The sequence below is a fragment of the Plodia interpunctella genome, chromosome 1 (assembly GCF_027563975.2).
Source record: "Plodia interpunctella isolate USDA-ARS_2022_Savannah chromosome 1, ilPloInte3.2, whole genome shotgun sequence".
NCBI classification, from domain to species: Eukaryota; Metazoa; Arthropoda; class Insecta; order Lepidoptera; family Pyralidae; genus Plodia; species Plodia interpunctella.
Genome location: NC_071294.1, coordinates 11,212,449 through 11,284,537, shown reverse-complemented (window position 1 = coordinate 11,284,537; position 72,089 = coordinate 11,212,449). Strand labels below are relative to the sequence as shown.

The window sequence follows — 72,089 nt, the reverse complement described above, 5'->3', positions numbered from 1 at the left end:
TGTGTACATGATATATATTCTAGACATGCCTTAACAGAATTATCAATAAATACATTTAAATCAAGCTATAGTTAGGTATATTGCTAGACAAAGGCACGCGTGTCAAATTTAAGGATGTCAAATTATAATTATTACACAAATAGATAAAATTGAAGTGCAATAAATAATTGAATAAGAAAGCAATTACAATATAGGAAATGTCATATATTCATCAATGCAATAGTAGCACTTTTCCAATAAAAATACATTTAATTTATTTTTAATATCTGATTTATAAATATTATTCTTTAAGTCCATTGGTAATCTATTAAATAATATTATTGGCTGGTAATACGTACTGTGACCAACAATCTTCAAGGAGGCGACAGACTCTATAGGGAGATCTTTTCTTCAGGTAGCTTCTCTTTTGATCCGCTGCTCTAGATTTTCATACATGTCCATATGATTAGCTAGATGAGTTAGTAAGACGAGAATATACAGACAGGGAACAGTAATTATGTCAAGCTTCTTGAAGGACGGCGACGTTGTGACATTTGACGTTTGTTGCGGCATTCGGACCATCGTTCTAATCGCTCTTTTCTGGACGACGAAAGCTTTGTCCATGTTGTAATCATAACTTAGCGATTTTTGAAAAGTTTCAATGATCAAAATAGTTATATATTATATATATATAAGTATTGCAACCTTATTTTTCTATCCTAATCCTTATTATTAATATTATATCTCAAGATCAAGATTAATAATCTTGTAGAAACTTTGCATAAATATGTATAGGTGGACGAAAAATTATATAGTGTAAGTAGGTGAGAAACTCACGTGAGCGAAGCTGCTGGCAGTACCTAGAACCATTTAAAATATTATCAATATCATTAAATTTGCACGATTACCCTAACTTGCAGATGACATAAGAATAGTTCAATATATTTATTGAATTGGATCACAATAACTATTGATTCCGGGCAATTTGTTAAATCTGACATAAAGTTACGCCTACTTTCCCCTAATGTGACACGAAATGTGTCTCAAACCCTTTGTGTCTACATCTGTCTCTTTCACTTCCCTAGTGTCAGAAAGAGAGCGACGATAACCCTAAAAATAAAGATGTCAACGGATTGAATCATTGACTTTTTATTTGAAAATTATGCAACAATTTGTGTTGTGCGAATTGCAAATCTGCGAATACTTGTGTGTGATAAATGTGTTTATTACTGGTCTCTTCTTCATAGTCGTATTCCTCATGGCTGAGGGTCGTGGTCATTACGTGGAATGAAATACACACAACAACTTTCTTGGCATAATTAATGGAGTGGTTTGCCATTGCCTTCTCCATTTCACACACAAGTTAATAAGAATCACCAGGGTGCAGGTTTCCTCACGATGTTTTCCTTCACCGGAAGCAAGTGGTGGTCGATGAAAACTACTATACATGACTTAGATATGTATACAAATTCATCTGGCACGAGTGGGATTCGAACCTGGGACACAGACGGCAGTCTTCTTCACCATTACACCACCACCGCTTCACATGTCTTTCGCTTTATATGACTGATACAAACGTCTTAAAGCTAACGATTAGACAGATGATTATAAAGTACTAGCTGATGCCCGCGACTTCATTCCCGTGGCTGAACGATTTGTAGTAATGTGTCTACATTATTAGAGATTTTAAAAAAATCTTTACACACTATATTGGGGGTCTTATTCCTTGGGCCAATATAAAAAGAATATATATTCAAATATTTACGTTGCTGGCTGGCTCCGCGGCGTCACAGCTCCTAATGCAATGGGAACATGCGAGAATAAGTTAACTGTATCTGTATTTAACAGCTGTGAACTGGCTTCAAATAATAAGTTTATGTTTAATCATAATAACTCATGATTTAAATATACAATTTAAACTCTGTCGGCTACTGATAATAAACGTCTCAATAGTATAAATTATAACTGTATCCGTAATTTATTTATAAAAACAATATACAACTTTCGCTCATAAAGACAAGGTCGTTAATATATTCAGGCGCTATAAAACTTTAAAACGCATCTTTAATATTCATAGAACATTTAAAAAACTGGCTACAATCCAAAACAAACATATTTTAAATGCTTATTTGGTAATGGATAACGGTTTCAGAGTTTAAACTATATTCACGGGCATTCGATGTGGTACGAGACCAATGTTTGACGACTGAGGAAGCAACGAGGAAAATGGTCATATGAGAGAGAAAGAGAGAGAAATAATATGTCTGCCACGTCAACTCACATTGGATAACAAGATGGAAATATTTATATTACGGAAATGAAAACCCCAAATGCATGAATATTTTTGAAATTGCCGCTAACGATTCCATTGTTTCTTATAGATGAAGTTCTTGGTAAAGTTGAAAAAAATTTATTTTTAATTTAAAAAGTATTCGATAAAAAAAATGCTTTTGTTAAACGAAAATGAGATCTCATAACTTTCCTAAAATTGGCTGAATATCGACCGGACAAATCCCATAAACGAGTTTCGACAATTCCACAAAAGGGGTGATGTGATTGCTATTGAAATTAAAAAAAAATCAAGAAAAAGCAAACGCAAAATTAAGGACAGATCGCATTGTCGCAGATCTATTGAAGGAGATATACGATAAAAAAATCGATCCAGAAAATCGTTGAATCGTTTCAAATTTGCGCCTCTTGTCTTATTCAACAAAGCAATCTTCACGATCTATGGTATATTAAATTCAAAACCCTTTATAAATACAATCGAATGATATTTATTGCGATTTTTTTTGCTGCAGTGTGTAATACTCTAGATATGCCAACAATGGTAAGGATTGAGAGAAAAAATGTGATTTCTTTAGGGTGATGGGTAACTTGAGGTCATAGTCACACCCCTGTACTTCCTGTTTCGGAATGCCAGGGTTGGCAAATAGCTATCGAACAATTTATTGATCACAATAAATTATTTTATTAGCATTTTAGCAAACACCCAAAAAATATTGATATATTTTAAAAAATACATCAATATTTTAAAAAATAATTAGGTATGTTGGGAGCTTAGAATTCATCACGCGACTATGTGATTGCGTTTTATGTCTGTTTATAAAATCTTCTATGTCACAGAATTTGTAGATGAAGCTTTAATACTTTCATGAGAAGCTACTTTTCACAGGTGTTACCAGTGTTGTCTGTCTTTGGTAAGCTATTAGAAATGAAATTGCTAAAATTGTTTTTTAAAGCGTTTTTAAAGCGGAGCTTTTAGATGGTAAATTGATAAATGTTTTATTCCATTGGTGAATTTCTAAATTTTCTTATATATATTATACTTTTGTCAAAACTACACAATATCTTAGCTACCATTCATATTATTAAATGCAACTATGACATATAATTGCCTCTACTGATGTAACCAAATTATAATACTAACGCAGAATTGCAAGCGCATCGTCTCCGTGGCAACCCTGCGCGCGCGCAGTCTCACAACACTACGACAATCGTGACAGGTCGTCGCGGGGCAAAGTTTCGTGAGAATCGAACCCACTGCCCAGCAGCTGACGCGATGACAGCCAACTATTGCTAATAATAGCCATTGACGTTATTGAACTGTGTGAGAAAACATATCATTGTGTATCCTAGTTTGTTACTCTTTTAGTGAACTTTCAGAAACAAGTCTACGATTCTGTAGTCTGCAACGGTTCTGTGATGCTCCTGTTTCACAATTGTTCTCGGGCAATGATTATCACTTACCATCTCGTGAACCGCTAGCACGTTCAACGCCGCATTCCTTATAAATTGACTACGTGAAATAAGCTTAAAATCACATCACTGCAACTATTTTGAGCTCCAAAAAATACTTGGAGGTACTCCACAAAGACACCAATCATTTCTGTATCTATGAAAAAATATCCATAGGTGCTGATTTTGGACATCTCACAGTGCCTAACGCAACGTTTAACTTCGCTCCTTTAGTACGATAGATTTCCAATATTACGTGAATTTATTCAAATTTCTGAGACAAGGATAATTCGACCTTATGGTCGCATTATCCTTGTCTCCGAAAGTGCCGCACCCATTTAGATAACTTATAATCTGGCAAAAATGTGACGTCAGCAGCGCGCTCGCTCATATAAATTTAGTCTTGTACTTATAATATATATTTTTTTATATATATAAAAAATTTAAGGTTCTGAGGACCTCCAAAAGGCGTCGGTCACACGACCGGACTTAGCAATATTGTGTGAAATCCACTCGACTTATTTTTTTTTTTACATTACCGATTTCCGGTGGCGATGTCATGATAATCGCCGCACAATATGCCTTGTTAGCCGAAAAGCCTTTTTTGAACTTTTACTCTGTCTAAGAAAAATCAACTTTATTGTCGAGTTATAAGATTCAAATTGTTTTGAGAAATGTATCTATGATTTAAGTTTTCGATGCAAGGTGTTTTAGACCAAATTGTGAAGCATATTAGATTTGGTTTTGTCTATCAACAATTTTGTTTCGCTTCAAGCAGTTGCGTTTTCGTGGTTTATAATCTCTGTGTTTGTCGCTATCAGTGCCTACTACCTAATGAAGTGCCGTCGATTCTATGCAGAATATTTTTTCCCAAACCACAGGGTGTCATTATTTTTCTTTGGGTTTCATCAAGATCTTGTTCAAATCTCACATAACATTTAAATAAATTTTCTTTTAATTTCAATTGAATTTAAATGGTGTTCAAAAATCAGAAAATATCGTCAATTTTATTGTGAAAATATTATGAGTTATTTAGAAATAAATTAAAAGACAAGTTCTAGACTTATCCCACATTTTAAAATATAAATTCCCAAAGTCTATCATAATACTTACGACATAATGTATAACAAAAACCCGACCAATACATGTACAAAAAATATATGGGAATCGTCAAAGAATTGGACATCACTAATCCAAAATTAACAAAGCAACGACTGATAATAAAGAACCTTATTTAACCGCAATACGGTTCAATAAAATGCATGCAAAACTTTGTCAAACCGCATGCGAAATAAAATGTCATTACAATTTCAACTTAAAGCTCATTGTAATGAAGTTCAATATTCTTTTTTTGATAATTTTAAACAGTAGCTTTGTACGTCAACGTCCTGAATTAGATCTTTATCTCTTAATGCGGTCTTAATGTGGTCACTCTTTGAATATCCGGTTTAAACTGGATATGTAAATAACTTTCAAAATTAGACCTAATTCCGAAGATGTAGAGTTTATTTTTGATCATCAACGAAACAATGTTTACGAGTTAAATGCACTTGAACGGAAGAAAGCCCGATACTGATAACTTTATTTTAATGAAGTACTTTCATTTATATCTATTAATTTTGAACCTTAACTTCTAAGTGATAAAGCTTCGTAAATACAATAGTTTTTTTCACTCGACACGTGTACTTTTAGATCATTATGACAGTTTAAATAGATTGACAGATGTATTTTGTATTGATGTCCTGGGAAATTGTAACGGTGAAATACTTACAATTATTGCAACATACAAAAATATTGAGTAGAATCCTGTAAGCAAACTTAAGCAGTGGTCAGTCGACTCGTCGACCGAAGTTTTATATAGATAATTGAATGGAGCGGTGGTGGTGTAATGGTTAAAACAGGGTGCAATGACAGGATACGAACCTGAGACAGAACCCCCAATATAGTGTATAAAGATTTTTTTAAATCTCTCTAATAATGTAGACACATTACTACAAATCGTTCGGCCACGCGAATGAAGTCGCGGGCATCAGCTAGTACTTTGTAATCATTCATCTAATCGATAGCTTTAAGACGTTTGTATCAGTAATATAAAGCGAACGTCATGTGAAGCGGTGGTGGTGTTAAGAAGACGGCCGCCTGTGGATCGAAAGGTCCCAGGTTCGAATCCCACTCGTGCCACATGAGTTTGTATACCAATCTTACTCATATATAGTAGTTTTCATAGACCACCACTTGCTTCCGGTGAAGGAAAACTTTGTGAGGAATCTGCACACTGTTGCTGGACACTTTTAGTTCACTAGTGTGTATGCGACTACCTGCCAAGTACGGTAGTCGTAAAAGTAATGTCGGATGCCTTTAGGCGACTTGAATAAAATCTGACGCCAGTGTTAGCAAATAACATACTCGATAATTTGATGATAATTCAGTAGATAGTTTTTATTTTTCGTATGCGTAACCCTAAGGTTCTGTACCCAAAGGGTAAAGCGATACCCTGTTGCTAAGTCTCCACTCCGCTATTCTACTACTGTCACCAGGTTCGTATATCATGAACCGAGATAGTTCAATAAACAATTGCAAACTTCACATATTTAAATTGTACCTTCTCCATACTCTCAATTATAATATTATATGCAAAAATTTCAAGAAGATTCGTCGAATAGATAATGCGTGAAGAGGTAACAAACAAACTAACTTACTTTCGCATTTATAATATTAATTATAATAATAACTAGCTTTTGCCTGCGGCTTCGCTCGCATGAATTTTCCACGGGAGCAGGTATTTTTTCGAGATGAAACGAACCTTCTTTTATCTACTTTTACTACGTACAACCTTATTTTACTATCTTGAGTACTCTATGTCCTTCTCCGCACTTCACACTACATGTATCCAACGTGTTAAGGTCATAGTCACACCCCTGTACTTCCTGCTTCGGAATGCCAGGGTTGGCAAATAGCTATCGAACAATTTATTGATCACAATAAATTCTTTTATTAGCATTTTAGAAAACACCCCAAAAAATATATCAATATTTTTTGGGTGTTTTGCTAAAATGCTTATGTTGTAATTAGGTATGTTGAGAACTCAGAATTCATCACGCGACAATGTTATTGCGTTTTATGTCTGTTTATAAAATCTTCTATGTCACAGAATTTGTAGATGAAGCTTTAATACTTTCATGAGAAGCTATTTTTCACAGGTGTTACCAGTGTTGTCTGTCTTTGGTAAGCTATTAGAAACGAAATTACTAAAATTGTTTTTTAAAGCGTTTTTAAAGCGGAGCTTTTGGATGGTAAATTGATAAATGTTTTATTCTATTGGTAGATAAAGCGTGAAGAGGTAACAAACAAACAAACTTACTTTCATATTTATAATATTAGTTAGGATAGTTGGGGTTAACATAGTAGTTATACCTAAAGATTTGTAAATTTTACAACCAAAGATAACACAAAATAGGACAATTACAGCACCCATTCAGAATAAATGAGAGAAACCAAATAAAACGCTTGACAGATTACGCACACAATTGACTATTGAAGTTTACAGGTTTCGTCCGCTTTCGGTGGATTTAACACACAGAATGGCGGTTGCATCGAGATGATATCATTGCACCTAATCAAATAGGAATTTAACAATGACATTTTGTTGATGAATGACGCAATTTGAACCTTAAGTCTTGAGGCATAAGGTGTGTAATAAGTTTGATGTAAATTATGCATGCTTTGATATTTTTTTTAGCTGTAGGTTTTGGGTTGTGGTCCAAAATTGGGTCAAAAGCGATAAGTAAATTGGAAATATACATTTAAATGTGAGAAAAGCAAACTAAGATCTGAGTTCAAATTTAAAATTTTAAAGCGACAAATATTCGAAGGCCCAATAGTTTACGAATAATTTCGAAAAAATACCGACTTTACGATTTTTTCATTGTATTAATTTTAATCCTATTAATACTATAAATGCAAAGTTTATGGCCATGTATGTGTGTATGTTTGTTACTCTTCCACGAAAAATATATTAGACATATTGTTATGATTTTGAAATTTTGTACACAAATAAACATACGACACACGAGCACACACATTTTATCCCGAAATTCCTACGGGAGCGAAGCCCCGGGGCGCAGCTATTAAATTATAATCCAGTTTAACATTTAGATAACCTAATACAGTTATAGATATTTACACAAACACAATGAAAAGCAGAATATGATAGAACTAAAAATAGTTACAGGACCAGTTTTGACCAACGGGAAAATCGCTTGTGCTTTCTTAATTTGGACTACAAAAACTGCATTTTCGCCACTGAGTGCAATCCAAATGATCAACCGAGATTAAGGTCTCATGCACGATCGGAAATCAAAGGCCACTTAATTTAAGGGGACACAATGCCATGTATTTTAAGTGTGTTGTGTACCTACTGGTTAGGTGATTGAATTATCGTGACTGATGTTCTGGTTCGAGTGGTGGGAACATAAATATCGATTAAATTGTAATATAATCGATGACCACTATCACTATCATCGATTCGGCTTTTAACTCTCTGTGTAGCATGATTTTATACTTCATTTGTTTATTGACAACCTCGGTGGCGCAGTGGTAAGGTTCTTGCCACTGAACCGAGAGGTCCTGGGTTCGATCCCCGGTGGGGTCATGATGGAAAATGATCTTTTTCTGATTGGCCCATGTCTTGGATGTTTATCTATATATGTATTTGTTATAAAATATAATATCGTTGAGTTAGTATCGCATAACACAAGTCTCGAACTTACTTTGGGGCTAGCTCAATCTGTATGATAGTCCTGATATATTTATTTATATATTTATTATTATTATTGACGTTCCACAGGCAAATGTACTCTTATGGAGGGCAGTCGCTTAATTATTTATTATATTATAAGGTATGATAAAAAATGACCAAGAGAGGCATCTTAAGCGACTTCACTCCATAAGGTATCTATTTCGTATTGTATCCTTCTAATTACATGTTGTGATTAGAAAGATAGAATAATTATTAAATACGGGTAGGGACACATGGGTACGGGTACCGAACCAATGCACACGATAATACTATACGACAATCGTTCCAGTGTTGAAGGTTTACAGACAAAAAGACTTTCAACAGTCATAAAGTAAAATATAAAGAAATTAAAAAATTGGTGGTCCTATCGAAGCGTGTGATGCGTCAAAAGATGCGCCTCCGTAGCCTGATAAGATGGTGTAACAAGCCAGGAGGGTCCGATAAAAAAAATTTGGACAAAACGCGAAAAAAATAAGTGAAAAATGAGTAGGTATAACTACAAGCAAAGCCGATCACGGGATAGCGAGAGAAAAAATATTTATGTACTAGCGCCTAAGTATGGCGTTCACGGAAGCTAAATGAATTTTTAAACACAAACTATTAACAAATCTGCACTGGAAATAATTATTATTTGCAAGGATACACGAGATGCATTAAAGGATAAATTCACTGCGATATACGGGAACAGATAGACATACAATCACAGCGTGCTTGAGGGACTTAGATAAACTTTTCAGGAGCCGTTAAAATACTAATTCAAAAATGTCCTATCGAACCGTGTGAGGAGTTTAAATTAGTCCAGCAGTTTTTTATGATGCGAAAAGCGCGACAGACCTTATGTCGGATAACTAAATCAATGTTGATTTTCTATTGGTGCTGGATCAGATACGTCTCATAAAAAAAAACATTTCCCAGATTACATATTATATTTGTATCAAAACTATTTGTATTATACGAAAGCAGGAATCCATATACCATAGTGTTCGTTGTCTGTCAGAATAGCACTAATGCCACCCTCATATTCCTGGCATTGTCATCGAGTGGATTGATCTGATTCGCGAGTGACGCACTCGATACGAGCATTGTTGATAATATTGGATATCTTAAACAGATTGTGGGGAAATGATCAATGGAAAAATGTACTTGAGGATTCTCGATTTTCTTTTTTTTTGTGCGTAAAATCTAAAGAAAGATCTGTTTGTCGTAATAAAACCTTTACAAATTCAATGTAAAAATTAAATTTTAAATGTGATTTTGTATCCAAAATGAGATCAATTCTGATCTTGAAAGACGTTAAACCATATCATAATATAGATTTAAATATCAATAAATCATTTGCAATTGATACTGGCAGCAACATTTGTCAAAGTTACTGAATTCTATTTTGCATAAAATAAAAAAAAATAAAAAATATTACAATAGGTATAGGTAATGTTAAAAACGATCGATTCTTCACGCCAATTCGTGCAATAATGGAACTAGGTATCGATGTTAAATTTAAAAATCGAATTTGCATGAAAATGTTCAATAACGGATTTGCACGCAGTACAAAACTAGATGGTGCGGTGCGAATTTTTGAATGACGTTTTTATTGTTCGTCAATCGATATTACCATTTCCAGAGGGGGGTATTATGCTACTGTTCGAATCGTATGCAAATTTTTTGGTGTTATCTTTGTGTCCACGATTGTCAGTATACATGTACCCGCAAATAATGTTATTGAAGCTCCCAATTGTATTGGGATCACCAATGTCAGAAATCTCACGCCATGTGTAAATGTTAAACTGTAATATTGTTTTTCAATTTTGTTAAATATTCAATTCCACTAGTCTATGATGAATTCATAGACTTATTTTAAAAAAGTTTATTGTTAAAATTTTTATTTAGATATTTTTTTCAAAATTTTTACCGAACTATCAAATTAAAATTTTAGTTCTTTATAGCTAGAAGTAGGTACTAATAAATTTGAAATTGTTTTACCTCAATTTCCATTCTTAATCTAAACTTTGTAACAAAATACTTACATAATTATACTTAGTTATAAAATTAATCTGCTTGTAGTATAGATATGTTACAAACTTGGCTAAATCTATAGGTTTAAGTATTTGAATGAAATATATTTTATAAGCTCCATATCTTGAAACGATTACATTATCGGTGGAAAATTTATTATATAATTTATTCCAAACTGTAGTATTAAGCAAACATTAGTATTCATAGCTTTTATCGTGAAAGGTCCATTTGGTGCGAATAATCAGTATTTATATCTCTATATCAATGACTTAATTTGTAACGGTCTGTTAAATTTACTTGTACACGGAACAAATCCAATTTAAATGATAGTAGCGAACCAATAAAACTACAAAAGTACCTGCATAATACTGCCTTTACACATGTCGCGAAATCTACATGAGCATACCCTGTCATATGCAAAAATCATTTATCGAAATTTAAAAATGCTTAACACTGGCACAAGTACAAAGCGGAACAAATCGTTGAATAGTTTTTTTTTATTGACTATAAAAATTCAATGCGTACGCAGTTAATTTGCGTACGGTGAATTGCGGTCCGCACATTGACGTATACGTCACAACCCTAGGGCGCGACCCAGTGCCCTCGCGCCGCCATTACGTTACAATACAGTTTAAAAATCGAACGCCTCCATTGTGATTTATTCATAAACATATTTTATAAATGGCCTGCATTTTTCGGTGGCCAAATCGATTTTTACAAACTAATTTAAATTTGAACGCGCCCCAGTGACAGTTTTTTTTTTTTAGAATCTAACGTCTTTAGTATCGCTTACGAATTTGCATGTAACTTGTATTGTGTTGTTATTGGATCATAACTTAGATGATAGACGTATGCTAATTTTTTTAAATTCGATTTTTGAATTGAATTTTCTTAGAACCGTTAGTGACGTGAAAGAAGTTGCCGAATTCCGAACAATTCGATCGACTTGTAAGAATGTTATTTTTTAATCGTTATGTACTTCCGTTGCCATTGATGTGATAATATTTCGATTATTGAAAAAGTACTTGACCTTTCAAATGTTCCAACGTATTTTTTTGTATGGGATGCCGAAATCGATACGAGTTTTTTGAAGGGAGAAGGAAAATATTGAAATCTGCATCACAATCAACAAAAAGCAGTTTATTACAAAAAAATATCAGTGACTGTACTGGAAGATTCTTTATACTGCTGTACCTAACGGTTTCTTGAACCACTGTGACCCTAGCATTTGATCATCTAATGAATTTATGATCAGCACTGTACCCTACGTTATATATGATGGCAAGGAAGGCGTAATGGTAGATATTATTAATGCTACTACACAACCACATCTTAACCGATTTAGTATAACGGTATGATTATCATCAATTTTCCAGATATCGTGTCCTACATTAGACTCTTTCGAAGCAAAGAAAAAAATGTTCAGAGGATAGATCTGACACAACTTGGCAATGTGGTGCCTCTGCCCAAACCATGGCAAAGATATTGCCCTGCCCTACTAGTATATGCTCCTGCTCACTCCACACACACACGCTACATATAATTGCGGTGTCCGTAACGTTGGTAATGGTCCTCACAAATTTGATCGAGCTAAAGAGAAGACTCTTTCGCTCAATACAAACTGCTTCTATATACTTTCTTCTTATATTTCTTCTGTATCTAGCAGTGGACTCTCTGTGGCTGAGATCGTAATGATGATAGGTACAAGATAAAGTAAAGATCTATTTTGTAAAGCGAAAATTGTTCCATGACGACCTCGGTGGCGAAGTGGTAAAGTGCTTGCCTCTGAACCGAGAGGACCCCGGTTCGATCCCCGGTCGAATCATAATGGAAAATGATCTTTTTCTAATTGGCCCGGGTCTTGGATGTTTATCTATACATGTATTTGTTATAAAATATAGTATCGTTGAGTTTGTATCCTATAACACAAGTCTCGAACTTACTTTGGGGTTAGCTCAATCTGTGTGATTTGTCCTAATATATTTATTTATTTATTTATGGTGTTCAGGAAGCGATGGAAAAACATCTTTGACCATGTACTTTATTGTGTACTTAGTACATTTTATACAACTGAGAAAAAAAAATTATATTTAAAAATTGGTGCGCCCTTCTGGCATGATAGCGACCAATTCTGTTTAAATGAGTTTCTTTCTTTTGCCATTTCTTCTCAGCAGTGATCGTACCGTAATGCTAGTAGTTTGTAGCTTTGGTAAATGTTATTTAATTTAGAATAGTGAAAAAGTGCCTGTGAAAGTCTAATTACTAAAGAAATTATTTCGTTTTGATTCTGAACATAACAGCTGCTTGACCTCAGACAGATTGTAAACTATTAAAACAGCAAACTATTCGTGCCAGATAATTAAAAAGTTAACAAGACCTTTTTATCATAGATGATGAACTAGCACTTGTCATTATTTCAGAATCAATTCACCAGGTGAAGGATTGGAGGTCATTCTGAACACTGGGTACTGGATGTCTTAATCCATAGTATATTTTTTATCCAGTTAATAAGCGATTCCAGTAAATTGGATAATGAATTCATAAATTCTACACAATTTGACTGCATATAAACGTTATGACAAATTTAAATTGTTTGAATATATGATTTTTACGTATTTTTTTTTATTTTGACTCCAATAATGATTCGGTTATCAAGATAAGTGTGGCTTTCAAGTTTTACGATTCTTAGTTCTGTCTACATCTGTAAGGAATCTTGGAGGTTCTGTCTACATCTCTAAGGGAATGTCCTTTCGTCGAAATTTCAGAAATAAAGGCCTACTTATATTCAAGTTTTCTGGAATGTTTATGACGAAAACCGGAACAGCTATAATAACAACAAACAAAGTTTGGGATGATGTCTATTAATCTCTGTCTCTTATCTAATTAAATCTCTTAATCCGCCGATAAACGAACAAAAAAATATATAAAGAAACAACATCCGTTTTTATTATGACATAAATGTACAGCACGGAATTCAAAGAGCTATCAAAGACATCGAATAAATTAAATTAAAGCACGCTAAGTGGCCGATTGAGGGGTTCAGGTGAAACAATTCAGTATCGTATCGAATAAAGCGAGTCACTGCTTGCTATAGCATAAACAAAAACCGAACAAGAAAGCAAGAAAGAGACCACGCGACAGAGCGCGCGCAACCAATTTGCATTGTACCCCGGCTAGTAAACGTTTAAATTCTTATTTCGAACAGTTGGTCTCGTTCTGCATAATAACATCCGTAAGGCAATGGCAGTTGCTTGTCCAATCACAATGATCTGCGCGTCGTCGTGGGCGTAGTGCCGCTGCGCTATTGGTCGACTCGATTCGGCTTTTCACTCGATTTGTTAGTAGTACCGTCACCGCAGTCGCGCTGCACGATTGTCGATTGTCGCCATTGTGCTTTGCTAGCGGCGGACGCGCGACGGCCGCTTAGATTCGCACGCGTTATCGATAACAATAATCGAATAAATGATATAATACTTGTAATTAAGTGTTAACTGTTCCAAATTTAGTTACGTGCAGTGCCGACGGACTGGGTTTTGGTATTATCAAGTGTGAAAACGGCTGCACCGTGGAGCTTGACTTGCATCAACGGGCCAGCGGTCACTTCATGAGGTAAACAAACTTCACTTAGTAAAATACCTTTTATTTAGAGAGCCGTGAAGGAGCTGGGAAATGCCTGCTGGTCTACGAGGTCAAAACGCCGGGATGTCATTGAACTTGTGCCGAATTGATCAGCCGCGCTTCTGTTTTTGGGGAAGTCAGTGTAAGTTTCCATTGTTCTTTTTTTGCTCGTTATGTCATTTCATTAAGGACGATTTCAGATGTTTCGGAGATGCTTTGAATTGAATTTGAATTTGAATTTTGCTTTTAGATGCAGTTCGTGGATCAAAGTTGATCAGATGGCTTTTATAAGAGATACTTATTTCATACTTTCAATTGCATAATTACTTGTTCTTATACTTAATAGCTTTTAATTATAAACTTAATTGACTTTATAAATCTGGTATATACTTACTATATCTAAGTATTTCTAAAAGTCATCTTCGGGAGACGGACGTTTAGGTTGTTTTAACAATTTAAATGAAATATAACTTGATAAAGAAGAAAATTTTTCCAGTAGCTCAGACTATTTATAATTTAACAATGTTCTATCTCTTGATCACTTGTTTCACACCACAAAGAATAGGTATTCACCTAATTATTCAAATTAGGTGCAATGCAACTCGCCCAACATCTAACTTCGTCGATAAACACAAAAAGAACTAAAAAAATCTCAATGACAAAGTAACTTGACAAAGTAACTTAAATTACAGGTACACACAGGTATTCATATTTACATATCTTATGCCTTAAGGGCACGGGGTAGACAGAGCTGAATGGCAACAACACTCAAAGGCTACTTTAGAAATATTAGCAAGAATCAAAAGCATAATGGTTGTGAGCCCATTGCCTAATAACCCGTCACGTGTCTCTGACTCGATCCTACCTAGAAGGCATGAACAATTGACAATCAAATGTTTATGCGGGAAAATAATCAATCAGTAATTACGTTCCATGTTCAAAACAGTTACCTTTACCTGATTAATATTATGGAAAATTAAGCTGCCAGTATCAGGGAAATAACGATAGAAAAATCAATTGATGACGATCGTAGAAGAAAAGACGACGAAATTTAGGGTTTATTTCTTAAATAGCCTTTCGCTTTTTTAATAATTCGGCGACGCTTCAGTGACTTCTATTGAATTTCAATTGTTTATGGTCTGCGCTGCTTGCTTCCTATAGACATTATCACTACACATCTATTATAAATTTCCTACGGGAACCGTGTTTTTCTATGATGAAACTTATGTTATCCTTCTTAGTACTCCTATGTGTATACAACATTTCAAGAAGATTGGTTTAGTCGATTTAATTTTTATCGAAGTCTACTTGTCGCTGCGTCAACCTTTACTGCTTCAAGAGGTATAAACAATAAAGAAACTTTCGATATATGTGTATCACGTTTTACAATACCTATTAATCGGGTATAATAAAATATCTAAGTATATTTCTCGCAGTAACATGATTTTTTTCGGCTCTCTCTCATTCTCTTCTATTATTTTTGAGAGAAAAGTTGTATCATATTTTTAATTAACAAAAATATAATGTTAAACTTTGAACCCTGATATAATATCTCACAAGTACTGATGTATGAAGTTACAATCCAAGTGTGTCAATTAAAATTTACTCAATCGACGCACATGTCAAAATGCAATGCTTTTCTTCGTGGTTTAAGGACGTGGGCGATTTTGTGACCAATTAAAACATAATGATTATTCAACGTTATTATTAAATAACGGTAAATTATATAACGGTAACGTATGTTTAACACTTATATCTGCCACATTTGAAGGTCTTCAAGTTTGATCGTCGGTCAAGACATAAAATGTAAATTAATGAAATTTCTGATATGTTTTGTATTAACTTGTATAATACGTATTACTGCTACTTTTGCCCACTGTATTTATAAGTTTTTTTTTTTACTGCCAATTGACTGAAGAGCTCTCTCCATGTGATATGCCTGCCGCGCCACCATTTTTATTTTCTATGTGTTTTCATCCAATAAAACTATGTCAAATAATCATACCATACACCATATTTTAAAATCCTTCAAGAGTACAGAAACTGTAGATGTTACAAAACTGTTTATTATTCTCAACGCTGTAAGTGTTGCCATATCAGCTGTAAAATCTGACGACAGTATAATGATGGAATTTCGGTTTAAACATGGTTTGAACCCTTTATTGGCCGTTTTCACAAAATTGCCGACAGTCAAAACAGTAGCAATTTTGGCTCATAATGATATGGGGAATCTCGCCCTTTTGATTTTTATTATGTTTTATCTTGTGAATTCGTCGCGAGGTTCATATTAAGTACAGTCAGCAACGTTGTCTTCGTCATGATAATGGTGTCTACGGCTAAATTGGCAATGATTTTGTTGGTTAATGTACTGATTATGGACTAAGTTGCCAAACAAAATTAGCCTTGGCCAACTACACAATGCATTCTAATTTATTGAACAAATTCTTGAATACAAATCATGTACGACCGAATAATATATCTTATTACAATACGAATTATATAAGCGCGAAAGAATTAACAACATTAAATAACGTCTTCATATAAATGAAGAAGTTATTTTTTTAAAGAAAGGTCTTATAATAAGAAGTTTAAATTATCCATAAATAAATACTCACTTAAATATAAGTAATTGGGTTTTTATTGGTGTTTGGTCTAATTCTTTATAAAAAATATATCATATTTTGACTCTAATAAGATCCACATAGGTAAATGCAATGTTTGTAATACTATGGCTTAATCTAAATTTAGTTAAAAATTAAGTACCTCATTCTTTCCAGCTGTGGATTTACATTGTAGACGATTGTAACAATATCTAATCCTTCTGAAAAAAGCGTACATAATAATTACTGGTATTTTATCTCATAATATTCTTTTATGGCAACACCAGGACAATTCAAAATTCGAATGCGAAGAAATGCAGCGGTGGCTCGGCCCAATTAGGCATTTTACAGATTACCTAATGAAGCACAATTGCCTCGTCTTTACAGCCAGTGTTGTAAAATTGTTTTTATTATTTTTACACTTTTACAATAATCGTTAGCTCTTTGATGCTGCCGGCAGTTCAAATGATGGGGTCGTTAACCTCTTGTTTATGTAATCGAGTGATCCGATGTTATAATTTGTTCTTTTGAAGTTGTAACAATTATTTTGTTATGCAAGTGTTGGTTTGTTTTGTTTTACGGTTTCTTATTGTATTTTTTTGAATTGAATTGTTCATTATCGACCTTAACCTTACATCGGAAGATCAATTTATTCTATTCTATGGTATATCGTGGCTCCGCACTTTATGATTTTATCCCCTATTCTGGCCTATTCAGTTTGATTTATACAAAAATCGCATCTTATTTGGCTTCTTGTCTTCAATTCAATGGCAGAGTCTAAACCAATTAATAACCGTCGTTCAACCATGAAACACATAGTATAAGGTATTAATGTATTTAATTTTTTTATTTCTTTTGTAATGTAGAGGCCGCAAAAGCTTTCATTATGTAACGAGTAATTATTTTGTAATTCCTCATAATGTCAAAGTCATCTAATATTATATCCAATTGAAGAATAGTGTATACAAGAATATGCAGTAGAAAATTAATGATATCCGAGTGGGCATATGTGAAAGATGATTTTTCTTCTAATAAGATTCAAACATGAATATTTTAGCAAGTTACTTACATAATTAGTAACGAAAAGGTAGTGGCAGAATATTAAGTGAAATAATTATGGAATCTATTAGGTATAACACATGCCATCATTATAGAGTGCGTTTATTTACGGCAATGAAAAACCAGCAATGTATGGCAAACTGTTCGACGACACTGTGAAGCTGGTACAACCTCCTCGACATACCTAAAGATAAAAAGTTAGACGGATAAAAACAAACACAAATTATTACTAAAATTAAAATATGAAAATATAATAATTATTGACGTAATTAGAGTATATATTGTTTTCTTTCTTATTAGCACGAAATAAATCGACGTTAGTTGTGTGAACAGTTGCAAAATTAACAACAATGCAACGGATTCTGAATAGTATAATAATTGGTGATTTGCAAACATGGCAACACCAATCAAGGTCGTTCTTTTAAAGAGACCATGTACTCTTGGCTTATAAGCGTCTTAAGTTAAAGTTAAATCGTTAGTGAATTTGATTAGCAAACAATTACATATTCTGCACATTTTTTTCTTAAATCTCTCCTCTATTATCGTGATGACAAACAAACTTCTTTTGCGTCTTGTATAGTGTTCATCAAAAGGTTAAGAGAAACTTACTTTTGTACCTATGTAAATTTTCCGACTTAAATATTAACCTTAAGATTGTCAAATGTTGAGATTCATATTTAAGTCTGTGGTGATAATGGTCTATCTTAATGTCCGAATGGACATTAAAAACAAAATAAAATCACAACGTATTTAATTTTATCAATCAATCAATTTTTATTTGTATCAAAGAGGTTAGATAAGATGTCACAAAAACAAACTATACAGGACTCTGCCCTCAGGCGTACAAATATTAGTTCGTATAAAATAGCTAATAATAAAACAATCAATTTATCGACAAAAGTACAGGTTGACAGTAGCAGAATTAGATATCTCTTAAACCCTCTAACTTGAAATAGTTTCAAGTAGTTCCTTAATTCACAAAACAAATACGACAGCGAATATTCTAGGTCTTACCTATAATTTTAAATGAATGGTCATTTTCGCCGATACGTAACGAGGTTAGGGCTGTGTATTATCATATGAAGCTAACATTTGAGAATTAACTAGTATCATACCTATATATTCAATACCGCAATAGTGTGTTGATCTTACATTTAGTCAAAACTATATAATTCTTCTACTACAACATATAAACATTCTATATTATTGTCACTGTCAATGCTTACTTCAGGGCTTTCGTATGGAAAATTTAGCCGTTTTAGTATTTCCTATTGGCATTTGTGAATACTGGCGCAGTCATACTAGAGCCCATTGAAGGCTTTATACGGCTATAGCCTTGTGATAATGCTGGATGAATTACAAAGAGGTACAGTTAAGACTTAATGAGTACATTGAAAGGTACATTAAGCAGAGAAATGGGGAATATTTGAATAGCTGTAGAGACTGAAGCCGTTAGACTTAGTATATCTAATAAATCTAGCCTGTGTTAGTTATAATATTTTCGATACAGATTGGCCTTCTGTATAGGGCATGTCTTTATGTATATCTATGTCTGTCTGTTGATCTCAAACAGCGAAACCGTTTTAGATTTAGTATTTCTGTTTGAAAGATAACTTAATCTTTAGTATTCTAATGGCTCAAACTACAAGTTTTATTCTTCCTAGTTATATTTTGGTTTGGTTTAAATCGTGTGCTTCGTGTGATCATTTCAAACAAAGCTATATAAAAAAACTGTATCGATTTTGAATAGAATTCAAGTGATCGACTCATATAAATATCACTTTAATACAAATGGCTGTTTATTCACCTAGGTATAGATTTTCACCTAACTATAGGTGTAGTTGTACTTTTCTATGCCGAGGATTGATTTCAAACAATGTTATATAAAACTCCACAGCTTATTCACAAGATCACTATAAATGAAACGAGCGCGATATGCAGTTAAATGCTGTGTTTAACGCCACTAGTTGACGCCGACACAAACACAGATCAAAATTGGCGCTTCTGGTTAGACCCTGGCGTTTCACCCAGCCACAAAATGATTATATCCAAGAATGTTACTCGACAACAACAGATGATACTACAATTTATGTTAACATTGAAAGTTATCAATATAGTATTTTACATTGAATCTGTGGAGGTTTAAATCAGACAATAGATCACACGACAATGTATAAAAATACTTTCAGTATTAATAATGTCGACAGGCAGTAACTGACTAGCGAATGAAGTAAATTGATTTTTACTACGACATTAATAATACATATATAACATATAAAAAGAACACCATATCTGATCATGCTTCTCGTTTCCGTTTCTCTTAGCTGGTTCCCAGCCAAGCGAGAGCTATTTTTGTAGCTTTCTGTGCATAACAAATAATTAAATAAATATATTAAGACAAATCACACAGATTGAGTGAGCCCCAAAGTTTGAGTCTTGTATTATGGGATACTAACTCAACGACACTATATTTTATAACAAATACATATACATATATAGATAAACATCCAAGACCTGGGCCAATGAGAAAAATATCATTTTCCATCATGACCCCAACGGGGATCGAACCCGGGACCTCTGGGTACAGAGGCAAGTACTTTACTACTGCGCTACTGAGGTCGTCGGCTACACAGTGAGTGGAAAAGTTACCACAGTATAGTCATTTACGACGACGCAAATGAATGAACATTGGGTGGTTTGTATGAGAGCTTTTATTTACTGCAATGAAAAACCAGCAATATATGCCGAATTCGCCAAAGTTCGCCGAACTCTTTCGCGATATATATAGTCGGAAAAACATTGGTGTGTATGTCAGACATCTCACGTAAGTGGCCCATAACGCAGTACCTTGTTTACCAAGTCATAACATTTCTTAAGTTCCTGCCGACCTCAACAGATACTTGCTTGCACATTTAGTTACCATACAGTTTCTCTCCACTCCCAAAAGATGGCGTCCAGTTGGACGTTTCAGAAAATATCCAAATTTGTATTACTTAGTTTTAGACTGATCTTGTTCTGTTAACATTAGTTTCTTCTATATTACTTTATATATTTTTATTGTAACAATTAAAGTATATTTCACAAAATAACTTTTAAATTTCTAAAAATCTCACACAATTAATTCTCTTTATGATAATGATAAATAAATATATTAGGACAAATCACACAGATTGAGCTAGCCCCAAAGTAAGTTCGTTGTTGTGTTATGGGATACTAACTCAACGATACTATATTTTATAACAAATATATAGATAAACATCCAAGACCCGGGCCAATCAGAAAAAAATCATTTTCCATCATGACCCGACCGGGGATCGAACCCGGCATCTCTTGGTTCAGTGGCAAGAACCTTACCATTGCGCCACCGAGGTCGCCGAATGATGGCAACGATATTAATAATTAAACCTTCCATCCTTCGTATTGCAAAAACAGTTTTATTTGGGTAGGTACCTACACTGCTCTTTCACACCTCGTGTTTCGTCATCACTGTTATATCTTCGTTATAACTATACACTCAAAGATACTCTAACAGGCTCTGTTCTCGCCGCTTGGAGAACAAACAGACGATCATTTTATGTGGTTATGTTATTAGCAAGATGGTTTCACTGTACTGTTTGGGAACAAACTGTTCGAAAATTTACAGAATTCTTTCAAATGGAAACTATACATACCTACATACATTTTTGGCAAATAGTTTGGGCAAATATATAAATGTTACTTAACATCAGCGGCCTAGGGCTTTGTCAGAAGCGGCGGTGGTGTAATGGTTAAGACGCCCGCATGTGGATCGAAAGGTCCTAGGTTCGAATCCTACTCGTGCCACATGAATTTGTATACCAATCTGACTCATGTATAGTAGTTTTCATCGACCACCACTTGCACAGACAGAGCACAGACTTCATCACAGAGTTAGTTAATGACATGACAATAAAAATACTTGGCATAAACCTATGTTTGAATCTGAAAGTCATTTCCTAGTAATTCTGTAATATTCCAGATAATATCTAATTTTTTTGAAGTGAAAAGTGGTAGGAGGAAGAGAATCTCTTTCAGAAATTGACATGAAGCGAAGTCTGAAGTTGAATCGACCACATCGTTCACAACCAAAGAAGCATACAATTCACAAGTTATCCAAGATCTGACACGTACCTGCCTGCTCTGATCCTTGGTAATTGCTAAGACAAATCTGCGGCGTCTCAGACACCGAGGTCGTGTTTGAACTGCGGCGCTTTAAGTAAGCCAGTTTTGTGATTGTCTCATTTCGAGTTAGTCCACGAAATACCGCATACGGTGTTTTTTACATGGAGTTTTGTGACTTTGAAGTCACAAATGTTCACTCAAATTCCTTATTTTTAATATTGAGTGTGATTCTTAAAGTCTGCTGTTGACTCAGTAATTTTTTGAACAACAGTGAAACAGTGCTTCAAATGACGCTGTTTATTATTTAACAATCAGTTTTTCTATTGTTAAAATAAGGATTAGAAGGTGATAACTTCTGATAAAGAAAATAAACTTTATATAAAATACTAAAATAAATTAATAAATTTGTCAGGGGCTTATGAAATGCTCGCAAAATCTCGTCACAAAACTCGTGTTCCTCTATATTCTTGGTGTTTCATTCAAGGGCCAATTATTATCATTAGAATTTTCATCATGTAAATTATTAGGAAGATAATATAGACTTTTATCTGCAGCCATATCAAGGCGCTATGTGTCACACTAGATGAATATTAGAAGTATATTACAAAAGTATTGTAGTTTTCAATGGAAAACTACTTTCAACTGTGACTACATTGTGTAATGACACACACAGTCACAGTTAAATAAATTGAAAACGGTGGCTACCAAAATCCGTTTAGTCCTGTGACCACATTGTATTATATATTTGACGACCTCAGTGGCGCAATGGTAAAGTGCTTGCCTCTGAACCGAGAGGTCCCGGGTTCGATCCCCGGTCGGGTCATGATGCAAAATGATCTTTTTCTGATTGGCCCGGGTCTTGGATGTTTATCTATATATGTATATGTTATAAAATATAGTATCGTTGAGTTAGTATCCCATAAGTCTAGAACTTACTTTGGGGCTAGCTCAATCTGTGTGAGCTGTCCTAATATATTTATTTATTTAAGACTGAAATTCTAGTGAAAATCTAGTGTGGCATAATCAGTTAGTTTATATTTTTATTTTTCGCTAAGAAATTAATAAAAATGTGACGGTGGCGCTAACATGCGGGTACAAAAGCGCCTTAATAAGAAAATTGTTGTTAATTTAACTCACCGAGCTGGTCTTCCAATCATCTTTGGTCAATATTAGCTTAGGATTTCACATGCTACTGTATTTTTTTTTCGTCGACTGCGACATTCTAGTGTTGTTTGTTGTGAGCGCTTGACTTATTTTTGGCTCGTGATAATTTTGTTATTAGTATAATGAATGAGACTTTTTGGTGACAATATAATTTTTCAGATTTTGTTTCATTTCTTTTATATTTCGGTCTAAGAAGAGAGCATTTTTGAGAACAATAGTTTATTATTTTTTTCTCTTCAATTTTCTAAATGAAATAAATTACCTACAGTGAAATACTATTATGTAATTCGAACTTAATCAGCGGTTAACGGTTTCGGTAATTGGTTGGCAAGATTAATGAATTATACTCGTAGCATAAACACGAGATTAAATTAAGATTGCGGCACTGTCCAAACAATTTTGTTCAGATATTATATCTGAAAATGTTTAGATTTTATTTCTTTTCATTACGGTGGGTTGCATCGTTAACTTTAACGTGCGCAGAAAAACGCAAAGTACGCCATTTTGTCTAAACTTCACGCTGGCAGTCGCGGGCGGTCACTTGTACATACGTTTCTAACAATTAAATACGAATATATCTTTATCTCACTATAATGATTTACAAATAGCTTTACAAAAACATCTCCTACCTGTCAACCATTAGAGTGGACGATTAAGTCATCCAAAACATTCAACATTAACAACGAACAGATTGATAAGCATATGTCACAGAATCACTGTCCCCCGCGGGGCGGGCATCCCCTACATTAGGGGTGAACTCGTTAACTTGCTAATACCGAACGCTTACATTTGTATTTGTAACCATTTCTGGTTAGAGTTAACGATTACATTTGCGGTTTGCGTTTTGGTAATTGAATTATTTCTTAATTGAGTACATTGTAATAGATTTTCTGCTGATAAACTCCAAAGCGTGGGCAAGTCTTGCGTAAATCAGAAAAATTACGTAGAAAATAAATGTTTTAACTTACCTTACCAGGCCGCTCCCACCAGATCCGGGCAGGAATGGCAAACCCAAGATTTTGATGTCGTCAAGGATGATATATGCGCCAATGATCTGACAACTAAGGATGCCGAAGACCTTTACTAAGAAAATTAAAAATAGGAGAGTGGACGGGTGAAGAAGGAACCGGGGAAAACGCTCGAAGAGAAATAGAGAGAGGGAGAGAGAGAGAGAAATCTAAAAGTATCTACTACTTTAATATTTTGTATACTCAATATATATTAAAGTAGTAGATACTTTTAGATTTTTTTCACTTCTTCCTTACAATTTTGTTTCTCCAAAGTTGTACAACCGGTTGTAAAAGCACAAATTGAAACTTCTAACCTGTAAGGTTAATTTTACGATAAACCATAACTTAGCTGCGTCACATCTTCGAATGCAGCTGGAAATACGCAAATATAAAAGAGTATTCAACTTTTACTCAACTCTTAATTAAAAATTAATACCAATTTGCATCAGTATCAATACCAGTTTAAAAAGGGAAGCGATCTCGAAAAGGGAGGTAAATATCAATTTGTCAAACACCCTCTTGTACAAGTACTTAACATTAATATTTTCCAGTCTTATGAGCACCGTAACTGTCACCCAAATATTAAATATTAAAAGTTTTTTGCATGCACGTGGTGCTTGGAGCTTAACAATACTCGCCAGGGGTGGCTTATTAATTTTAAGGGATGTTTTGGCGTTTAATGGTCATGTTATAAGTTGTTTGAGTATTCACCTATCTGGATTCTGCACAGTAGCTTGTGAAATTTAAAATGGCATTGGTCAAATTATGACAGTGACAAAATGTGAAGATATTATATTTTAAGAGCAGTATTCCACGCGGAAGATTCTTCGATTCTTCTTTCTTTTCGAGAGTTTAACACTGATGTCAGACTTTATTCAAGTCGCCTATAGGCATCTGACATCACTTTACGACTACCTATCTATCGCCATCAAGTCACAAAATATACACACTAGTAAACTACTTAAATTAGTCAACCAGTAGTGTGCAGGTTTCCTCACAATGTTTTCCTTCAGCGGAAGCAAGTTTTGGCTTATGAAAACTACTGCATTTAATAGTCAGACAGTTGTGCAAATTCATGCGGCACGAGTAGGATTCGCACCTGGGCCCTTTCAGTAGGCGGTCTTAACCAACGAACGCAACCTCAACCACAAAAAAATAAATCCTCATATATAATTTTGTCTTCACCACTATTTCCTTAATTTCAGTGCCGCTGGCGCGATGTGCGACCGAACCGGCTTCGGGGGGTCCATGGGGCACTTCCCCATGGGACACATGTCTGCCATGGGCGCGATCGGGTCCATGGGATCCATCTCCATGAACGGCCAGCAACCGAAGAAGTCCCCAGAGGAACATATAAAGCGACCGATGAATGCGTTCATGGTCTGGTCCAGGTTGCAGAGGAGGAAGATTGCGCAGGATAATCCTAAGATGCACAATTCGGAGATATCTAAAAGATTAGGTAAGTAACCTTATATTAAATACTAGCTTTCACCCACAACTTCGTATGTGAGTAAAAATCCGTTTCCTGTGGGAATTTCCGGAAATTCCTATTTAGTTTTCTCACACTCTACACACCTACATGCCAAATTTCAGCTTCTTACGCCGAGTAGTTTCATCTTTACGGTGTCTGTCAGTCAGTCAGTCAGTCAGTCACTCACTTAGTAACGCAAGAGTTTTATATATAGATTGATAGATCTGTTTTTAAGCCCCGACGCAAAACGAGGGGTATTATAAGTTTGACCGCTAAGTGTGTCTGTCTGTGTACGTGGCACCGTAGTTCATAAATGAGTGAACCGATTTAGATGCGGTTTTCTTTATTTGATAGTTAATTTTCATGCGGTAGTTCTTAGATACATATTTGATCAAAATCGGTTCAGGCGTTCAAAAGTTGTAGCGAAATGAATATTGAAAGTTGGGGGTTTTTTAATTTGTCTAACAAATTAACTTATACTTTATACTATACTATTATTATAATACAATCTATACTCAATCGAGAGTATTTTTAGTTATTTTTGCAAAATATATAATATGTTCAGCCTTTTTGAAACCGTCAACTATTTTCCAGCATATTCTGAGTCGGGAGTTTCTTAAATTATTAATTTGATTTTTATGAATCCCAACTAATAAGAAAGTAAGTTTGTTTGTTTGTTTGTTACCTCTTCACGCGTTATCTACTGGACCGATTGTTATGAAATTTGGTACGCGGATAGAAAATAACCTGGAATAACACATAAGGTACTTTTTTCATCCTGAAATTCCGCGGGGCGCAGCTAGTAGATCATATTCGTTAGTTAGTTTTAAAGTTTTAACGTCTGATTTGAATCAGGTCTAGATTTACGTGTCGAAAACCAAACATGAATTGATTGCCAAAATTACCTTCATACTATTACGTCGTCATCAAATTTTATTACGTCACGTCGATTACCATTAATGTATGTACATAATACCACACCTGCTTCATTGAGATCGCCCAAGTTTGTTATTTATATGCTAAGCGATAGTTTCCGGTGTATAATCCTGTGTGAAAGGAGTTCATTTTCATTGCAAATTGAGCTCAGTATAGAGCTGAATCTTGATCTCATCCTTTCGGGATGAGTAGGAACAGAAATTATTGCCTTTATAAATATTTTGGGGTGTTTCAAACTTTTAAAAATTAGATTATTTATATCACTCGTACATGTGGGCTAACTGTCGAATAAGAATTATGTTTTAATCGATTTATAAATGTTCACAGACATTTTTATTGATATTAACACTCAATACAAACTCTTTAGCTTTATTGGCATGAATAGCTATATAGACGCAATTAATTAAACCATTTTTTTCATTTAGGAAATAAACTTTTGTCGATTTTTTTCTCTTTAACACTTATTTTCACTTGTTACGATTTTATCATTAATAGCAAATGACGATTTCGAAATTAAACTAACATACACGTGATAAAATCTATCGATTTTTATTATATTCCATAATCAACCCGAATAAAAGAAACTTAGTTACCTATATAGGTAAAGTGCCACTAATATAGAATATATAAATTAGAGTCGACATCAATAAATTAACTTATTTATAACTTCGGCAGCACCGGAGAACGTTTTCATGCGGCTTAATTTCAGCATTTATCAAAACGCACAAATAAAATATATTTAAAAAAAAGAATATCTTGTGCAATCAACCTGCAGAAGCGTCGCAGCGGGACGTCGCCACTGAATTAATCAACGGCAAAATTCAAAAAAAGAATAAAAAATAGTATTCAGAAAAGGGGAGACACGACGGAAGAGTATGGAAAAATAAAACTGGCCATAGCTCGCTATTCTGGCGGTGACGGCGTGAGGAAACGCCATTTTCTTTTTTTTTCTTTTTTTCTACCAGTACGTTGGCTGTTTACTGTGGCAGATAGTCTTCGACATATTCGTTTGGTGTTCTGCTGGCTTAGTCTATGATACAAATAAACAATGTATATTTATGGGTCAAAAATTAAAATTAACAGAGATTAAAACTTCAGCCATTTTGTTAGCTAAGGTGCCACAACGTATTTATTTATTCATTTATGTACTTAATATAACCGTGCATGTGTATATAAAACTTTATTTCTATTGATTTTTTTATTTAATTATTTACTTAACCTGTTTTAATTTAACTAAATTTAATCATAAATCAAAATCAAATCATTTATTCGGAAATTAGGCCTTCACAGGCACTTTTTCACGTCATATTCAAAATTAAACTATGTTTACCAAAGCTACAAACTACTAGTATTTCGGAACTTTTAATAAAACACCTTACCACCGCACCAATTTAAACACCATGTCCTCAACTTTTTAAAAAAATCAGAATAATTTGTCACTTATATTGACATAATACAAATTATTAGTTACAAATAATAATGTACTTAAATAATATGTTTTCAAATAAAAAAAATATCTACCCAGTCTTGGTGTAGAATAGTAAGTTATTTTTGCGAGAACGGCAGCTTCGTTCACGTAAAAGTACTGCATTGTCCTGTACAAACGCAATGTTTTATTCATAGCCAGACTTTTAGGCACCGATGTTTGTTAGAAGGATTGTCGATGTTTGCTCTGTGATGCCACAGAGTTTTAAAAGCATAGATGCGTCAAAACGAACGTTAGCAAAAATATATATTTTATAAAATTCCTTTAAGAAACCAAAACAAATTAGAGTTCTCTCTTCATAGTCGTATTCCTCATGGCTGAGGGTCGTTGTCATTACTTGGAATGAATCACATACAACAACTTTCCTGTGTTAATGGAGTGGTTTGCCATTGCCTTCTCCATTTCACACACAAGTGAATAATCAATCATTGTGCAGGTTTCCTCACGATGTTTTCCTTCATCGGAAGCTACTATACATGAGTCAGATTGGTATACAAACTCATGTGGCACGAGTAGGATTCGAACCAGGGACCTTTCGATCCACAGGCGAGCGTCTTAACTCACCACCGCTTCTAATTAAGAGTTGTGACAGGTCTATAAAATTGGATTTGATTTTAATTTCAAATAGTGATTGTAACTTTAAAGTCGAACGCGTGAGGGACTGTGGATTGACATTTGAGTTCAATATATTTTGATACTTTTACATTTTGCTTTCTTTTTTCATTTTATAAGCAAGGTGTGTCATTCTCGTCTTAGAATAAGGCTACTCTATATCCACTCATGGATGTCAAATCTTCAATATTCAGGACTACAAAAATACTTAAGTGAAATTCACGCGAGCTAAGCCGCAGACAAAAGCTGGTTCCTACAATAATGTTATAACATTATTGTTTATAACGCTTAAAATGCAACCGGTAACACATTAAAAGCAAGTTCGTCAAACTAACGATCCGTGTGTCCCGTCTACTAAAAAGTTTCATACACTATTGTGCGTTTTGTATTGACATCGCAGCGCGATTGATTTGGAAAACAGCGTTTTGTTCGCCGATTTATTACCTACTGAATATCGACAGGTTCGCAGATGTTTTGTTTCGTCTGAACTGGATGGATGAATGGTTTCAATGCGATTCTAATTATACCGAGTAATAGCACCGCCTTTTTGTATTGTGTTGTTTGATAAAGAAGCGTGTTTTGTGATATAAATATATAGTTATCAATAGAGCACAATTTTGTATTTTTGGCGACGGGACACAAAAGTTTAATTTTAATAATTGATAAAACGGTCCTATTTTTAGATCTTAATTTACCTACACATATTGTTATACCTACACGTATTCTTTGTCATATTGATTTTTATATATTGAACTGGAAATCAAATTGTTTCTGTAAATGGATTACATATTAACGTGGAGTGCCTTAACAAGGCTGTGGCGTAAAAAAATTAAGCGTTAACTAACCAAAATATTATGTTTTAACCCGAGCGAAGCTGGGATGGGGCGCTAGTATACATTATAATAGGAATATACCGCCTTCCTCTTGAATCCCTCTACACATCTATAATAAAATCCCGCCTCAAAATCCGATCCATAGGATTAAATATTTAGCATACATAGGGACAGACGAGACTAGTGTGATGTATAAGCATGGCTTTTTTAAATTTCGTAACATTTTTTTAAAATATTTGCAAGTAAAACGTCTTAAGCGACTTCACTCCACAAGGTAGGTACTTTTTCTCGTGGAACGTCACATATGAGTATATTTTTTTTTATCGAATTTTCTATAACTTTTCCCATTCCATATCACTCGCCTCTACTACATTAGACATAACATATTTTCCCCACTATTCTTTCGTTACTGAAAAAAATTTGTATAAAATCTTTTGTACTTTGTTTACTATTTGCATTATTTTATATTTACCCTGTTATGTACATAAGTTTATAAGTAAATAAACAATACATACAATAAACAAATTAATAGTTTACCACCTTAAGTTTGAATTCTATTATTGAACCAACAAAGCCCTTGGTTTAATTAATATTAACTGCATAGTCAGTACACCCTAACAGTTGGTGGGTAGGGATATGAGGGACGATGTAGCAGACAGACAAAGAGGTGGAAATACATGCGAGACACGCGGACAGTACGGACGGCGAGCGTTATCGAAAATCGGTGAATAATATTTACCTAAAATAAGTTGCGTTTGCAAAATATATTAAGAATATTAGTAACTCTAGTGTTATTTATTTCAATTTTGACTTATATATTTTTGCTAAAAGAATTATAGAAATGAGAAGCTAACAAAAATGTCGTTCTCAATTAAGTAAAGGCTGCAAGGAACATATAAATAAATTATAAATAATGTATGAACAAATCACACAGATTGAGCTAGCCCCAAAGTAAGTTCGAGACTTGTGTTATGGGATACTAACTCAACGATATTATATTTTATAACAAATACATATATAGATAAACATCCAAGACCCGGGCCAATCAGAAAAAGATCATTTTCCATCATGACCCGACCGGGGATCGAACCCGGGACCTCTCGGTTCAGAGGCAAGCACTTTACCACTGCGCCATCGAGGTTGTCAAACATATATTCACTGCTAGAAAATAATTTAAAAAATACATCGAACGAAAACAATTATCCTGTATCCAGAAACACTACCTAATAAAATAAAATAGGTACCTATAAGTCAAATAACGAAACAGACGTTAGCCCAGCAATGGGATGGAATTGGTGAAAAGAAAGCACGATATATGACAATAATATATTTCCAAACACACATTCAAATTCTACCTTCTATCTATGCAATCTTCATAGTCGTATTCCTCATGGCTGAGGGTCGTGGTTGTTACGTGGAATGAAACACACACAACAACTTTCTTGGCATTATTAATGGAGTGGTTTGCCATTGCATTTCCATTTTACACACAAGTTAATAAGAATCAACCAGTGTACCGGTTTCCTCCCGATGTTTTCCTTCACCGGAAGCAAGTGGTGGATGATGAAAACTACTATATATGAGTCAGACAAATCCATGTGGCACAAGTAGGATTAGAACCTGGGACCTTTCGATCCACAGTCGGGCGTCTTAACCATTACACCACCACAGCTTCTATCTATGCAATATTTTACGTTGAATACATACTTGCTTTATTTTCCTCAAACTCCCACATAACACCCTCTTTATCACGCAACATATGTCTTTATATAGTACATAGGTATACTACAAAACGACATATGTTACAACATCAATTTACACCAATTCTCTCCGCTCCACCTTATTCACAGTACATTTTTTCATCGACAATTTTTTCCTACCGTTTTTTTTGTTTTTAACGCTCCGTTTTTTCCGTTTCATAATTAAAGTTCGGTTCTTGCCATTGGCTAACGCTGGGTATACCATGAAGCCCAATAGAAATGGCGTTAATAATCGTATAAAGAACCCTCTTGACGTTATAAAAGTTGCATTTTTTTGGACAAAAACCGTGTACAGCCTCAAATAACCAGGCATTGTGTATAGGGAATCTATTAAAATGTACTATAGACCAAATTTTGACAGAATGACTATTTTGTTCGTATATAGCTATTCGTCCAAAGCGTTCTTTTATTTGTGTAACAGATATAGTATCAATTACTCATGCATTTTTTGCTGTTTGATGCGTTGTTTTGTTGTGGCCACGTCTTGGATTCCAATAGGATTTCGGCAGGACGTTCAACTTTGCATCTCTGTTTTGATTTTATCTCATTATTTTTTTACTTAATATTGTCTATGATTTACATTGATTTTGATTGCTGTCTTGTTACATTCACACGTTATTCTTACCAGGATCAAGGGACATTTGATTTGACTGTCACCGCGATTAAATATAATTTGAACAAGTTTACCGAAATTCTATAATATTTTACAGTGTTTTTGTCGACTCAGACTGCCATTTATTCCACTGTGCAGTAATTAAATGACCTAAACAGTCCACCTTTGACGCAGCGTACCCTCCTTGACAATAAATAAACAACAACTGTATTTCAGCGCATCTCGCCCCTACAATAAGGTAACAACAGTATTTTTGTAGCCCACCATTGGGGGCCTGCGACGTCAAGATAAGCTTGGTACAGTCAACAACACATTCATCTATACAAATTCATTGAAAATTCGTCGCTATTACCAACGAATAGAGATCTATGCAGTAACCTGCATAGATAGACATGACGTTGATTGCATGCGATGTTGCGTGGTGTTGTTTTGAACGCTTTAGGTTCTTTGTCATATTTTAAATGATGAAAAATAGACACAAATATGTTAATAATATCTTCTACTTTGAACTATACTTCAGGGAAAATATGAATACGTGTATGCGTTTCAAAGGAAACCGTTTACAGTCGAGAATTTACGTACATTTTAATCTTTATTACACCAAAATGAACAATTTTGCTTGTAGTTTTTGTATTTGTATAACGATTCCTTGCTCGACGTTTGCGTTTACTCAAGAGATGAGATATAATTATATCATTTCCATTGACCTGGTCTCTTCTTACATAATTTTCAGTCAATTTTCTATCCACTATAAAAAATAGATCTCTCTTATTGTTTCTATGCTTCCCTCTATTATATAAAAAAATTATAAACATTTGAATGCATATATAAATAATTACATTTTGTTTCTAATTAGATTCTATGCTTCTAGCAAGTTTTATTCGTATGTGAACTGTTCTATTTAATTTCAAATCTACATAATATTATGGAATTGCTCAACTCCTGCAGAAATAAATACTAGTATGTAAAATTTTGTGTATGAGCAAATTTTGTAAGCTTTTAATATCCCGTTATTTCTCGTCCGCCTGAGATTTTCAGGATGTCCTGTCTTAGTGGTCCCCTGTACTCCCCAAGAAATCTACATACAATTTTTCAACTATCATTAAGTTAATTCAGCGACGAAACTGTTTTATATACATTGATGATTGGTTGATTGGATGCTAGAATCATCATGGTTTTATTTCAGGCATTTTTTTATTTTAATACCATGTTCTAACCCCTATGGCGCGGTAATAGAGTTTGCCATGGCAAATTTGGGTAGATTGATGTGTTGTTGACTGTACCTAACTACATCAGAAACATAACAAACGTTTATTTTAATAACAAGTTTTTGTCTTATCCTATACGTCTCACTCTTATAGACTATATTACTCAAGAAATATACAATAATAAATAAATATATTAGGACAAATCACACAGATTGAGCTAGCCCCAAAGTAAGTTCGAGTACGATACTATATTTTATAACAAATACATATATAGATAAACATCCAAGACCCGGGCCAATCAGAAAAACATCATTTTCCATCATGACCCGACCGGGGATCGAACCCGGTACCTCTCGGTTCAGTGGCAAGAACTTCACCACTGCGCCACCGAAATCGTCGAATAATAGACCATATTTCTTCCATCTCTAAAATTTATATCACACGTTATGCAACTGCCCCGTAGGGGAGCTTACAATGGAGTTAGAATACAATCTGATACAGGAGGTGCGGAGAAGCATACGAGTACATACTCGTACATACGTGACCTCTTTGCTCACAAGAATGAAAATATTTTATTTCACGTTTCTATATTAAAAATTGTTTTTATCTCTACTAACAGTCTCGTTTATATTTCCGCCATTCTTAGTATGTCTATCTATAGGTCTTTATATGGTTAGAAGAAATATATCTTTATAATTAAGTATCTTTAAATGCTCAACTACCCGCGACGAAACTTTATAAACTTTTTTTTTTTGTTTCAGTGTGTCATAAACGGCTCTTCATCATAATATGTATCAAACACGTATATCACACGTACTCCTACACGATCTTTGTTTTCCTCAAGAATGTTCGCATTACCTAGTTTTAAATAAATAGGTTCTTTTAAATGACTTATTATTATGTAAGCATTACAAGGTTTTAAAAAGTCACTCTTTGTTCATAAGCGAACTTAGTAATAGAATCAGCACCAGTGACTCTAAGTTCACCGTACCAAATTTCGAATTAACCACACTGAAAAATTCACATGACTACATTAAAACGTTCCACTAAACACTCAAAACAGTCATCAAGATGAAACATTATTGTCGCAAACAATCAGAGAAACGACAAACAAAAAAATCGTATGTAACACACACGTTAGACACAATACAGCCGGCAACAATGGAATTTCCTCTCTGTGCGTTGTATTATAGCACACATTGTGCTCAGAATCGGACGAAAATGCTCTTCATTACTCTGAAAGCTTGTGTGCTGTGTCACAATAGAGAAGGGGGGTGGGTCGGGGGCTCACAAAGACGCAGAAGGAACGAACCCCACCACCCTTTAAGTCCGTAAAATTGAAATGCTAAGAAACATTATTTGGGTCATGATATAAATGCTAATAGATTTTTTCGGGCGTTTTAATATTGTTAAAGGTTCGTTTTGTGAACGAGTAAATGAATTTTAGTTGATACATGAAGATCACTTTAGATTGTGCTCTGCTGCGCTTTATGACAAAAGTTAAATTTAGTTTTACAAGTCTTTAAGCCACATTTGAAAATACTTATTTTTGGATTCCTGTAACATATTAATCCCTTACGGGGTGCTGTATATTGGCTTTATTGGTGAAATTAAGACTAAGTAATGAAAGGTTGCTATGCTAGTCTTATAACCTAGTAGAAAAATCTCCACTTCTTTTAAATTGCCTTTTACAATCTTCGCATGAGGGGAAGCTTCTGGGATATTCGGGATTTCGATTTATTTGCAATATGTATCATATTTTGTTGTTATGTCCACTCGAATAGGAATGTTTCTCTCTTATCAACATTTACGCATTGCGTAATAGGCATTCCAAAGTTCAATACCCACCTTGCTTCTTTTTAAACCATGTATTTAACATTTCACAAAGCTAGATACTTGCATTTCGATACAGATTCCGTACGCTGCATTTGACTGATAGGAACAGCAGAATAATACGTATAAAGCAACTTACACCCCAACGACAATATACCTCTGTTCAAAGACAATATCAGTCCAGTAGGTATAGCTGGCTATTGTTCCTCAACGCGAGCTAAACAAAGCTGTAGGAAATAATTATTGTAGAGTGGCAACACTGGCAAGAGTCGACACGTGTTGACGCTTCATTGTGCCGTTGCTTTTAATTAAATAAATGATACTTTTGCTTTGATTGTCTTTTATAATTGGGCTTGTGAATATCGAATACTATTTTCAATTGTATCCATGAAGGCAATAAGTAATAAATAAATACTATTAAAGAAAATACTTCTGTAAAATATTGTATTTTGGAGAATAATCTAGAAAACTATATTGAAGCTTACGCTGATGACCAAGGTTGATTTGGAAACGATACAAATATAGTTTGATTATACACGCTATAATATGATATTACAATAAAAATTAATAACGAGAATGTTAGCTTTAATCGGAATTCACTAAACTGTAATAAATAGACTAGAGAGTAAAAGCAAGAAATATGCACATTTACTAAATGCAAAACAACAGAATCTGCATCATAAGTAATTCAACAGAATTGCAACGTAACAAATCTAATGTCATTGTAGCATTTGCATCACAAGACGACATTGTCTTCGACGACAAAGAAAAATTACTTGACAGCCATCACAGAACTGATTGTGAAGCTGGCAATCCTATTGATGAGGCTTTGACAGACAGGCGTGTTTGACTATTTGATAGAAAGCGGTCAATATTTGCAAGGCTTTTGTCTTGTTTGCTTTGTGAGCGGGAGACATGTTTGTTTTAACCTTAGCGTTTTGTTTTGCGATGCAAATTGAGTTTAGTTTCTTTGTTATGTTATTGTGATTAGGTATCTATGGTTGGTGTCGGTCCTTCTTTGGGTTTAGTTTTTGTTATATTTAGTTCAATTTTACCAGTTTTATTGAAAACGTTAGTCCTGGTTACTAGCCAAAAATGGACATCCAAAGGTATCTTCACGTAGCATATTGGGGGACAATCGATTCTAATGAATCACCAATCATTTTCTTATTGAACTTGCGTATAGATTTACATATAGGGTCCATAAATTGGCATAAATTGAAAACGTACTAAACCATTTACTTCAGAATCAAACCTAAGGTTTTTTATCGTAATACTCGAACTTATAAGAATAATCAAACTTAAATTTGTTTTCCTGTTGACCATCGTAGTCACATTAATAAATGTACCTTTATTTTGCCATCATTGCCATGAGAGAATTTTCGTGAACGCGCGTGTCCTTGACAAAATCAACAAAAAGCGTACCGCATTAACTGTCGTAGAACAAGCAACATCTGTCGGGCTACTATGGCGAAACAAAACAGAAAAGTAATTTGCTCTAACCATTCCTCATTTCATAGACAATGGCATTGAATCGATACAATATAATCGAAGGCACGAACGACCTGTCTCCCGATTCAAAAGACCAACCCGTTGTCTTCACATTTATAGAAGCCTGTGTTGATACCGTGGAGGGGTGCCGTCCATTGAAAGCAGACAAGACAATCCCGATTCAGGCGCGCATAAAAGCGAAAACAATGTCTCCAACATAGAAAGGAACAATCCGGTTTGGAGGACCAGCGGTCTTCTCGCTCGCACGCGTGGCACCAGCAATAAACCAGAGGGGGACAACAACAACAATGGCGGAAAGCGCCGCCTAATGACGAATTTGCGCTTTTCATTCCGCAACAGAAGTTTTTCCCGGTTACTCATTATTCTGCCGATACTATGGGGACGGTATTCTCTCTTTTGTGAGATGGGATGATAAGAATCGTGTACTTAGCGACAATAATACATAGGACGGACGGACTGACTGACGGTTGAGGCTTTTAAATGAAATTTTCTTTGTAATTTCCTCAGTGTCGAGTTTTTGATGTTTAGAATTGTCTGTTCGAGGTGCAACTTAGACTGGTGTATTTATAGCAGGATTTTTTTTTGGTAAAAACCGTTTTATCAATTTAAATGAATGGAGTCTTCTATTTTTAATTTCGATTTATCCTTCTTCAATCCCCTACCTATCCACTTCCATCCTATTGTTAAAATTTTTATAGAAACTATTACCGCCCCTTACCATTATCTAAAATTATCATTAACCATAGAAAATTTCATGTTCTGATTAGTTTTCCTTTATTTCATCAGGCGCTGAATGGAAACTCCTCACCGAAGACGAGAAGAGGCCATTCATAGACGAGGCCAAGCGTCTCCGGGCTATGCACATGAAGGAACATCCGGATTACAAGTACCGACCTCGGAGGAAACCCAAGACTTTACGGAAAGAGGGCTACCCCTACTCAATACCGTACCCAAGCGTGCCAATGGATGCTTTGAGAGCCGGTGAGTACTACAAAAAGAATAATCTCTACCTATTTGAATTGAAGCGGTGGATATGAGTTTGTCTACCAATCTGAATCGGTAGTTTTCATAGACCACCACTTGGTTCCGTTGAAGGAAAATATTGTAAGGAAAATTTCATACTGGTGGACAGTTTAATTCACTAGTGTGTATGCGACTACCTGCCACTAGTCGGCGGTAAGTAGTCGTAAAAGTCACATCAGATGCCTTTAGGCGACGAAATCTGACACCAGTGTTAGTAATAACACACTCGATATGATGATGACTACCTATATTACAGAAATCTCACAGCTTTAAGTATAATATGAATAAGGTTCAGAGGCACTAGAAACTAGTACCTACGTGAAACGTTATGCCGGATGGAAACTATCGTGGACTTTGCATTGCGTCAAATAAAAGCTCTCATACAAAATACGCAATGTTTATGCTCTCGTCGAGTTCGGCGATAATGAGTAGTCGGGATAATATGCTAGGTATCCACAACAATTAGGATAGATTGTTTAAATTCTCTTTCTAATTCTTTTCATTTGTGTTGGAGCAATCAACACAGCTTCTCAATCAAAATACATTATTATGAAATTGCTTTCACGAAACTGTGGAGTTTTATGCGCCGACGCTACTCTGTCATTAGAGGTTGTAAACGGACACTAAACTTGCAACCCCAACACTATCAGGTTAATATGTGTTGTAAACTGACAAATGGTATTGCTATTCACATACAATGATACGAATTCTACCATCCTATGTGTGCTTTGATACATTTGATTATTTTATGAAGCAGTGATGACAAGCTCCAAAAGTAGTAACACGAAAATAAAAAAAATGGAAAATAGAAACAAAATATGTATATTAAGCAGCAACAAACAGAATAAAATATTTTCAATTGCTAGAGAAACCTTAAAAACATATAACATATGTCATTACCTTACTACAAATGGCAACACTAAATTATTACTAAAAGACATCAAATCGAAATTGACACATTTTAATAAGAATGACTACTGTATTATTATGATCGGAGATGAAGATTTTAAAAGTACTAAAAATTATTTTAATATCATATATTACATTCGAGATATGTTACAACAATTGACACATACCAACATCATTATTTGTCTTCCCACATACAAATATAGTCAAATAAATAATATGTTTAATTGGAGAGTTGAAAATTTTAATAACCTATTATATCTGGATGTACATAGTCATGGATATGCTTATATATTAGATTCAAATAAAAATATAGGTTACGATTATTCAACATTCCTGTTACGAACAGGAATTGTAACTAATAATGGAATGCGCATAATATTTAATGATATTAAAAATCTTATTAAAGATATAGATTACAATAATAATCAACTAGAAAATAATACTCCAGAAGAGGATTCTTCATTTTTTCGAGACTAAGGCTTTGTACATTTTACATCAAAACATTGCAGGGTTATTAAATAAATCTGATGAGCTTTGCATTATTTTACAAGAACTCATTGATAAGAAAATAGACGTAGACATCATTTGCATAACTGAACATTTCATGGAGACTGGATACGAGACCTTCCTAAACTTACATAATTATAATTTAGCTGCTTGTTACAGTAGAAATAATTCCAAACGAGGAGGAGCGTGTATTGTAGTGAAGAAAGAGCATAAGTGGAGAGAAATAAATGTTAAAAAATATTGTGTTCCTAGTACATTCGAGTGCTGTGCGGTTGAGTTAATTGATTATAAACTTAATATTCTTTGTGTATATAGGGTGCCAGATTATAAAAATATATATGATTTTTTCCAAAAGTTGGAACAAGTCTTAAACGGTATATCGAAATGTAGTCAAAAACAATTAATAATTGCTGGTGACTTTAATATTGATAATCTGAAAAATACTAAGGAAAAAAATGAATTTGAATGTATATTAAATAGTTATGATTTAAAATTAGCATTGAAACAAGTCACTAGACCAGTAAGCCAGACATGTATTGATAATTTTGCTCATAATTTCAAAAAGAATTGTATAACGGAAGTGTTAGATTTCGGTCTGTCAGATCACACAGCTCAGCTTATTAAATTGCCTATTATAAAAACTGTAAGATTTAAGTTTTGGCGTAGAACAGTGCGAGATTACAGTGTCGAAAATATTAATAAATTTATAGACTGCATAAAACGCTTAAGTTTTTCGGAAATATATAATACGGTGGACCCCAATATTGCGTATCACAGTTTTGCAGAAGTTTTTATATTATTTTATGATTTATGTTTTCCTAAAAAACGGATTATAGTCAATGTCTATAGAAAACAATCTTGGATTTCCAAAGGATTAAGAAATTGTAGTAAAAAGAAAAGAAGTCTTTTGTGGAAGTTTAGAACAAAGCCTACTCTTAATAATAAAATAAATTACAAAAGATACACGAAACAGTTTAAAAAAATTATTAAATTGACAAAATTAAGTCAAAATAATTATAAGATAATGACGTCCGAGAACAAATCAAAAACCACATGGCAAATTATAAATCAAGCTAGACTAAACATACCAAAAGAAACAATAAGTCGAATTAAAGTTGATAATCACTATATAACAAATCCAGAGGAAATAGCTAATTCATTTAATAATTATTTCATTGACAAAATCAAACCAGAAAAAAGAAGTCGAGCCAATACCATATCTGCTATTACCCATAGACAACATTCAATGTTTATGGCACCATGCTCACCAGAGGAAGTTTATAAAATTATAAAAGAACTTAAAAATACGGATAGTGTTGGGTATGATGGTGTTTCAACCAAAATACTCAAAGCTGTAAATGAACATATATGTCATCATGTTAGTCACTTAATAAACCTTAGTATAGAAGCTGGTGTTTTCCCTCAAGACTTAAAAACTACCATAATTAAACCTTTATTAAAAAAAAATAACAAAGAACTAATGCAATATTATCGACCTATAGCTTTAAATTCTATATTTTCAAAGGTTTATGAAAAACATTTTTCCAACCAATTAAACGTCTATTTTGAAGATAAAAAAATTTTGTGTAATGAACAAAAGGGGTTTCGTCGTAATAAAAATATAAATATGGCCATCTATGATTTTTTGAAAATTGTATTAACTGAAGTTAACATCAGAAAACCCATATGCTCTATATATTGTGATATGACACAAGCTTTTGACTATGTTCAACATGACATACTATTACACAAGTTAGAAGCGTACGGAATTAGGGGTAATGTGTTAAATTTAATAAAATCATATTTATCTAATCGTAAACAGTTAACAGAAATTTCAAAATTCAATCCTAAAACACAATCGGAACAACATTACTTATCAACTGAACGTTCTGTATTATATGGTGTTCCACAAGGTAGTGTGCTTGGGCCCCTTCTTTTCATAATATATATTAACGATCTTCCAAACACTACCAAACATAATATGACTTTATTTGCGGACGATAGCACGGTAACAATAAAATGTAATGATGTAAATATTTATCAATTAGATATTAATGCAACTTTAACATGCATAATTGAATGGCTTGATAATAATAATTTAAAGATAAATCTTGACAAAACCAATATAATGCATTTTAGTCAAAGACCGCTTGATACGGAAAATTATAAAATAGAATATCAAGGCCATGTGTTGAAAGAAGTTGATTCAACAAAATTTCTAGGGCTAACTATAGATTCTAAATTAAACTGGAAACCCCATATAGATGGTCTTAGTAAAAGACTTAGTAGTTCGGCGTTTGTACTATTTAAACTCTCAAATGAATTAAACATAAAAGCGCTTCTTACAGCTTATCATGGTTTAGTGGAATCAATACTTAGATATGGAATAATTTTTTGGGGCAATTCGACGGATAAGGATATAGCTTTTAAAATGCAAAAACGCTGTATTCGCGCAATGTTTAGACTCCAAAGCACTGATAGTTGTCAGCCGTTTTTTAAAGAACACAAAATTCTTACACTTCCGTCACTTTACATACTTGAGGTAGCAACATTTGTGAAAACCAATGCTCATTTATTCCCTCGTCTAGCTGATGTTGTATTGAGGAATCATCGAGATATCTATCGATTATGCATGCACCCATCAAAAACTGCTTTACTCGGTAATAGCATAGTATGTATGGCACCGAAAATTTACAACAAAATTCCAAATCAATATAAAAGCTTAAATTTAAATCTATTTAAAAAGCACCTCAAGTCTTTATTAACTGATAAATGTTATTATACTTTAAATGATTTCTTTAATGATAGACTCGGATAGAATTTAGGGCTAGTATAGTACATTATAGTTCATTATAGTTTGTTTTGGATTTGTAGTGGATAGCATGCTCCTTTTTATTTAATTATATTTGCATACCTATATTCGGTAAAACGTGTAGGTCTAATTCATTTTGACTATTTGTACTCATGTTTTTGGCAAATAAATGTTTTCTTTCTTTCTTTCTTTCTTTCAAGGTGGTTGTGTATTCTTCTTCATAGTCGTATTCCTCATGGCTGAGGGTCGTGTTCATTACGTGGTATTAATCACACACGACAACTTTTTTGGCATTATTAATGGAGTAGTTTGCCATTGCCTTCTCCATTTCACACACAAGTTAATAATCAACCAGTGTGCAGGTTTCCTCAAGATGTTTTCCTTAACAGGAAGCAGGTGGTGTTCGATGAATACTACTATACATAAGTCAGATTGATATACAAACTCGCGAGTTGGTATATACCTATCTGGCTTAATCAAAATCAAATCATTTATTCAGAAATTAGGCCTTCACAGGCAGTTTTTCACGTCTTAGTCTAAATTGAATGATGTTTACCAAAGCTACAAACTTCTGGCATTTCGGAACGACCACTGCTGAGAAGAAATGCCGAAAGAAACTCATTCAGTGTTGGTCCCTATTATGCCAGAAGGGCTTACCATTTTTTAAATATACATTTATGTATAATTTTTTATCAGTAATATAACAATGAAGTACACAATAAAGTACATGGTCAAAAGGTATACTGAAACATATATATATATAACCAAACAAAACAAAAAACTTTTAAGAAAAGATCTGACCAGTTCCCCCCGGCAGGTTAGGCTTAAGTTGTGTATATCTGTGAACAAAATGTCTGGTTATCGAATCTCTATCCTTATCGAAATTTCATAAATGATTTACGATTTACATAGCTAGAAATCATTCGAAACGACAGAAAAGGAACGCCGAAAAAATCTACGTTTGCGTGTATTCCTTTATTTCATACTCTCACGGCTGTGATGTCAGAAGCCTGGGATCTGTTTAAAATCCATTGGTATTTATGGAGTGGTTCTATATTATATCAGAAATTTACGAGTTTCACAGTCACTTTTCCATGTCAATTTTTATATTAAATAGTTATTTCTAACAAGCTACAAACTACTGGCATTTCGAAATGACCACTTGACTGCTGAGAGGAAATGCCGAAAGAAACTCATTTGAACAGTGTTGGTCCCTATCATGCCACATGAATCATACGCCTCATTGCATATGACTTCAAAATAATCAATGAAGCCCTAATTTTCATATGTCATTTAATGTTATATCAGAACAATTTACAACTGAACTGAACATTCGTTTATACAAAAATGTCTGAATAACAAAAGGTGGGCTGTACGAACGTTATCCAGCTATTCTGTCGATGTCATCGTATCCCAACTATTGGGATTACACAATTCGTAGACCCGTTTGAACGAATTAGTTGTTGCTATCCAGCGATGATAGTTTTAGTTTAATCGTTGTATAAACTGTGCTTGCCTATTACGTAATGTAATGCGCACCAAATAACTCTTTGTCTTTTGGCTACTGCGTTCAGCAAAGGTAAAACAATCATTTATTTATTTGTAATATACATTAGTTAGTGTTGGGTAGTTATATTATCACTATGTTTTACCTCAAATGGCGTACAAATTTTAGTTAATCCAAAAAATAAATAAAATTATAATTTAATGTCTAAGGGTAGGTAAATAGCTAAAACAGATTAAAAATAATATTTTTGCAGTATAGGAAGTAATTGAAAAGGTATCAGCAGATTACAACAGATTACAGACAGCTTTGCTAAAACAATTTATTAATCAAATCAATGTAATCTCATCTCAATAGTGGGAGACATTGGTTGATATTGATATGATGATAACTCGAAGGCGTGATTGTGGAACTTTATCGGAGACCTGCAATAGAATTACTCCATGTCCTCCCGTGGATGTTAATGATGCGACTGGACATAATGCTTTGGGAGCTAAGGCAATAAATTATCAAGGAGGGTTAACGTCAGACGTGATATGATTACGACGATAATAAAACAACCAGTCATAATATTGTGTTAATCTGAAAAGAACTTGCAATTTTAAGCTAAACAAAGGCAATCTAACTGAGCATAACGATAACAGCGACCAGTCCAAGGCAACGTTGAGCCCTGGAAGCGATTGATTTAGTAAATATTACTTATACAATTAGATAGACCGATCAAACGAGGCACAAGAGTCGCGCTTTGCGACAACATTGCGACAAAAACGCCCACAACACAAACACGATTTTTACTTAGTTTTATGGGATTCTTTCCGGCTAAAGTGGACTATACTTAAACGCCCAGATGCAATCCATTAAAAATAAGTCTGTAACGGGTCTGAAATGTCCACATTCGGCCGTTTTGCCTCAAGTCGTGACTAGTAAAGCAACGTGGATATAATTTTGGACTTTTTACGTGTGTACATTATAAAGTATTTGTATGAAAGTTAATAAACGATGTTACAGCAAATTATTGTCGATTTATTTGTACGAACAAATATTTTCTTTATTGGCAGTGATGTAACTATTACAGCTAAAGTTATATTGTGAGATAAGAAATGAAGCTTCGATTTCGTCGTTTTTGCATTTTGGGATAATCAAATTATCTTTAACGTCAATTTTGATATTATCTAGTTTCGCTTGCTTTTCTATATGGATATCTAAACTCATACTTAGTTCTATAAGATAACAACAAAATACCAATAAACTGCAATTTTGTATTATTATGACAATTAGTATGATTACTAAAGGTTGGTTTACTTGCAGTTTATAGATCCTATGTTTATATAGATATAATACCAACTTTATACTAAATACGGAATTTTATAACTTTCGCATTTTGAAATGCAAACAAGATATCTTTTAAAATATTGGAGACAATTTTTTCAAACTAATATTACAAGACGTACAAGATTTTCAAATTTTACCGTATTGTATCTCATTTTCGAAAACACAACATAAAGTAACATGATTGACATCACAGAAATATTATCATACCTTTATCAACCCAAATATGGCTGCATATACACACCCTCGTCGAGACGCCCGCCGCGACCTAACAAAAGACTCAAAAGATGAAAAGCGTTCGAAAATGGAACGAATAGTTTAAACCGCCTTGGCTGCCTTTGACAGTTGACAGTTTTAGCTGTCAAAATGTAAGTGACAATGGGGGTTAGTTAAGGGTGCGTCAAACTTCACTTGGGGTTATTGACACGCGATTACGATTATTGAAAGTTTTCGAAGGGCAGTGTTATTGAATTTTTAAAGGGGTTTTGTGGCGATTGGTGTTATGTTTATTAAAGGTCGCTTCCTAGTTACTTTTGTGGTTTTTCGGCTTAAAGGACTTTATGACACTTTTACTATTAAGTAATGAGTTTTAGACTTATGACATGTACCTGTTACTTATTTGTAAACCACTATATTCAAAATACTAACCTCTTAAACATTGATTGGGCTTGGAATAGTTATTCTTTTTTATCTCACTCTTTTTAGTAGTGACATTGAAAGAACGAGAGAGAATACGATTTTATTTTCATTAAAATGGATGATATGAAAAATCTACACAACTAGATTTTTATCATATTAAGTATATAATTATGAATGCGTTTCTTTTATTCAAAACAAAACACATGATAATGTTATATCTCACCATTAAAAAAGCATTTTTCTGTTGACACATTTGGGCGCCGTAATAGATGCTTGCCAAATTAATTCCAACCCTCACTTCCTAAATAGAGGGGTCCTCAAGATTTGAGATTAAATTATTAGACATTAAAATGTTTGACCCTGATTGCGGTCGCCGCGAGGCAAAACGTAGGCGGGGCCGGCACGTGTGCAGCGACCTTTAGATAAGGGTTGCGACACACTCGAACATGGCTTTTAAGTTAATTGCTGCTGAAATTAAAGTGGGGTGAATAATTAGAACTCAAAAAATAGTGTCGGGAGTTGAATTTATGGCTATGATCATTTAGGAAATTAGTTTTTTTAAGAAATGTGACAAATAAAAACAAATTCTCGGTTGATGCTTTTTATATGATGCAACTATGGGGGCAAATAGAAAGAATATTAATAAAATAGTTAAATGGACAAAAACAGAGGTAAATCAGATTAAGACCTACTTATATGTATATGTTCATAATACTAAAAATCGTTTATTTTTCCCACAAATATGAAAATATAAAAGCATTAATATAACACTATATGTTAGACAAATAGAGATATTAATGCCTGGAAATAGCCTGAATCACACGATTTACTTAACTTAGCTCATACTATTATCATATATAATCAAACAAAACAAGATTGGTAATGAGATTGAAGGGAGCAAAAAATATATCATTCATAAGTTTCGCATAAATATTAACGAAAACATCTTTTTATGTTTCTTACCTTGTTAGGGTTTTAAAAATAATGGAATCGCTTTTGGGAAATGCCACTTTGTACATAATTAGTTACATAATCATTATCTATTTATTTTTTCGATTATATATTGTGTGCAAGCGGTGTATGAATATATATATTGTTTGATCTCCAAAAGTGAATTAGTATTTGTTTTCTTTTACTATTTATACCTACTTCTAAAAGGATAAAGTCAAAGTTTTCAATTACATAAATTATTTAAATTTTAATTCGTGAAGATTTTTTTTTATGTATAAAATTAATGTGCCAAACAATTTACCCACGCCAATATATCGATTTTAAAAACAGTTGTAGTGATTTGAAGAGACCCTAAAAGCCCTTCATAGCTCAGTCGTCCTCCGTCACGTTGACGTCCGTCGACGGATCAACGCAGAACAACGTAGAAATTGTATGAAGTTTCGACGCACGAATTCAAATTCAAATTCAAAATTCTTTATTCAATTTAGGATGATATACATCACTTATTGACGTCAAAGAAATTACTTAAACTAAGTCTACTGCCGGCTTCCAAAGCGCAAGTGAAGAAGAAGCGGCGCAACAAACTTCACCGCGGCCTTTTCTCCAAGGACGTCAATTAACAAATAGGAAACAACAGCTAAACAACGAAGTGCGTCGACGCAACATAGCAAGACTAAGCAATGGGATCACGCTCTTAATCTACTTACTGCTAATCTCACGATAATATGCGAGAACGAAAAACAATTAGTTAAAAAGAAATAAAAGTCAACAGAATAACATTTATATGCAAAATGTCTTAAAAGCTAAGGATAGCTACGCACGGCCGACACGTGGCACTGTTAAGGCGGGGACACACTGGCAAACATTAGGGTCGGCGCACACTCAGCCGCACGCGCCAGTGACGCCCTCTAGATGTAACTAGGGACAATTTGACCAAAATTGATGGTCTTGGATTTTAGCCAAATAATTTGACCTTGTTTTTGATAGCCTGGTGTGGACAGTGCAATTGTTATAAGGGCGTTAATCATAGTTTGTTTGAAACGAAATTTCTTACTTCCTTTCTATGTTAATATAATTTAAATCATTTTTTTGTTATGATAACACCACCGAATTTAAAAGTTTGCATAAGTTTAGTTGGCATTATGTTTAGTAGTTAATTACTAAAATGTCTTTTTATTTGATGGTTTACACCCAAGCGCAGACTGATCGTAAACTTTCTTAACCGGGCAATGTAAACTCGAGAAATATTCATTTGCGCCCATCACTAAAGCCCCCAAAAACTATCAAATATTTCAACATACAATAAAATTTACGCAACAAGACAGGGAGAGTGTTAATTAACAAAATTTACACAATTCAGGACAAACAGACGCCTTGTTATATGGAATAACACATGTGGAACACAGTCGGTATAAAACTGGTATTGTGTTATTTGCCAAAGCTTGTTGGGTAGTCTAGTGATGGAACAGCATTATGACTAGTTGTTCGCCGCCAACTTGACCTTGCGAATACAATAAATTTATCATTATAAATTTTTAAAAAACTACTAAACCGATTTTGTTGCCCCACAAATTTAAAAATTCTATTGACAAATCCTACATACCTTTTAAATTTCATCAAAATGGGACCAATGGGGCGAAAGTTATCGCGTTACAAATATACTAGTTGATTTGTAGACCACGCTCGCTTCGCTCGCTCGGTCAATGATCAGCCAGATGAGAGAGAGAGAGAGAGAGGAATAGTTATTGAAGTCCAATCTAAGCTCACTTTAAAATATGTAAACATAAAGCAAGTATTTTATTTTGCTAAACTGGTCTATTTGCCAAGACTAACCCCACAGCACATGATTTGTGACAGCTTTGCTTAGCTTTGTGAATATTTGTTTAATTACGTGTTTTTTTCCACAATTCCGTTTTTCTCTATTTGTTCTATTTATATTCAGTTTTTTTTTTCTTTTTGGACCTTCGTTAACCAAAATACTTGGAATATTTTGTCATTTCAATTTTATAATAGTCAAAAACGAAGGAACCTAATTTACATTATTTTCTTCACTGTTAGTGAAACAGATTGACACAAGTGTATTATAAATGTGGTATTGTGCCATTGTGCCTTGTTATTCTGTTTATACAAGCGACTGTCTTAAACAAGCAGGAGTTTAATTAATATTCGGTATGTTGTGGCTCGTAGTAGAGGCGATTCTAAAACAAAATCGTATCAAAATTGGGGTGTGACAATATTTCTGGCAATGTTACTTAATTCTAGTCTATGTTGAAATTATTCCTAAATGCGTAATGCTTTATGTATAATGCTAAAATTAGTTTTGAACGTCCGAAGAAAAAAAAAGAAAAATTTAAGCTATTTTGCGAAAGATCGATTCATTTCGGCAAACGCTTACATTAGTTAATTTTCATAAATTATATTTAGTTATAATTTTAATTTCTGAAAATATTGTAACAATTTCATACCACATAAATAAGAAAGAAAGTAATTAAATATTTGCAAAAAAAACATGAGTACAAATATACAAATTCACGAATTTGACGACCTCGGTGGTAAGGTTCTCGCCACTTTTTCCCGGGTTCGATCCCCGGTCGGGTCATGATGGAAAATGATCTTTTTCTGATTGTCCCGGGTCTTGGATGTTTATCTATATATGTATTTGTTATAAAATATAATGTCGTTGAGTTAGTATCCCATGACACGGCTAGCTCGATCTGTGTGATTTGTCCCAATATATTTATATTTATTTATTTATAAATTGATGTTAAAATGAATTACCGAATATATAGTGTGCAGATATAAATAATAAAATGAGGAGCATGCTATATGTAAATATTAAGTATATTTGATGTATGTTATGTATTTCTTGTTTCATTTAGGTAAGTATATAGGTATATCATATCAATATCACGTTAAATATTTGGCAATCCATACAACTGTAATCATAAATTACAATAGAGATATTCTTGAATGTAAAATACCAATGTGTTAACACAGAGCTTATGTGCGATCGTTGTGTGTGAATGATAAATTTTACACGCGTTTCATAATTAGGTTATTTTATATGAGTGTACATACGATATTGTAATGCTAATTTTATAGAACTAGTATTGTTCCACAGCCCGATTGCGTGTACTTGTTTAACGCATTGTTTTGTAAGTATATATTGAATTTTATTTATTTTTATTACGTATGTTTTCGGATCGATACAATCGAGAATTTTTCGATTCATTCTCATGATTTATATTTTATTAGTCCAGCAAGCAATTTCCTGGTATGATTCGAATCGATTTTAAGCCTTTTTTCCCCATATTCAGAGTTCCCTAACTCTCAATAATACTTAATTTAATTTTTCCTAATAGTTGCAATTGGAAGGGTCGAATCGACGAAGAAAGCTAAATTAATGCAAAAATGTTTTTCCTTATTTTAAATTAAATCGTCAAAAATAAGCTTATCCTTAACGTGTTATAATAACCATGAAATTTGGAGTCGTGCGAGAAATATAATTTATCAAATTTCTCGAATAATTAACGCCAGTTTATTTAAAATTCTTAAAATAATAAGTATAATAAAATGCGTATAATAACGTTTAAGGATCCATGCCAAACGGTCATGATTGATGATTAAATATATATTAGATGATGAAGCATTTATTTTTAAAACTACTTTGAGAGACGCAGGTATATTCAATTTTCCATTTTTTTTTTTAATTAGTGAGATAATATAAGTATGTACTAGTGCAACAAAACTGACCTGAATTTTCAATCTTTAAGTCACGATGTCATCTAAAAAAAAGAAGTTGCAGCTGGGATTGTAAAAAAAACATGCCAGAATGAGAAAAGTTTAAGAGAAAAGGAAAAACAAATCTTATAATTCATTTCGCAATAATTATATTTTCATATTCTAGGCCTTGCCGAATATAAAGTTTATTAATTTTTAAACTTGGTTTCGTTACTTTATACAAATAAAATATTTAAAATATATATTAATTACGAATAACAGAATCAATGTTGGGTCGTCACAAAAACATTATATAGCAAAAACGCCCTAATCCGCATTAGTTAATAAATCGCCTTATCACGATTACCATATTATGTATCCACTAGTTTGTTCCCAAACGGAAGTGTCCAATCGCGTGCGCCGGAACCTCCCCTCCCTGCGCTTCCGGTCACGTGACGCCATTTACATGACAGTCGCGCGTCGACCGTCAGAAAGAGCGGACGGTTTTGTTTACTATGGAAGGAAATGACAAGCTTTTTTGTTTGGGTCGTTAGCATTTCTGAAAGATTTTATTGTAATGGTTATTTATTATGTCTACTGATTTTTATTCTGCTTTATATATCCAACTTTTGCCAACTCAAATTGGAAAAAACATTCAATTATTTGTTAAAGTTTATACGATGCGAACATGCAGATATGGAAATGATTGGAAAACTCAGTACCGAATTTTACTTTTGTATCTGTTCTTTAACATAAAATCAATTATCAATCGTTGCGTTAACATTTAGAAAGTAAAATGGATAAAATGCACCATGCAGAACAAAAATCTAATAAGATTCTATTTCTTCCTAATATAGTTGTTATTGTACAATATTTTCCTCGAGCCCCCGTGTAAAATCTTCTAATGGTAGATTTTACACGGGGCCTTGCTCGGCTGCGTTCATTCCCATCCCTCCGTGTCGTGCGCTCCGTCGTTTTCCATAGGTGGCGTGCGTCGAATCTCTATACAAAATTACTGCGTTGCTCATCAACGGATGGCAAAATAATGGAGCACAACGGAGCAATGGGGCCGCGCTCTGATACTTTCTATATCATTCTAAAGCTCGCAACTCACTTGTCCGTTAAATGGGACTCAGAAACTATATCGAGCCGTGATTTGCAAGAACAGCGGTTAATCTATCATTTTATCCACGGTTTGTTAGGTCGGCTCGCACATATAGACAGATTCGGGGATCGGGTATGAAACAGCGAAAATTTTGCATGTCATTTGTAAGGTCCTGGCCGATTAGAACGCGAGCTATTTTTTCGTGGTTTTCACGCTGACTACCCAAAAAAGGAGTGTAATGTTTTTATTAATTTATAATGGGATATTCCTCATCATTCCAATAGCTCTTTATCCTAATAACAAGTCGTGTGAGATATCCATAGAATCTATGCTATATAAAATGGACTATATCATTCAGAATATTACAAAACACTGAATATTTTTTTCTTTTTTGAATTTATTTGCAGTTATCGAAGTAATTATTTGCAGTTTTTTTTTTGTCAAAAGTACTCGTAGATTGGTACTTAATTTTTAATTAAGTACCAATCTACGAATTATCATCGGTCATTAAATTCCTTAGTTTAAGCACAATCTTTAAACTACGATCATTAGGTAACTAACTACCTAACATACACAATCATATACATAACTCTATATAATGTATATGGCTATTATTATTTACTATAATGTATGTATGCAAAGTCGTTAGCGCCAACTATTTGTAAATTCAACTGTATATAACTCATTCAACTGTCGCGAAGTAGTTACGTGTTAAACAATAATTTACAAAAGGGCACCATACAGTGGAGTATTTTGGTGACCGGCTCTGGGCCAAAAAAGATCTGGAGGCCCAACTAATCCATACTAATATTATAAAAATAAAAGATTTCTATTTTTTTTTCTTCGTTCTTTTTAATAATGAATAAACTCAAAAACGAAAGGGCCGATTTTGATAAATTTTAGCGCAGAGATAAAACCTCCTCAGTAGTAATATAGGCTGCTTTTTATTATGGTTTTAACCGCGCGAAGCCGGAGCACGCCGCTGCGCTAGTACGAAATAATGAGTGGTTACTCACTCAATTAACCCTGATGCAATATATTTAGGTCAGGCTCAAACTAAGCTGTTTACAAATTATTTGAAACAATTAGTGCTTGCCGAAATTCGCTGGTATGGTTCAAAAACATTACCACCACTTAATTCGATTGCACCGGCGCACTATTTAGCCCTCCAATATCCTTCGAAATAAGATTAATTGATCGGGGTCTAATTGACACCCCTGAATTTGATTACCCCGGCCCCCGGTAGCTACGCCACTCCGACGTCTTAACCCTACAATAGGTCAGAAACCTCACAACTCAAAGGCTACTATTGTACCGAAATAAACTGACATCAAAAACTCAATTATAGCTAAAGGGTTCATTTGCCAAAGAAACCTCACAACACGGGTCACAGGTCCGTAGGTAATTTCTGTAACTTTTCAAGTTTAAAAGTGTGTTCTTTTCTCTCAATTTGAATAACGTTTTAATTTCCAACCAAGGTGACCTTTATTCGGTGTAGATATTTTGGTATAAAGCGATAGGTTTTAATTAATAGGTGCGTTCAAAATGTAATTAAAAATCCATGGATTTTTTCTTAAGCGTGAATTTTTAGGAAGCGGCGGTGGTGTAATGGTTAAGACGCCTGTGGATCAAAAGATGCCAGGTTCGAATCCTACTCGTGCCATATGAGTTCGTATATCCATCTGACTCATGTATTTCAGTTTTCATCGACCACCACTTGCTTCCGGTGAAGGAAAACATCTTGAGGAAACCTGCACACTGGTTTATTATTAACTTGTATATGAAATGGAGAAGGCAATGGAAAACCATTCCATTAATAATGCCAAGAAAGTTACGTGTGTTTCATTCCATGTAATGACCATGACCCTCAGTCATGAGGAATACGACTAATAATAAATAAATAAATATATTAGGACAAATCACACAGATTGAGCTAGCCTCAAAGTAACTTCGAGACTTGTGTTATGGGATACTAACTCAACGATACTATATTTTATAACATATACATATATAGATAAACATCCAAGACCCGGGTTAATCAAAAAAAGATCATTTTCCATCATGGCCCGACCGGGGATCGAACTCGGGACCTCTCGGTTCAGAGGCAAGCACTTTACCGCTGCGCCACCGAGGTCGTCATTATGAAGAGGTGGTTTTATGTGTTCAACACTTGGCACTTTTTCTCGTCAATCTTTATATTTATAGTTATTTCTCACAAGCTACAAACTACAGCTACAGCAAGCTACAGCTTTTGGTAGAACACGAAATCATGTTATGTTTAATTGTATGTTTTGTGACAGTTAATTAAAAATTGTGAGTCAGTTTTGTCTGGTCTCGCCTCTCTCATTTCCGCATGTTCCCAGTTGCATTCGGGGTTTTGACGTCGGGGTCGGTGTAAAATAAAACCTAATAAATTATTACAAAAAAAACTTTAAAAAAAAGCTTTTATTTAAATCCTCCAAAAAGAAGAAAAAAAATTTTTTACTATAAAGTTATAACTTCATTATTCACAATTTATATGATCAAAAAGCTTGTCGCGAGATTTACTTGTGTAAATAAACTATAGTGCCTATTTAATTGGGTAACACAAATAAAGGTGCTTACGCAAACTTCGCGAGAAGCTTTTACGATCACATAAATTGTGTATAATGAGGTTATAAGTTGATAGTTAAAATTTTAAAGGAAAATTTTATTTTCTTCTTTTTGGAGTATTTAAATAAAAGCTTTTAAAAATTGTCTATATTCGTTTGTGATTTTACAACCGGCCACCTGCCTGACATCAACCCTCCTTGAGAATGCTACTGTTGCCTATCAGCTGTTAAGGCTATGTGTTCCTTAGTCGCCTCATGCGACATCCCCGGGAGGATATGGAGTGGTCCTATTCTAGGGCGGGACCACACGCCTGATTATCTGTCCTCGACTACACATTCAAAATGACCCGTAATCCGCCTATTCCACGCGGCCTCCGCTCACCAACAGAAAATAGCATTTTCCACAAAATTTAATATTACAAAAGTGCTCAGAGGGAAATCCCGCATTCACGCAACCTTTCTGTCCGTTCTCTGCGATTATATATAATACTGTGTATTACGTCGAAAGGTTAATATGAATAGGCCCAGGGTAGGGGGTGGACTGTTGTGGATGGAGATAGATAGGTAAAACTTTTATTGACTATATATGGATATTATATAGTTAACATTGTATTTTTTTGTGTACTTTTTTATATCTCGTCAGATAGATGGTTATTAATTTTATGATCATTTCCTAACACACAAGTAAAAAAAATATGTGATTCATACTTAAATTGTTTTTTTTTAATTCGATCGCTCATAAAAATACTCAATCAGATATAGATTTGCGATCATTTACACAGCTCATCCTTCAATTCGACAAATTAATAAAACTCTTAAAAAACACGGAAAAAACTTCCAAGTAATCGTTTTCACGCCAATACCAGGCAGAGATGTTTGAACACCCACAAGAGATGACAGCGAATTTAATTATAAATATAATAAAAATCCGATCGTCCCTTTCAAACAGCTTTTGCCGATGGGAAAACAAATTCCCAAGCGACATTCAACCTTAACTCAACCGCAAAAGGATAACGACAAAGAAAATTCTCAATTTAAAACCGCGAATAAAACTTTGCGGTTTATAATATATTGTAGACTCGATTGACGTCACCACTAAAGAGGGATGTCTCATATATTTATTTTTTTTTTTTTTTCATTTAAATTCGAATTTCGAACATTTTCCCGGGAAAGACGTGAAGTGCTTGATTTCGATTTGCATATAATGGCAACACAAGTGCTTAGCGTATCATGACATCCTAATTTAGCCGGTTATTTTATTTATTTATCGACGACAGATGATTAATCGAATTTTCAACAGCCATTGACATTTGCTGCAAATCACAATTTACATTGTGGGATTTATACAAAGATTGAACCCAAATTTCAACAAAACTAAAAATAAACACAATAATTTAGTTCTTATTTGATACTAAATTGAAGTCAAGTTTAACTTACAAGATTTGATTACCGACAAATAGGTGGAATTAGATTAAAGTCGACATTTGAGGGTTCTTGTATAAATTAGGTAATTAACAACAAATACATACTATAAATTATTTTAAAATAATGTTAAATATCAAATTAATCTAGTATCCTTATAGAAATGTCAATACAATACGCTTTACAAACATTCATCTCACAAAAGGCCAGCTTCACACTACCTATACGAACTAACCCTAACTAAGGTCTATTTAATAAACACCTCTAAGGAACTGACCGTTAGTTAATAGCACTCCAGGGCCGGATTATTCATGGCACAATGAAATAATTAATTGGTGCTCAAATCCGAGTTCCCGGCGCGCCATTATGAGAGTTGTTGTGTTCTGAATGGACCTCTGTCCGCTGCGGCGGCCACTTGCCGACCGAGGTGCGAACTTGATTTGGGATTTGGTTGGAACACCTAAAACTATTTTGAATTTGGAACTTGTTTGAAAAATAGTTCTAAATAAGTTTATTTTCAGAATTTAATTGTGTTGATAATTAATACTGGCTATTTTTTTTTTAATGTTCTCTTACAATATACCGAAATATAGTAAAGTATAATTTTAAGACCAAAATATGTGCTTGTGTAATATTGGCAAATTATGTGGAATAAATGAACAAATGAACAATGCAAACGGGATCCCTTTCATTGGCATAATGTGTTTTGTCCTAAAATGGATTGGCATAATGAAATTGGCATAATTTATTTAGCATAATATTAATTACCGATCGAATTTGGTTTTAGCATAATATGTGTAGGTTTAGGTGCGGCGGGGGTGGCCCTTGGGTCACCCGTACCTAAGCCGCTTTATAATGACCTTACATGAATATGCTTATTGCATTTATGCAAAAAATTGTATGCTAAAAACTGTTGTGCTTATTAGTATTATGCGAAATTATAATTAGTAGTAACAACCAATTACTTGGATATGATTTTTTAACATAAGCATCTCGTTCGTCGATCGGATGAGTATGTACCAACCTGCTAAAACTAATGTATTAACATTTGCCTACAGGCATGGCTGGCGGTGGTATGGGTCAAGCGATGGGCGGGTACTACGGCGCAGCATACGGCCCGCTCGGTGCCAGCATGGCGGCTGCGGCGGCGGCGGCAGCTCAGCAGAACGCGATCTCAGCGGCTTTAACGCCTAACCCTCAGGTGAGAGAAGGAGTATACCAAAAGACATCAGTGGAAAAAAAAAACGGGTTGCACTCCGGGAGTGCCGGCAGAAGTGAAAACTAGAATATTAACGTTGTGCATTTTTGACATCTTACGAATTTTCGATCAGGTCACGTGTCCTGACGCGAGTTTAAAATTTTTTACCCAACACGAAAAGTGCACAACGCCGCTAAAAATTCACTTCAAAAAAGGACGCTATTGGGAACTATAGTAGCGAAAAATTTAGTTCGTTAAAATAAGTTTTCTACACTTTATAGACAAATTGTATTCTGCTAACTCATACGACCGAGCAATCATAAGATATTTTTCGGCAGGTATGCTCTCAATATTTCATACAAACATAATTTTTGAAATATGATCAAAAATCAGTGAAGATTAAATTTGAATTCACGTTTATTATAATCAGTTAGCATATGATTTAATTAACCAAACAAATCGCTAACAGATTACACAAATTTTCAATGAAAAAACTTTTCAAGGCGGTACCTACCAAATTTCTAATTATTTCATCAAAGATTGAAATTGTTCGGAAATGACGTATCATCAGAAGCATTAAGGAGGGTCGACACCGTGAAATGCGGAGCCGTGCAAGAAATAACGCTCATCACAAATTTTACAATATTCAACGCTGGTTAAGATTTAAAAAAAATTAATGCGTGTAATGAAGCAGCTACGCCTTCATGTACCATGGCAATCTACGAGATGTTAAAAATGCCGCTGCCGGAATATTAGCGAAATAGAATTACTATTATTCCGGCTCCACATCGTCGTCAAACTGTTAGCCAAGCTATGTCGGATTCGGATTCGGTATTCTCAGCAGTGGTCGTTCCGAAATGTTAGTAGTTTGTAGCTTTGGTAAACATCATTTAATTTAGAATATGACGTGAAAAAGTGCCTGTGAAGGCGTAATTTCTGAATAAATGATTTGATTTTGATTTTTAATTGTATACATTGTTGGTTTTTCATTGCGATAAATAAAAACACACTTACGAAGTACACAATGTTTACCATTCACATCGGCATGTGTCTGTGTTCGGCGACGTGTGGAGCTGCCACTAGATCTATCATCGTCCAACTATTGAAAGCTAATTTTACATCTTATGTTCATATACATATATTAATTCATATTATTATTTATTAACCAACCAAGTGTTGAAATGTTTTCCTTATTGTATCATTGCTGTTAATAGTAGATTAGTAGCCAAGTACTGTAAGGAATCCGAGATATTTAGATGGTTAGATGTATGCGAACTTTTTGAAAGAGGGAAGTGTTTTTTTTTAATTACTTACCGCCTTAGGGTTTATCTAGCTACATTATTATCCTAGAGCGCTTATTGGTCACCTACAAGCACCATTTGGGGGTAATAAGGATCTACTTACCGAATATGAGATATGTAAATTAGCATAACAGCGCACTGAACCAAGTAAACCAAGTTAGGTTAGGTTAGGTTAGGTGAAACAATTGACATTATTTGGTACATATCAATGTACCAAATAATGTTAATTTAATTGTTTCTTTTCGAGTGTGTTTATGCTAAATCTGACACTAGTCAGATTTTATCCAAGTCGCCTGAAGGCATCTGACATTAGTTTTACGAATACCGGCATCTAATCGCACTAGTCACATGCCCAGTGAATATAAAGGCTCTACCAGGGTGTAGGTTTCCTCACGATACTTCTGGCCCACCACCGCACCATTATCATTTAATTTAGAAAAAGGTATGGTTTGAACTATAGAAAAACTTTACTTAGGAAAGAACTATCAAAAACCTATTAAAATACCATAATTTTCCTGTCATAAAAAGTTTATAATCTTGACCTCATTATTAAGCTCTTACATCTCACGACAGTTTTACTATTCGCTTAAACATAATCAAATCGTCATCGTAGCTATATTTTTGTCACCTGCGTTCATGTTCGCACCGACAGATGGCGCAATCCATTAGCGCGCCCCGCCCCGCTAATCCAACGCAAACAACGCTGTTGTGATTCGCTACGGTGTAATTGAGGAATTTAGAATTTTAATTCTCATCAATAATAAACGTATGTGTTGATAGTTGTGAAAATAATAGATTTTTTAGTTTAGTAGGAGGTCTTTGTGTATTCGAAAACACGTGTTTTTAAAGACACTCATATTGTGGCCAAAATCTTTGGTCAGCAAAAAATAAAACGAGGATGTAATTCAATGAAATTATATTGCCTTTTTGGATTTTACCACAAAAATAACAAATTTGTCAATTTTCATATTAAAATCAATCGGCGGGAATATTTGTATGTGTCATTGTGAAAAAATATGGAATATATAATAAAAAGGAATGCAAAAAAATATTTTTTTTTTGTTGGTTGCCAGTGCAACATCAATCTTGAACAGATTGTATTATACCATGAAATATTATTAGATAAAAATGAATGTCAAAATTATAAACTATATTTTAAAAAAATTTCATTACTCTGATTGTTGGTGTTCGATACAAACTGATGTCTTTGATTTGTAAATTATTAATATTAGCTTATCCTACTTTGTTGCATATTCACCTGAATTTTAGATTAATTAATTAATTATTTGTCTTAATAAATTTAGATTTTTTTTAAAATTCATAAATGTGTCTGTGTTAATAAAATATAGTTTCTTATTTTTATGCAGCCCTGCTCAAGCACATCGTTGTCTTAATATACAATAAACATTTATTATTTCAATTATTCCGATCCAATCACAAGATCCGTGGATCTAAACACTTGATATCGGACAATTACTCTCCCCTAGCCCTCCCCTGGCTTTCCCCTGGGTCCCAGGGGGGATTAGTGTTGGTCGTAATGAAATTATTGAATAAATAATGGTAAAGACTATTTGGAGTGCCGGATTTAAGATGGGTGTGCGTGACGTCATACCCTAACAGCGACTTTGTGTTTCATTAGTGTATAGTCACTGGCATAAACAGTGTCCCTCTATGAATCGCTATGTCGCGACAATAGTGGCGAATTTGCAATTATTTTTTGTAGCTTGATGTGTTATTGACTATACAATACAATAATCATTTATTGTACATTATTATGGATGTGCATATAAAATGTAACATACATATACCTTTAAATTAAGTATATAAGTACAATAAAATGCGCAAAAGGCGACCTTATCACTGTAAGCGATTTCTTCCAGGCAATCTTCTGTCGTGAATTAAAAATCTTAATAAGGAAAAAGTAGTAGACTATAAATACATATCTGCATAAAAATATATAATTCAAGTTTCATAGTTTACTTTTGCAGTAATAAGGCAGCTTTGTAAGTAGATTTTCTGTTTAGCTTCACTACGATTTTGTGTATTGGAAATCGATTGAAATTAAAAAAAGTTTATCTGGTTTTGTTTAAAAAAAAACGGTTTACCTCCCTTTTTTTGACTGACTGACTGACTACGAACTATCTCCATCAGCATATGTGTGAAAAAGGTTTGAGATGATGTTTTTCAAATTATCAATGTCAAAAACGATTGACGAAAGAGTTAAACAAAGAGTTAAAACACAGTTCAAAAAGAAATACCAAATTAAATAACAAACGTTATTGTGATTCAATCAACCACTCCTACACTATATAGGAAACAAAACGCGAGATTACCTCGACAAAATCAATGAATTAACTCGTAAGAATCGATCAATCGAAGACAATCGAACATCGCAGTCGTCACTTTCGAGAATTCTTAATTAATGAAAGTTCGCCCCTCGGCGATCGATCAGACCATTGTGCTGTGTTAATAGACACCAAAATAGGGTTGCTTAGCTGTATTCAATTCGAATTTTCACGATTTTTCTTACAATAAGTGAAAACTCCAACGAAAACTAGATTGAAGTGTGATAAATTTTGTTTTCGTCGTAATTCTTGCAGCTAACGTTAAATCAAAGACCGGTATTCCAATAGAGAAGTGGACTAGAAATTACAGTAGAGCATTTTCAATACTGTTTTCTCATTTATGTTTCCAAAGTCTTGCAGAACTGTAATACTTTTAACCTATTTTCAAGTATGTAAACATTTAATAAATTAGTTAAATTAATGTAAAAATACTTTACAAAAAAAAATAGGTGTTACATCATTGTGTAATAGTTTTTGTTGCGTACGTTTATTTTGGTTATTTGGCTAAATAATCTTTTTAATAGTCGTATTCCTCATGTCTGAGGGTCGTGGTCATCACAACACATTCTTGGCATTATTAATGGAGTGGTTTGCCATTGCCTTCTCCATTTCACACACAAAGTTTATAAACAACCAGTGTGCAGGTTTCCTCACGATGTTTTCCTTCATCGGAAGCAAGTGGTGGTCGATGAAAACTAAAATACATGAGTCAGATGGATATACGAACTCATATGGCACGAGTAGGATTCGAACCTGGCATCTTTTGATCCACAGACAGGCATCTTGACAACACCGCTTCCACCCTAAATAATACTGGACTAGTAAAAATTTATGATGTTATTAAAATCTCATCATTATCTATGTCAAAACAATTATAAATATTCCAAACATGTCATTGAAGCAATATAGGTTGATCTTGTTACAATTCAAAGTCATTAATTAAAAATAAAAATATATAAAAATCAGTAAAGATTACAACACTATAATGCCAGTGACAATATTCACAAATTTATTACTTTTCTTTTTAAATTTTAAATTAAGAACATTGTTCTTGACGGTGCATTGAATATTCACATGGTCGTGTGAAAGAAGAAATCATTACATCACAGCCCTATTCCCGAACTATCGGATGAGTCTCATTTTTTTCGATTAACGTATCGAATCACTCCCTAAACGTACGAGACAATATAATTAGCTACCATTCAGTGGCCATATTAACACACCCGTAAGGTACTATAAAATACCTGGTATTAAAAAACGTGATCTTGCATTTTTCAGTAACGCGCGGCTAACGAACCATTGTGGTTCCGATATACGATTATTGTGAGTCCGATGTTCGATTATTTTCGATATCGATATTCACGCTTGCTTACGTCATTAGCGCAGTAGTAATATGCCGTGAAATCACACAGATGCGTTGCATATTTGCTAATAGATTTCTTTCGCTAGGTCCAAATTATTTTTGCGCCCAGATTTTTTAATTTATGAGGTCATTAAATTTAATTTTGCTGAGGTTCTTGTTAAAAAATGAACTCAAACTTCAAGTTTTTATTTTTATTACGGAAATAAGTAATTTAAAATGTTTATTACATCTATAACAAATCCAATAAATAAATGAGCTTAGATCCAAAGTAGGAAAGAAATTAAAACCCTATTTAGAAAATCCTATATAAAAAAATATAGTAAAAAGACAACAAAAAACACAAAAAATCGCTACACAAAATTATATACAAATAACCAATTTTAAACTGACACAAAAAAAATCGGAACCTCCAAAATTTCAAGGCAATAATTTTCCCAAACCATCCCACACCACGGACCGCGGTGTTCAAGCTTCAAGAAAACAAGTGACGTAAAGTTTTTCTGTCCCATAACTTAGCAGCAATAAAATACAGTGGTGGGCAGTAAACCGTGTAGTCGACGTCGCATCGGCGACCTAATCCTGATTTGTCGGCTCGTATGTTCGCCTAACCGTCGCTACACACGGCCGTGGAATCCGGCGAACAATATAACCGAACAGAACACTCTTTGTCATCTTTGCTTGTTGCTAGACCCATTCAGGACCGCTGCGAAGTCAGGGTCAGTGTAAAAAATACCAACATCTTATAATTTTAAAGATTCTACAGTCTGCATGAAGTTAACTCCCCTTAGGAATGTTATTGCTGCCAAACTGCCAAGGCCAATCGCAATTTAGGACGGAATCGTAAGCCGCCGGAACAGAACAGCTGTATTTGCTTATTGAGCTGAGTTTTTGTAGACTATCCTTAACTTTGTAGCCTATTGAAATCAAGATACGAAATTGAATAGATTTCCTCCTTACTCCTTTACGTAACACACATCATATTACACATAAAAATATCCTACCGAAGCGCTGCTTTATATTTAAACTATAGTTCATTTATTATATGTGTTTGATATGTTAACTAACTATATCTTACCAAAATCGATCAATTGACATACTTTGTACTAGACGGTGACTAAATAATAATAAATTTTAATAGAAAAATACAGTATTCCTGTCAGAACATTCGTCCAGTGTGTAGTATGCGCCAATAATATTTTCTCACAAAATGGTTGAGGCTTCATTAAAAACTTCGAATTCATCGCATTAATGGTCCTTTATACACTTGATTTGTATTCCCGACTACATAACGCTATGTTATATGTATTTTATATACCACTCTGTGCTTTATGACACAGGATTAAAGTTATATTTCACAAGTTACGTCCGTGGCGCGCATTCATATGAAAATTTAATAAAATTTTCATTGAATTACGATATCTGTGAATTATTGTTTATTAAAATCGAGTACGGGAAGGTTAGTTACATTATAAATATTGCAGTAATGATAAATTGTGATGAAAATATGTTTAAAATGTTTCTTACAGATCTTTGTTAAAGCGATTAATAACTTGATATATAGCTATCCAATATATTAGATTGGTTTGAAATATGAATTTGTTAACAAAGACATAAATTTTTATTTTTCTGATTAGAATAGATTTATATCGTGATAATGTATTACGAATTGTATATTAAATAAACACATGTCATTTTTATTGGATTTAAAAGCCGTTTCCATTGTAGCGTTAAAAATGACATATGTAAATTTATCTCAATGTTAACAAAATATAGATATTTTCTTAGTGTTACTGTCTAATAGCTACGACTGTGCAAGATTAAATTAATATCAAAAATCTTCATCGGTTATAGGTAGTTTTGGTCACGTCGCACCCAAAGCATTAACCTTAAACTTACTGTTGGATTTAAATGACTTTTTAATACATAAAAACGAAAGACAATAAAAACAAGTCGACCTCGGTGACGCAGTGATAAAGTGCTTGCCTCTGAACCGAGAGGTGCCGGGTTCGATCCCCGGTCGGGTCATAATAGAAAATGATCTTTTTCTGATTGGCCCGGGTCTTGGATGTTTATCTATATATGTATATGTTATAAAATATAGTATCGTTGAGTTAGTATCCCATAACACAAGTCTAGAACTTACTTTGGGGCTACCCCAATCTGTGTGATTTGTCCTAATATATTTATTTATTTATTTTAAGTCCAAGAAATTGCTGACAATACATTTTTGTTCCCAGGTCGGCTCGTCAATGGATATGTCAAAATATTCGATCGAAGCAGAGAAATACAGGACCTACGGGATGTACCCTGACCCTTCTCGAGGCTATCTGGACTCTGCTGCGTTGTCCAAAGCCTACATGTATATGGATCAGCAACAACAGAGGTCGTACCCTATGGACATCAGCAAGATGTACTGTGAAGCTTCCGCGGCAGCTATGGCCGGACTAAGCTCAGCTGTCAATTCAGCGCCGTCCAGTTTATCACCACGCTCACCTACCGACTCACCAGACGTCACAAGCAAGGCCCAAGACCGACCTGAAGGCAGTTCTTCTTCAGGGTCGAACCCTTCACCGTCCCTTCCATATTATCAAGGGTCGTCGAGTCTTCTGATGCCTCAGTACCCTGGACAGTACACCCAGGGCCCGCAAAGCGGGTCAGAATTCAGGAGACCGTTGACTGTCATATTTTGACCTGACGCTTAATTTTCTTGTTAAGTTTTTCATTTCTGTGAAATTTTGTTGTATTTTTTACTTGGTCGGTTTACATCGACGATACAGACATTCATCTGATACATGAATTGTTGGAAGTCAGGTATTTTTGTTGTATAATTTTTTGTTTTTCGTACATCGAATTGTATGAATGTTAATTTATAGTCTGTGTAAATAACGTCTTTCGCGGTTTTTTCTCGTGATCCTCAAAAAGTTCCTCTTTGATTTTCTTTTGTAGTTTTAATGTTATAGTTAGCTGTAGGTTGGACATTCCATTAGTTTGCCTAATAATGTAAATATTTATGAATCTATTTAATAGGCATAGGTAACTGATGAAAAGTTACTGAGAAAATTATTACAAGCTGTATTTCTTTTGACTTAAAAAAATATACTTTTAAAACTTTGGTTTAAAGTTAAAACAAATATTCACTATTTAAAGAATCCGATCTGTTGTTAATTAACTGTCTAAAGACAAACTGATACAATTGTACAGATTCTATATATTCTATATAAATATTTCATGTAATTTTTTTTTTTAATATTTTATTTCAACAGTTCAACTTTGTAACCAATATAAAAATACACTAATTATTTTTTCAGTAACTTAACATTTGGGATTCAAAAAGTCCAAAATAAATATACAACGAGAGTATAAATAATTGTAAATAATATAGATTTAAGTAAAGTCTGTATAACTGAAGCATAAGTAGAATTGTTTAATTTATATTTGTATCAGGACTGCAAAAACATATGTTATATATATATTTTTTTTTTCATTAAAACCTCGTGTTTGGTTATTACTATAAGTAGATCATTTTTTATTTGACTGAATTAAATTAAAAAAATAATTTTTAGCCCAATTAAGGCCATACAGTGCATTTATTGTGTTGCCATAAAAAAATATAATAGTTTTTTTTTTGTACTAACATTAGTTCAATCGTTTTTTTTTTAAATTAATCTGCCATTAACATAACATTTCATTTTTTGTTTTTTTTTTTTTAGAACTAAATACTATTGGGATATCCCAATAGTATTTCGATTTTTTAATGAATTTTTTTTATAACTATCTTTTTTTCACTTGGATAATTTATGATTTCACATTTCATTATTTATTACTGCCAATATGAAGTTTAAAATTAGCGTTTTTATATGTAAAAAAAAATCCTGCTTAAGGATATTGTAAATGATTAACATTAAAGACCAGTATGACCAGCAGCTGATAGAAAATAAAACTTACTCATACATACTATTATTTCGATATAAAATTCCATAAAATTCTGTTGAGGTACAAAAATCGAAGATCTTAGAACACCTGACGAATACTCATGATGGTCCAGATAAACTATAGGAACCTTAACAAAAGTTGTTCAGTCTGATGAGCATTTTCTGGTGAGGTATAAAAATTGAAGATCTGGAATACCTTATACAGACCCAAGATGGCACAGTTAAACAACAGGAAATATAGAAATGACGCCTTAATAAAGGTTGTTCAGCCTGATGAGCATATGAATATATAAAAATCGAAGATCTGGAACACCTGAAGAAAGTCTTAATTCTGAAAATATATTAGGGAAGGGACCGATATTGTTTTTTTTTAATAATTATACGCAGTCTCTAGTTATTACACCGAACTCGCTACAAAACGGATAAATCATTAAAAAGTAAACAATATCAACTATTGTCATTTATTCCGCATTTTAAATACTTCAAAATAATATAACCTCTCAATTACCTATACGCCCTAAAATACATTATTTCGATATATAATTTTATGAAATAGCTATGCATATTAAAACATAATAAAACCGACTACAGAATATATAAAAATAACATACACTTAATACAGATAATACATACATACCTACGTACTTTTTTTCAATTGTAAATATTAAAATATTTGTTCCAAATTCTATTTCTTAGCTTCGAAAAAGTAGCACAATGTGCTGAATAGCTTCCTCTCTTTCATTCGCGTATTGCAATTTTTCCGGCCAATCAGAAATTAGTTCATTGACCGATTTTCTTCGTAGCTTAGAAATGGAGTATACACGTGTTTTGTCATATATTATCAGCTGTTAGTTATTGCTAATTATTATAATGATCTTGTAAAGTGGAATCGACATAACGATGAGACTTAGACGTTAAATTGAAGAATATTATGCCTAATTAAAAAAATATTAAAATCGACACTTGATTTTATTACATATAATATAACCCATTTCATAACATTAGCTCTGTAGATATGTGAAATAAATAAATTTCATTATTTATTACATATATAGTAAATTGACAGATTTGTTCATTGTTTGTGTATAACTACTTGGGACAAGATGGCGGTAGGTAGTCATGCAGGTAGTAAAAGTCATGTCAGATGCCTTTAGGCGACTTGTCTTGAAATACAAATGGTGAACACAAGGTGGAGGACATTGGAATGCTGTACAAACCCCACATAAAGTGGATAGGATAGGATGGATTAAGGGTAGGATGACATATCAATCAATACATATAACAAAGCAGTAGAAAAAAAAAATTCCTGTACATTGAATATATTTACATAAAAACAAAATTAGGCGGTAGAGTCATAGTAACAGAGAAAGAATTTGAAAAACAACTCTATGTCTGTCTGTTTGTACACGCCAATATTCGGAACTACTGGATGGATTTGAATGAAACTTTTTGTTATATAGCTATTAAGCCTGGGCAAAATTTAGGGTATAAATGATTTTGAAAACTGGAACACCTGATGGAGAACCATGATGGACAAGCTAAACTATAGGAAATATAGAAATGACTCCCTAACAAAAGTTGTTCAGTCTGATGAGCATTTTCTGTTAAGGTACAAAAATCGAAGATCTAGAACACCTGATGCATACCCATGATGGTCCAGATAAACTATAGGAACCTTAACAAAAGTTGTTCAGTCTGATTAGCATTTTTGGTGTGGTATAAAAATTGAAGATCTGGAATACCTTATGCAGACCCAAGATGGCACAGTTAAACAACAGGAAATATAGAATTACGCCTTAATAAAAGTTGTTCAGCCTGATGAGCATATGGATATATAAAAATCGAAGATCTGGAACACCTGAAGAAAGTCTTAATGGTCCAGCTATAGGAAATATATATTTCAGTCGTATGAGCATCTTTTAAATTTGTCTCCTTACCAAAAATTGTTCGGCCACTCGAACAAAGGCGCGGGCATCAGGTAGTAACAAATATATATATGGACAAATCATACACAGACAGACCAAAGTAAGACCGCTCGGGTAAAACCATAATTTTAAAAAAGCCTATAGTTACGGCACTTCCGAAAGTTTCGCATATAAATAAATATATATACGGACAAATGACACAGATTGAGCGAGCCCCAAAATAAGTTCGAAACTTGTGTTATGGGATACTAACTGCACGATACTATATTTTATAACGTATACATAAACATCCAAGACCCAGGTAAATCTGAAAAAGACCATTCTCCATCTAGACCTGACCGGGGATCGAACTCGGGACCTCCAGTGTAGAAGTCCGTCGTGATGATTATTAGGCCACAGAGGTTGTCACAATATGATGACAATTCTGAAAATATATTAGGGAAGGGACCGATATTGTTTTTTTTTTAATAATGAGACTCTAGTTATTACACCGAACTTGCTACAAACATGTTGTATTTACATGTTATATTACTGATAAAAAATTATACATAAATTTATATTTAAAAAATGGTAAGCCCTTCTGGCATAATAGGGACCAACACTGAATGAGTTTCTTTCGGCATTTCTTCCCAGCAGTGGTCGTTCCGAAATGCTAGTAGTTTGTAGCTTTGGTAAACATCATTTAATTTAGAATATGACGTGAAAAAGTGCCTGCGAAGGCCTAATTTCTGAATAAATGATTTGATTTTGATTTTGAAAACAAAACGGATAAATCATTAAAAAGTAAACAATATCAACTATTGTCATTTATTCCGCATTTCAAATACTTCAAAATAATATAACCTCTCAATTACCAATACGCCCAAAATACATTTGCGTTTACTATCATCCCTATTGTTATCAAAATAGAGTTCAAAATCGATTGAGTTTATCAATATATTTAATTGTTTATTTGTCAATTTTCAATGCTTCATTCCACCCCTATGTTTTTTAATAAAATATGCTTAGTGGCGATAGATATCATTGCAGGGGTAGTGATTTGGCACAAAATAAACAACAGACGTCTTTTGTGAGGTAAAATACACTGAAATAACATAAACAAACCCGGTAATGGGAAGATACAGGGTGCTCAGAAAGCTGGCATTCAGTTTTGAGTAACAATGATGAATAGACAGATACTTAAGCGGGGAATAAATCAATTATTTTAATACGGCTCGGAAATTGCTTGCAATATCTTCTGATTTTTCCTTTAATCTGTGTCCACACATGTGTACATTACATACTAGATTTTGTAAACAAAACACGAACAAAAATCTTACTACTCATAAAATATTCTATTGTTATCTGATAGATAAACTAACTGATATATTATAAATCTGCCTGATATTGATAAATGAAAAAAAAAACGTTCACTGCGCCCGCTCACACGTTCCATCATTCCTTGCTCTCTTTTACATACATTACCGGCTGCGCATTCGGTATTTTATAGAATACTTTAGCAATGTATAAAATAAATAATGTTTTATACATTACCTTATACGTTTTAGGTATTGTATACATTCCCTAGGTATTGTATAGGATACCTGATTATACAGATTGACGGTAACATATACATACTATCCCATACTTTATCATGAAGTAGTGTATCAAGCCATAACTAACACACTAATGAATATTTGAGGTAAATTAATTGATTTATAAATGTAGGGATTAGTATCAAAACCAAAACAAAAGAAAAGAATATTTACAAAGTTTATTACAATCCAATAAAAAACTTGGCTCAAATCAATAATTTGTAAGTATAAATAAAAGAAAATAAAAAAAATTACAACAATAAACTCACAACAGTTTAAGTTATAATTAAGTATTTTCTTTATTTTTGTACATTTTATAATCCAGGTTCTTTATTTAAAGCAACGGTTAAAACAATCATCCCGTATGTGAGTAACGCATACGCCCTAACACTTTATTATGACAAAAAACAGACAATGTCGGGTGCAGTGTCAGTGTTTACTGTGCAAACAGTCTGAGACTAATAAATACACTGGAACTCGAGTGTCGGACACTCGGAAACGGACTGAGAAAGACTTGATTACGGCCTGTGTTGCCAGCCTTTTATTGGCTGGCAAAATATTGTGCAAAATCAAATGTAAATGATTTTTCACTTCTGAAATGTATTAATAAATAAATAAATAAATATATTAGGACAAATCACACAGACTGAGCTAGCCCCAAAGTAAGTTCGATACTTGTGTTATGGGATACTAACTCAACGATACTATATTTTATAACAAATACATATATAGATAAATATCCAAGACCCGGGCCTAACAGATAAAGATTATTGCCCGACATGACCCGACCGGGGATCGAACCCGGGACCTCTCGGTTCAGAGGCAAGCACTTAACCACGCGCCATCGAGATCGTCAAATGTATTGAAGCCACAATATATTGTACTATCATTTTGCCCACGGCTTCGCCCGCGTAAATTTTTCCGGGATGAAAGTTTCCGTATGTCCTTCTCCATACTTCACATACTTCACTACATAAACTACATTGTATGCAAAACTTCGTAGCTTCCGCGTAGCAACGACGCTACGATTTGTTACGAGATTTTATTTCGCCTATCTAAAGGACTACCTACATACAAAAATAATATGGACCAACATGACAAACAGTTCTTCAGTTCAGTTCAGTAGTTTCGGCATGCATTACTGGTTTTTACTTGCGGTAAATAAAAGCTATCATACAAATTACTCAATGTACGTCCACGCAAAAAATGAAAATCTACCAACTAAACAATTTTAAACCCACGGATAGAAATCTAGTCAATAACTTATTCCCTAAACCCGTTACTATTAACAATCGAACCCTGTATAATTAAAATACAATAATTACAGACATTTTCTAATATTGTATGTTATTAGAAGCGGGCAATTCGTTGTAAATATTGACACAAGTGACATTTTAATTACAACTTGCACACAAGTAAGTAGGAGTATTATTCGACAAGTCTACAATTAAAAGTAGATTGGTTGCACCAGTCCACTTTCACATGCGCAGAAAAACACATAGTACGCCATTTTGTATAAACGTCAGTGGCGCGCAGGTTAAATTCAAAGCTGATTGCAAACTGAGAGCAACTCACCCTGAGTTATTTCAGGAGAATTGTTCAAAGAACAGTTTAGGAATAAAGTCATTGAAATATAAAATTATAATACATACACACACATACATGCACGTCTACTTTTGTATTATACTAATTGATTTTTTATTGTTAAGTCAATATAACTGCACATTTGCACGGCGTGTGGTACCGCTCCATATCTTCCTGGCGATGTCACAAACTTGAAAGATGACGGATAACAATAACATTTCCAAGAAGATTCGTTTCAGGAAACCGGTTTTAAACCACAGCTGAATCTTCCAAATTGTAAGACCCCACTTTACTGTTAAAAGTCTGCTACAAGAGTAGCGCTGATTTTGTTGTGAGCTGTTGTTTTTTTGTTTTACAACGCAGTAATCAAACTTTGCGAGTTTAATTTCACTTACTTAGGTGAAATTAAACTCGCTTCAGTGTGCACCAGGGATCGACTTCGGCTTCCAAAGTCGGAACTCCTCAATGGTTTACAGCACGAACAATACGGATATGGCTGTAAAGTTATACTTTTTTTTATTTAAAAAAAAACTTGTTTAAGCGGACAAACAAGGCCAATATAATATAAAATTTGAAATAGATCTATTAGCTAACAAATTATCTTAAGTAAAGAAGTAAAAAGTCCGCAGACTCTGGCGCCGATTATCGAAAATGTTCAGAAGAGAGATGAAAAATAGTAAAATCTTTTGCTAAAATTAAGAACTAACAGTGCCATTATACTACCATAATAAGTGTTTGCAAAGGTAAACGTATGTACAAATGTTTCTATACAGATATGGAAACTGTATTATACGTTTTATTTGACAGTTAACCAAACACACTATACCATTAACTGCTTTACACGTCACAAAGTATCATTTCTACCAAGCAGGCTAATAATTTTGTGCAGGTGTAGCAAGCCGACAAGTTCACATTTAGCGAGTTGGGTGAAATAATCTAGTGTGAAATTAGTTAATCAACAGTTTTTTTTTCCTTTGGAATACCTATATTATTGCCAATATAATAAGGTATAAAGTTGCCTAAATGCATCTGACGTGTCTGTTATTATTCAACGGTAACTCTAATATAAGTAATCGTGCTGTGAAGTGAAATCCTCAAATTTGACAATGACGTTTAAGGGCAAAGGAAAGTCAAGCAGATGCTTCTGGCACGTAGCAGTCTTATGGCAAGACCATTCCATTCCCTAGGTAATGAAATCACTATGAAGCATAACCTACGTAAAGAAAAAAGAAGAATAAACTATGAAGAACTGGCTTTTGTCCGCGGCCTCGCCTATTTGCAGTTATTTTTCTGGGATGAAAGGTACTCTTATGTCTTTCTCCGTACTTCAAATGAAATGTATGCAAAATTTCGAGAAGATTGGTTGAGTAAACAGAGCGTGAAACGGGTAACAAAAATATTAGTTAGAATAGTGATCAAGTGTGTCAAGTGGTTAAACTAGGTGTTACATTTTGAAGCTATGTCTACCCTCTCTCTCTCTCTCTTCTAAGCTTTTTTACAATTTCCTCCGCTACCAAAGGACGTACGCCCAGAGTTCGCTTTTATACTTTTTCATCTCTACTTCTCACAGTCTTCGCCATCCATATCAATGGTCTGACATCTCATAGTTGTCAGATCTACACGCATGATCCTTGACGACAACCTTTTCTACCCCAAACAAAAATGACGTGAAAATTAAATCGATAAGTTACATTCATTGTAGTGTCTATTTTAGATAAGTTTAGTTTTGCATGTTTGGTTTTATTTTTTATTTTAATAATTCATGTCATAATTCGTATGTATATTGAATTAAGATTTTATAAGTTTACTTTGTTTAATTTTCCTACTCTGACTCGCCAAAGCACTCGCCCAATGTAAACTCTTCTTTAATAAGATGGCCATTATGTTGTCATCACTAACGAGCGAACAGAAGCCACGTCTCAAAATAAGGCTTTACGTGGACGTACTACAATTTTATGCTATTCATGTTTCT

The 72,089-nt window shown here is 33.8% G+C and overlaps 1 protein-coding gene across 1 annotated transcript; it reads left to right on the top strand.

Moving 5' to 3' along the window:
• The first annotated feature begins 13,882 nt into the window (after positions 1-13,882).
• Positions 13,883-65,994, top strand: Sox21b. The gene is made up of 5 exons (XM_053748684.2): positions 13,883-14,137; positions 25,325-25,578; positions 37,170-37,364; positions 55,954-56,096; positions 63,340-65,994. The coding sequence occupies exons 1-5, from the start codon at positions 14,133-14,135 to the stop codon at positions 63,790-63,792; spliced, it is 1,050 nt and encodes a 349-aa protein (XP_053604659.1). The 5' UTR covers positions 13,883-14,132; the 3' UTR covers positions 63,793-65,994.
• The last annotated feature ends 6,095 nt before the right edge of the window (positions 65,995-72,089 follow it).

Excerpts from the sequence above, each read along its gene's own strand:
- Sox21b (XM_053748684.2), top strand. Across the intron at positions 37,365-55,953 it reads AATGGATGCTTTGAGAGCCG|GCATGGCTGGCGGTGGTATG; the intron begins GTGAGTACTACA and ends ATTTGCCTACAG. Across the intron at positions 56,097-63,339 it reads CTTTAACGCCTAACCCTCAG|GTCGGCTCGTCAATGGATAT; the intron begins GTGAGAGAAGGA and ends TTTTGTTCCCAG.